The sequence below is a fragment of the Sciurus carolinensis genome, unplaced genomic scaffold (genome assembly GCF_902686445.1).
Source record: "Sciurus carolinensis unplaced genomic scaffold, mSciCar1.2, whole genome shotgun sequence".
NCBI lineage: Eukaryota > Metazoa > Chordata > Mammalia > Rodentia > Sciuridae > Sciurus > Sciurus carolinensis.
Window position 1 is genome coordinate 527,864 of NW_025920221.1, and position 72,089 is coordinate 599,952.

General features: G+C 39.6%; 1 pseudogene; it reads left to right on the top strand.

Moving 5' to 3' along the window:
• Positions 1-10,462: 10,462 nt before the first annotated feature.
• Positions 10,463-11,500, top strand: LOC124975196 (polypyrimidine tract-binding protein 2-like; annotated as a pseudogene).
• The last annotated feature ends 60,589 nt before the right edge of the window (positions 11,501-72,089 follow it).

Consider the following 72,089-nt stretch of genomic DNA (forward strand, 5'->3'; position numbering starts at 1 on the left):
ATATGAATGCTTGGTGTGTTGGGGGCAGTTCTCCTCATTTTTTGATAGTCTGTCAGAACAAGTTTGCTGTAAGACTGCACCACAGTGGCCATGATTCAGCTGTCTGTAATTAATTGCTTCATGCAGAAATCAAAGTTAGACTTGTTTTGCATGCTATGTACTGATCCAAAAGAAAAGTAATTCTAAAGTACAGCTTGTAATTTAATATGCATTTTCTTGAAATCATTGGAATTTGAATAAACTTCTAGAATTTTCTACATTGAGATAATGTTTCCTTGTGTTATGCAATTTAAATCTGGAGTTTATTGTTTTCTCCCATGTGAAGCAAAATTTTCAGGCACCAGATGCTACAGGATGAAACACACCCTCAAATTTGGAGAATTTTCATTTTGTTTTCTCAAAATATGTTCATTTTATTTCAAAATATAAATGTAATTAACAAGAAAAAATTAGAGCTATTTTCTATAAAATACATTCTTGAATGAGTGTATACAATGTGGGAACTTATTGATTCTGCTGTATTATGACTATAATTTATATAAACAATCCCATTAGTAAATGTTTCTTCAGAGTATGCAGTGTGCTAAGTTTGGAGGTTTCAGTCATAACCCAGAAAACCAATTACACTTTTTTACAGCATTTATATTTAGTGAAGCAATAAACAAGCAAATATACATGACATAAAGTTGTCATAATAATATAGAGGATAACTCTGTCTGCCATTGGAAATGAGATGCTTGGATGGATGAAAGAGAATCATGGATGTGGATGTCAAAATTGATAGCTCACTTTGTAGGTAAAGTTAATTGGAATTGAAGTCTGAAAAAAATGTGGGGATATGATGATTAATTTTATTTTTTTATTTACTTGGGCTATGGAGTGTCCAGATATTGGTAAAAAAAAAACTATTCTGTGTGTATCTGTGAGGGGGTTCTTGGTAAGATTAATGAATTTTAATCAGTGTACTTCATAAGTATGCACCTTCTCCCCAATGTAGATGCCCACCATTCAATTAATTACAGACCTCAGAGAATATAGAAGATGGCCTTTCCAGGTACAAGGGGATAAACTCCTGCCTGACTGCTTCTGCTGAACATCAATTCCTTTCCCTGATTTTAAACTCTAACTAAAAAATGAGCTTTTAGGCTTCAAGCCTGATAGATTTCAGACCAGATTTAAATCTTCAGTTTTCCTGAGTCTCCTGGATCTTCAGTTTCCCAGCATGCTCTAGAGATCTCAAGACACCTTAGCCTCCATAATTACATGACCTAAATCCTTTACTAAAGCTTTTCCTAATCTCTGATCTAATCCAATCACTGGAGAACTTGACTAACATGATCACTTTAATTCTTGGAGTGGTAGCCCAGGAGAACAAAAGGTTCTTTCCTTACCTTTCTATTGAATAGAAGAAATGATGACCATAAAATATTTGATAGTGAGCATTTCATGGTTTTGTAACATTGGAGGACTTCTTTTTTTCAGTTGCAGCATTTTCTACAGCATCTATAGATAGAAAGAAAGAAAGATAGGTAGATAGATTTGTTTTGCTTAATTTTCTGAGTCATCAGAGAATTATAAATTGAAATCAGAATGAGCTGTGTTTGCTCATTCATAAATATGGTTAACAAAAGAATGATGGAAAACACTAAGGGGACAATGATATAAACCATTCTGGTCTCTCAGATTTTTCACTTTTTTTGCTAATGTCTACCAGAGCTGAAGAAAACATTAATATATGACTAAGAAATTCTAGCACATTTATATGACAAAGACCAAACAGTAATGAAATTGAACAATCTATAACTATACCATAATATTAGTGAGTCTCAAAAAATTAATACATGAATGAGGCATACACAAAAGATCTTGCAGGTAAATACACCTGTAAGAAATGTAGTAGAAAGGCACAATTAATAATGCTTTTATAATTTCATATAGTCATTATCTCTAATGGAGAATATGTGACTACAAGTGAGTAAGAGTATTTGCAGATGTCTGGTAGTATTCTATTTCTGGATTTCAGTGTTAGGTATGTAGGTATGTTCATTTTGTGAAAATACATCTAGCAGTATCTCAATGATGTAAGAAACTTTATAAATATAAAAGAGCCTCAGTCTTTCATATGAAAAATAGTACATAAAACTTTATCCACAAAAGCTTGTGTGACTTCCCATATAATTTACATTTGATTTATAGCAGTCAAAGTTATTACTGACAGAAGTTAATGTTTATTGTTATTGTCTGGGTTTTTAAAGTTTTAACCTCCCTGCAAGATAAGGAGTGAGCTTGCCACTCTTTTTTGGATGTTGGTAGAAATCTGAGACTCCTGGATCAGATTTTTTATGACTCATGAATAGAAGGTAGCATAAACTTGATGCATATACTAGTTCCTCTTTCTCCCCAAAAGCCAAGAAGCAGTCTAAACTGATGCCATGCACACAGTGACTTCATGTAAATGCAGAGGATTTTGGAATTTTAGACAACAGAAATCTTAAAAGAGGGTTGCTTGCAAAATATCTGTGAAGATGGTATGGGCATTTTCTTTATCTTCCAAGGCTGTTTGCTTATACTCACATCTTGTAAATGACATGCTAAACAAAAACCATCAATGTCTCTTCCACAAATATGCAGAAATGGAACAGACCTAAGAGAATTTTCTGTCAACATTAACAAGATCAAAAGTACTTTCCTTGATCCTAATATAGACATAATTATAAATTTTGAATTCTAAGTTGGCAATTAAGTGAAATATAAATGTATCAGTTTGCTGTGGCAATCCCATAAACTTTTGCTAATTACTACCTTGAAAAGTACAATTGCATATAATAATTTTGATATTCATACAATTAACAAACTTTTAGAAATAATTTTCCTCAAAAAATGCTTTGTCCTATTATCTCTATTGAAATTGTCCAGAAAAAATCAACAAATGACAATGAACTTATCGAATTCAGTTGAAAATAAATATTTAAGGTATGAAAATAGAATGATCATTTGAAAAAATAAAATAAAGTTTACAGAGTTAAAAAAATATTGTCTTCCATCTACATTTCAATTCCTATGGAATAAGCCTGGTTTCATTTTATAATCAAGACAATCAAAGAAAAGTAAATGAAAACATGTAAAAATATATAATGTTAGATGCCTTCATAAGTATTTCTAATATGTATTATGACTTTCATAAGAATTGTTATTCTATGCACTAATTTATTCATATTTTCATATATTAAATTCAAGTAAAATATATTATTCATGATGTCAAAATATTATATGAAAATCCAGGCAAATGTCTTTTTTATCTTCCATACATATTTCAACATAACACTCATTATAGTGACCTAGCTCTTGCTTTTTTCTGCCTCTGAACTCTAATGCTGGTTATTTTCATAAACTCCATAACCTCAAATGTAATTTTATTCATATGGAAAATATTTCATCCCATGATATGTAATGTTGGTCTTCTATGCTGGTGCTTTTGTGTGGGATGCTGTATTGAAGGTAAACTTATATTCCACTGAATATGCATATTTATTTTCCCTGTCATAGCATTTCTCTTAGCTCTCAATTCTGTTTTCAAGGCAAAACTAACTTTGTATTTACATAATCTGATACAGCTATGATGATATTTGATGAAAAGATATTTAACCACTAAGAATTTTGATTCATAAGAAAATACTAGCACTGGGAGTTTCAGCTGCCAGAAAAGAAAGTGATGATTCAGTCTATTGAAAGTTGATGGAAATAAAGTATCTGAGATTTTTCCCCTTGATTTCCTCAAGGTACAAAAGTAATCAGTAAATGGTAGCAAGGCAAGTTTGTCACACTTGCTTTTCTCTCAGAAGACCAAAGATTGGTCTTGTGGAATGTAATTTTCTTGTTCAAATACAAATTTTCTCTTTAATGGAATTTTTATTAGCATCCTTTTATTTTGAAAATAATACCAGTGTATAACAATGCAAATCTGTAATGTCCAAGGAACCCAGGGACACTGGCACATATTTGTAGGTATAGACATTTTAAAATTAGATACATGTTGTATTTCCATTTTTTTCTTTGCATAATGGCTTTACTTTGTATGAGTGAATGAAAAAGATAATCAAGACAGATAGCTCACAGAGATTGCTAGTGCTTTTGGCTGTGAAGGCTCAAAGTGCTTTGAGAAGAACTTGTAATTTATATATTGAAATGTCAACTCTTCTTTCAGTGCATCTTAAGAAACAGAAGACAACAGTGTCCAATTTTGTATTCTTTAGCTCTATTGGGTACACTGAAACCAAAAGGAATGTTAGTGCTCACAACTTTACAGTGAGGAGACAGGGCTTTTAAATTGACCAGGGTACAGTGTTGACTTTCTCTTACAATTAAACCTGCACTGAATACACATGGTCTTTATTTTCTCAGTGCTTAAGGCCTTTACTGGGAGCCAAGGCTTCCATGCACTTAGGAAGATTTCAAAAGGCGATCTTATTACTATCTTCTTATAATCAAATTGTGCTTTTCATCATATTTGTGGTCAAAATTTCACTCTTTATTTCCAGATAAACCCCAGAATATGACACTTTAATGTGGTCTGCTTAACTACTTATTTCCAATATTCTACCACCAAAATTCACCCTATGTTGTCTTTAATCTAGTGAGAAAAAAAATTAGGGTGATCTGTAATTCAAATCTTAAATGTCTCCCAATGTCTCATGTTTTAAAGACACTAAAGTGAAGTGGTAGAACCCGTAAGTGATAGGGTCTAGTAGGAGGTCTTCATGTCTCCTGCATTATCTTTAAGTGAATATTGGATGCCCAGGCCCCTTCTATTTCTGACCAGGAGGTGAGTGGTTTTGGCCTGACACACACTTCTGTTATGATATGTAGTCTCACCATAGGCCCAAAGGCAACGAGACCAGCAGTTATGAACTTGAACCTCTAAAAGTGTGAGCCAAGCAAACTTTCTCTCTCTCTTTCTCACTCTCTCTCTCTCTATCTCTCCCCCATCCTTTGGTGCTGGGCACTTAATGACTAAGCCACACACCCAGTCCTTTTTTATATTTTATTTAGAGATATTTTTATATTTTATTTAGAGATAGGGTCTCGCTGAGTTACTGAAGGCCTCACTAAGTTGCTGAGGTTGACTTTGAACTCATGATCTTCCTGCCTCAGCCTCCCTGACCACTGGGATTACAAGCATGTGCCACCATGACCAGCTAACCTTTTCTAAGTTGATTATGTCAGGTATTGGTTATGGCAGTGTAAGGCTGACTAACATGGTATGATAAAAATCATTCCTTAAAGAAACCTGCATAGGACATTTTCAGAGTATGATGCAGAAGAGGGTGACAAAGAGAAAAGGAAGAGATTTAAACAAAGTAGATGAAAGTCTTTCAATAATAAAAAGGGAGAGAATATTGTTCTGAAGTATAATAGTAATGGTTCTTTGACATTTCAGAATCCTGAAGAATGAGAAAAAGCAAAAATTTTGTTCAAACAAGTGGTGTACTCTTTTGTTTTTGAAAGTTTTTTGAGTAAAAACATGTATCTGCTTTGTGTTGTTTTAATAAATGACCTCCCACTGGGAATTTTCTACTGAAAAGAGATTTACTTAACGCATAGTTCTGGAAATGATAGAGCATGACACAAGCATGAGTTGGTTCTGGTGAGGACCTAATGGTGTATAGCATCACCATGGTGGGAAGGCCTTAGGAAGAGGAAGGTGGAATATGCTCTAGAGGGAAATCCTGTGGTGGAACAGGAAGAAGAGGTAGAGGAGGGACAAGTCATGCTCTTGTATAACAGTTTGCCCTCCAGGGAAGAAATTCAGTTCCCTAAGGCCACCATAGCTCCTTCAGAAAAGTAGAGTGCCTGGGACACATTTACCTCTTAAAGACACACATTTCAATAGTATTGGGGAGCAGGCTTCCAGTACATGAAACCTGGGGGAGGATTCAAACTAGATCCAAACCATAACAGAGACTAAGTACATAATCTGAGGCCTTGAGCTAATATTAAGAGTTCAGCATTTAAATGAATTTGGGATGGGGAGCCACTGCAGGGCTTCAATCATTACATGGGTTCTAAGAATCTGGATCACAATCTCACAATGTCTGTGGCAGTGAGATGCTGGTTGCGAGACCAAGATGATGAATAAATCTGAGATATGCAGAAGGGTTAAACAGCACACTTGGAGATGGGTTAGAACTGAACTGAAAAGTTTGTTTGTTGTGACTGTTTATTTCCACAAAGACACAGTAAATAGAAAGGTGGACATCCTTATGTTTCCAAGGAAATAATAGGGAAGGTTATAGGAAAGTGGCTTGATTATGAATGGTTCTGAATTGGGAACTGTAGGTGTGGATCATGTTTCAATTTAAACTTTAAACTACTTATTTTACTAGTTTCACTCTTTGGCTTACTGTGAAATTTCAAAGGAGAAATGGTGACACTTAAACTTATTGAATAATTATATGGATTAAAGTGTTGTAATTGATGTCAAGTTTGGTAACCCAAAGAAGAAATCACTCAATAAAGGAAAGTTATGGTTATTAATGACAATAATATTTTTATTTCTATTACATTCAAAGTACACATGTCTACTTCCAGATTTAAAATGAATAGCATTTTTATTCATCAGTTTATAATTGGGTTATATCCAGCTTTTAAAATCAAGGACCAGTAGTTCTTAATAGTGATATACTTGCTTTTTAATATTTGTATTGGTGCATTATAGTTTTACATAATGGAAGAATACAATGTTACATATTTGTACAGGCACACAACATAACAATATGATTTGGCCAATTTCATTCTCCTGCCCTTCCTTCTTCTTCCCCCCAGTGATATATTTTTTAGGTAACAGAATAGTTCTTGACTTCTGAAGAATATAACTGAGACATTATTTTTGTATTATTTCTTAAAACATTTTATATGTCTATCCAAGTTACCTCAAATAATCTACTTAGAGACCAACTGTGTTTTAAATTTGTTTTGTATTGCTTAAAATGACAATTAATTCAGTATATATAAGAAATTCAATAAATATGGCATGTAATATTAGCACTTTAACACTGGTATGAAAATTAGCGTGAACTTTCATTGTGTTCAGCAGATGAAGCAGAGACCTGGAAAGGCTACCTGACTTGAAAGAGTTTGCAATGTGAAGCAAGGCAGAGTTAGGCCTACAGTGAAACATCATGACCCCTATTTCTCATTTCCTCATAATAACATATTGCTTCTTGGTTCATTTCCCATATATATGTAAAATCAGAGACCAGGGAGCAATCAAGTTGCTTACAGAATAGCAGTGATAGAAAAAAACTCACAGCCATAAAAGCAATGAATGTGGCAGGCACTCTAGAACAGCTGAATAAAGAAGGCATTGGTTATGCATTTGTTGCCTACTGCTGTAAATGATTACCACAATGTGGTGGCTTAAAAAAACCCACTTGTCTCATAGGTCTGAAGAACAGAAATATGTCCTGGCTTGACTGGATCTCTGCATAAGACATTAACTGGCAAAAATCTCTGTATTTAACAATTGAAGAGATAAACCTTATAGTCCTTTTCTTTAGGAATCGAATCCCTTGTGACTATTTTTGGAGGTAGCTGAATTTTGTGTTTCACAAATTGCACAAAACTCTGAAGGCATAACCAAAGGTGAGAGAGTATATGCCCCCTGAGACATAATTCTCATAATTCTTTTTCTTTCTTTCTCTTTTTTTTTTGTACAGGGGCTTGAACTTGGGGGACACTTGACCACTGAGCCACATCAGCCCTATTTTGTATTTTATTTAGAGACAGGGTCTCACTTAGTTTCTTAGCTCCTTGCTTTTGCTGAGGCTGGCTTTTGAACTAGTGATCCTCTTGTCTTAGCCTCCTTAGCAGCTGGAATTACAGGTGAACACTACCATGCCAGGCTCTGAAGACATAATTTCATATCATTAGAAAATGACATGTTTATATCATGTAGAAATATCTTATAGAGTAACACTTTAATTACACACAGTATTAATCACACCTCAACCAGAAAAAGAAAAGATCTTTCTGAGCATTTGAAACAAAATTCATTGTAGGGAATTTCTAGCATGAGAAGAATAAAAGCTGAGAAGACAATTAGGTATAGTATGGTGGCCTAGCAAAATGCAACTCCTGCTGTTTATGGAAAGGACAAAGGGAGATTTGTAGTTCTAAAGCTATGACTTGTTATTCAGTGGGTACTAAAACCAAGCAGAATTCTCTATGGGAACTCCAGCCAGCAACTATAGAAGTCACTTTATGTGATGCTGAAGGTGATGAAACATGTAGGCTTTTGCTTTCTGCTCTAAAGATGGCCCTAACATCTCCAACTGGCTAAAGCCAGGGAGGAAATTCAACTGACAAGCACTTGTAAGTAATCTCACAGTGCCTTCCAGTCACATAACAAAAGGTGATCTATGGTTGGATATGAAGGCAAACAGTCTGAGGACCCAAGGATCCAGATCTTTGGGCATGTTGTTTAAGCCTCTAATGTTGTTTTCATTCTTGTGCCAATACAATCCCTCCCCATCACTCTCTCAATTTCTCCTCTCCTTAACAGTGGTAAAGGGAAAACCAATAAATTGATATGCAGTAAAACATTTTAATAGCAAGCATGAGGCCCTGGGTTCAAACCATATCACCACGGAGGGGTGGAGAAGAAAAGGAAGAGGAACAGATTCAGAACTTCTAGGTTTTGTTATTTTTGCACAAGTTTTATCTTTGGGTGTATATTTGGATAATGTCTGTTCTTCCACTGATGCCTCCATTGTCTCAACTATTTCTTCACCTTTTAAAATCTATGACTATACATTGTTAGCAAATTTTACATACCTCAAAGAATTACTTTCTCCTATGAAATGATGACCAAGTTGAACAAGGCTAAAATACAAAATAAACTACATTTAATAAAGTGATAACATCAAAAATCCATAAATAAATAGTATAAAATGTTAGCAGTAATTTATTCTGCATGGTAGGCTTATAAAAGTGATTTATAGATTTATAAATTTTACTTTTTCTATATTTCTAGCTGAAGTTTGTAAAATGGACATTCACCACTTAATAGAAAAAAGAAAAATAATTATTTTATTAGAAAATGGTATCCATATATTTGTATAAGTGCCCTATCTTTTTATTGAAGTAATCTTAAAAGGCAATGTGTAACATTACATAAAATAAATATTAAATAAGAAAGAAAGATTGCTGAAAATTAGCAGTGATGTAGTAAGTTTGCTAATATTTGTTCTTTAAATGGAGAATATTTTCTCCCCTGAGAAAAGAAGCCAGTAGAAAAGCAGACAGTAGTGGAATATTATTAAAGTGGGCATCCCTACACAATTTAGGGAATATTATAATAAAGTAAATAGAAAATACAGAGAGAATGAGAAACTATTCCTCTTTTAGTCAAATTTTCTGCGGCTGTGTCTAAAAGACATGGTAAGAATAACTTTAAAGGAGGAAAAGTTTATTTAAGGTCTCATGGTTGCAGCAGTTTCAGTCCATAGACAGCTGGCTCAATTCCTCAGGGCTTGTGGTGAGTCTGAACATCATGGTAGAAGAGTGTGTGGAGAGAAGTGGTTCACATGGTGACTGAGCAGCAGAGAGAGGCTCCACTCATCAGATGCAAAATATAAACCCCAAAGGCATGTCCCCAATGACCCACCTCCTCCAGTCACAGTCTGCCCACCTTCACTTACCACTCAATCACCCCAGGTGATTAATTTACTGATTGGTTAAGACTCTCCTAACCCCATAATTTTTCCTCTAAAACTTCTTGCATTTTCTCACACATCCAAACCATAATGGTTCTATTCTGATGTCCTCTTTGGTTATAGTTTAAACTTATATTAAAATAATAATGACTATGCACTGCTGACAACCTGTCCTGCATCATGAGTTGTGCTAATGTATTTGCATATATATTCTCACACAGCATGATGTGGAAAGTTTGAATGAAATCCCTCCTTTAAAAGAAATAAATACCCAGACAAATTTAGCTATAAAAGAGTAAAGGACTTCCTACAGCTAGGAAGTTACTCAGTGGGCAATCAAGTTCAGATTTTTACTAAAAACTTTCCTTTGACTTCCAAACTGATGACTCTCCAGCATTATTTGCAGAAAATTTGAATAACTATTTTGATAAATATTTTGATTATGTTCTACTGAACTTGGAGATCTATATCATCTTACTGTTTAGAAAGAATTTTTTGTCTTTTTTATTTATTTAATGGTACTGGGAATTAAGCCCAAGGACTCTCTATATATCCCCAGATATTTATTTGTATTTTGAGATAGGGTCTCACTAAATTTTCCCACACTGTCCTCCAACTTGAAATCCTCCTGCTTCAGCCTCCCAAGTAGCTAGAACTACAAGTGTGTGCTGCCATGCCCAGCACAAATCACTTTTGTTTGTGACTAAGAATTGACTAAAAATGTGAGTGAAGTTTTGTCCAGTTTGGCAATGGTTAGAATTGTCACTGAGGTTGCTGTTGGTATGAAGAGAGAATCTGACAAACTACTCTCAGTCAGTGTTCTCAATAATTGAAACTCTACTATGAGTGGCATGGTTGTTAGAGCCAATGGTAATGATAATAAGAAATTAAAGAAGATAAAATTGATGGTGCTCCTTCTCCTGTACTTCATACTCAAAAATTACCTGGTAAAGTGACAGAAACTGAAGTTATTGCTTTAGACTTACATTTTGGTAACATAACCAACATCCTTATGCTGAAAGGGAAATTAAAAAAAACAGGCATTTTTGGAAGTGCCAATAGAGGGAGCAGCTATTACCATTATGACTGATTACCATTCTGCTGTGACACCTCATCTCTGAAATCAACCAATTTATATCCAGTAGTCCAATCACAAAGCACTAAAGACAACACATTAAACCAACATGCACAAGCAGTGCTTCAAGCTGTGACATCTGTCCAGATAGCAAACACTCCTCTTTGCAACACCACAGTTAGTGGAAGTACAGTGACTTCAGCCCAGAGACCAGCACTTAGAATAATTATTGACATTATGTACTACCCTGTAACACTTGATGTTCTTCATCAAATATTTTCTATGTGTGGTGCTGTATTAAAGGTAATCACATTTACAGCTCTAATACGTATGGCTGATGGAAACTAATCACAACATATTTTTTAAATGACTGCATGATCACTTTATTAATTACAACCAGTTTCAAGCTTTGCTCCAGTATGGTGATCCAGTACATGCTTGACAAGCAAAACTAGCCCTAGAAGGTCAAAATATTTATAATTCTTGCTGTACTCTAAGGATTGATTTTTCCAAACTTGTGAATTTGAATGTAAAATACAGCAATGATAACAGTATGAATTATACCTGACCTGATCTTCCATCTGGAGATGGGCAATCTGCATTGGATCCAGTTATTGCTGAAGCATTTGCCAAGGAGACACCCCTTTTAGCTGTTTCAGGAGCTCTGAGTCCTTGGACTATTCCAAATGCTTCTGCAGCCACTGCTGGATGAGTGGGTATCCCTGGAGGGTCAGCTGGTGGCAATACTGTCCTGTAGGTTAGAGATTTAAATGAAGAGGTGTTTACGGAGGTGTGCAGCTCATGAAGATTTTGTACAAGAAAGACAGGGCTCTAATACGTATGGCTGATGGAAACTAATCACAACATATTTTTTATATGACTGCATGATCACTTTATTAATTACACAATAGTTACAAGGATTAACTTCACAGAGTTTTTGCTTTTGCTTTTTACCAAGAAAAAAACAGTTTATTTTTTCACAAAGTAATTGAATGTCATGGTTCTATTAATAATCTGTTTTTTGGTTAGATGGTAAAGGGTACAAATTTTATTATTGTGCCTTTTAACTCATATGTATGCTGTATTTAAAATATAATTATTATAAAATCACAGAACACTATAAAATATTTTGTAATTAAAAAAGAGAAAAATGAAATATATTGATCTGAAGACTTTAATGAAACCAGATGTCCCTGACCATTCCTAGCACTATACTTTCACATCTTTTTTTTGTTCTTTTTTTTATTCTTAATAAGTACACATTAATTTCATTTGGGAACAGAAAAAACTGAATATTTCAGAGTAATCTTAGTAAAGTAATATGGGTATTGAAAAATTTTTTTACTATCTTTTTTTGTCAGGGATAAATATTTTTAAAAATTTTTTTCATACAAGTATATAGGGTAATAATGTCTGTCTTATTCTACTGTCCTTCCTTTCCCTACCTCCCCTCACTCCCCTCTTCACAATCTAAAGTTCCTTCATTCCCTCTCCACCCCCACTATGAATTAGCATCTGCTTATCAGAGAAAACATATAGCCTTCAGTATTTTGGGATTGGCTTATTTCACTTAGCATGATATTCTTTAGTTCCATCATTTACCTGCAAATGTCAAAGATTTCATTCTTCTTTAAGGTTGAGTAATCTTCTATTGTATATATTTACCACATTTTCTTTATTTATTCATCTTTTGAAGGGTATCTAGGTTGGTTCCATAGTTTAGCTATTGTGAGTTGATGTCAGGGGCGGGTTCTGAGGGCCCCAGAGCCACACCATGGCCTGATCTCTAAGATGGTGCCTGGCAGCTTGCCAGACATAGCTGCACTCATATACAAGTTTTAGGAAGTAACTCTGGTTGGCTGTTGTACATGAGGCAATCCTGTTATCTGCCTGGAGACTGTTCCTTGATAGGCTGACTTTCTTGGTAGTCTACTCTCTGATAAGCTGATGTTCTCAATATAAGTCTGAGACTTGTGGAATAAAGCCCTTTTGGTTCCTGTGATCAAGAAGAGCGTATGTGTTGTGATTGTCCCCGCGGGCGGTGGGCGATCATAAGTGGTGCCGAAACCCGGGAACTCGAGTTACAAAGAAGGAACTGATCAGGTAAATACAGGGTAAGTAAAGTACAGTCTGACCAGGATAAAGTTTGCAGGATAAGTGACGGAGTTAAAGTTCGCAGGGTAAGAGACGGAGTTAAAATTTGCGGAATAAGTGATGAAGTTAAAGTTCGTGGAATAAGCAACGGAGACTAAGTGTTTGTGTGTTGTTTCACTTTTGTTTTATTATTTAAAGTGGTCTGCCTTTTGGTTTGTTTAGCGGTAGCTTATGGGCACTGAAATGTCACGAATGCACATGGAAGGTCCCTTAAAGGATTTGCCCTACAGACCTAAAAGGTTCCTTACCTCCTGATACTGTTGGAATTTTATTAGGTAGGAGCTCTAGTGCACTCAGGGGACTTATAGTTATCCCTGGAGTTATTGACTCTGATTTTACAGGAGAAATTAAGGTTTTTGCACATTCTCCTCAAGGAATTATCTCCATATCACCTGGGGACCGCATAGCTCAGCTTTTGATTAAACCCAGCCTTCATAAAAAGTTTTCATCAACCACAGCAACTAGGAGAACTGCAGGTTTGGGATCTTCTGGAGTTGATTTTGCCTGTCTTACCATGGACTTAAAAAATAGGCCAATGCTTAAAATAAAGATTAAAAATAGAGAATTTTCGGGACTCCTAGATACAGGAGCTGATACTAGCATTATTACCCTAAAAGATTGGCCAAAAGAATGGCCTCTACAAGTAGCAGAACAAACCTTGAGGGGATTGGGTGTAGCTACTAGCCCACAAAGGAGTAGTTCTGTATTGACATGGAAAAACGATGAGAGCCAACAGGGAACATTTCAACTTTATTTCTTAGACCATTTACCTGTTAATTTATGGGGCAGAGACATTCTCATGCAAATGGATTTAGTACTCACTACAAAATGCCATTATAGCCAAAAGGCTCAAAATCTAATGGTTAAACAAGATCATAAATGGGACAAGGGGCTTGGCCGCTATGGCCAGGGAAACACCCAGCCAATTAGTGTTAAGGGCAATCAAAGTCGCGAAGGCTTGGGTTTTTCCTTGGGGCCACTGAACAAAAGTATGTATAAATAACTTGGAAATCCAATGCATCAGTGTGGGCCTCTCAGTGGCCCCTGACATTAGAAAAACTTAAAGCGGCCCAGGAACTGGTACAACAACAATTAGAAGCAAATCATATTAGACCTTCAACTTCTCCTTGGAATACCCCTATTTTTGTCATAAAAAAGAAATCAGGAAAATGGAGGCTCCTTCATGACTTAAGAGCTATTAATGCTACTATGCAATCTATGGGGCCAACTCAATTAGGGCTTCCAGTCCTTACTGCTTTACCAAAAGATTGGCCTACAATAATTATAGACATAAAAGACTGTTTTTTCTCTATTCCATTAAAAACTGTCATCAGGGTAGATCATCTAAAAACATTAAATGTTTTTCAAAAGCTACTAGGGGATATAAATTGGATTTGTCCATATTTGAGGCTTTCCACAGGAGAACTACTTCCTCTTTTTAATATTTTACAAGGGAATCCCCATCCCACATCTCCCAGAGAGCTCACTCCTGAAGCGCGTCTGGTTTTAAATATTATACAAAAAAGATTAGGCCCAGGTAGATTATATTGATCTCTCTCAGCCATTACAATTCATTGTTTTTCCTAACAAGAAATTACCCACTGGAGTCTTTTGGCAAGAGGATCCCTTGTTTTGGGTTCATCTAGCCTGTTCACCCAATAAAACTCTCTTACCCTACCCTGAAGCAGTAGCTCAAGTAATCTTAAAGGCACTTAAATCATCTATCACAGTGTTTGGAATTCATCCAGGTACCATCATTATTCCCTATGATAAGCATTAACTTTCTTGGTTATGTAATTTCATGGATTCTTGGACTGTTGTTAGATGCTCCACTCAAGCTAACTTTGATATTCACTATCCTAAACATCCTTATATACAATTTTGTAGTAATAATTCTGTAATATTCCCAAGAGGTACCTGACAACAACCTATACCTAAGGCTCCTGTGATTTTCACTGATGAATCCAAAACAGGAACTGGAGCTATTTGTTATCTATATAAAGTCCAAACATTCCTTTTCCCTACTCAGATAGTTTATATGTAGTTCAAGCTCTCAGTAACTTAGAATGTGCAGGGCTTATTGCCTCAAACTCTACTATTTTTTATCCTTTATGGACTTTACAACAAATGATTTGGGATTGTTATAATTCTTTCTTTATTGGACATATCAGAGCTCATACCAATTTACCTGGACCTTTAGCTCTAGGGAATAATGTAGCAGACATAGCAACTAAGGATCCCCACATTTTTTCTGCATTTGAGGCAGCAAAAAATTATCATCAACAATTCCATGTTAATTCTACAACATTAAAACTGAAGTTTCCCATTACTAAAGAAACTGCATGTGCTATTGTTAAATCTTGTGGTCAGTGTACAGTCCTCCATCATCCACCTTCTATAGGAGTTAATCCTAAAGGACTGTTAACCTTAAATATGTACATGTATCTGTAGACACATGTTCAGGTATCATCTTTGCATCACTACACAGTGGAGAAAAAGTCAAAGATGTCATTTCCCACTGTCTCCAGGCTTTTGCAGCCTGGGGACTTCCTAAACAACTTAAAACGGACAGTGGCCCTGCTTATACTTCAACCTCTTTTAACCAATTTATCACTAAATTTGAAATAACTCTAACCACAGGTATAACTTATAACCCACAAGGACAAGATATTGTTGAACGTGCACATCTCACCCTCAGAAATACTCTTTATAAACAAAAAGGGAGAATAGGGGAGACCTTCAGGTCCCCTAAAGATAAACTTTCTCTTTGCCTCTTTATTTAAAATTTTTAACTCTGGATAATGAGGGTCGCTTTGCCACTGAGAGACATGGCAATCATAAGCAACATGATAGAACGACGGTAAAATGGAAGGATGTTCTTACTGGATAATGGAATGGTCTGGACCCGGTGCTTTACTGGAGCCATGGCTCGGTTTGTGTGTTTGCACAGGATAAAACATCACCTATCTGGGTTCCTGAATGGCTGACTCAACCAGTGGCAATGCTACCAACAAGTAATTCAGATCAACAAAATGAAGACGCCAAAGACACTCCTGACAATCATGCTATTGACAATCATTCATCCCTTAGCCACATTTTCTTTTTGCCCGGGTGAAAATGGTTCTACATTTCAAGTATACATAAAAAAAACTTAACAGGAGATGCTGTTTTACTTTCAGGATGGGTACCTCACAGACATAATGCTACAGGAACTACTTTCAAAACCCCTAAAATCTTCCCTCCTTGTAATCCTAAACACAGTACACCTCCTATATGGACAGATTGTCAACATGCAGGACCAGCGACTCCTGTACAAAATAGATTTTTTTTCACTCCCAATTTCACTTCTTTCACTGCTAATGATAACTTCACTAATAATGATGTTCAATTAGGCATAAAACGTATCAACCCCTTTGACAATTGGATGCTTTTCACTGCAGCTTCAGGATATACTAACTTACAATCTTTTTTTTAGTCTCTTAGAGGGGGCATTTCAAATTTAATTTTTTTTTTTGCAGTGCTGGGGATTTGAACCCAAGGCCTTAGACTTGTGAGGCAAGCACCCTACCTACTGAGCTATATCCCCAGCCCGTAGGAGTGACATTTCGGCTATGTACTTGGAACTCCTCTACGTGGGCAAACAGTTCTAGGTTCACTGGTGCTGCCTCACAATCTACGTGTACCAGAAACATTACCTTTACACCTACCCCAGTTTCTGTGTTCCCCCCTTTTTTATGTTTTTAACTTCTTCTCTTCTCAATTGCACCTCAAGCAAATGCATATTCCTACCTTCCTACCTGTTCCAGTCTCTGTTACAGATACAGAAGTGCCAGTACTACTATCTAGAGACAAGAGAGATTTTGGCATCACAGTGACTGTGGTCACTGCAATAGTGGTTTCTGCAACAGCAGCACTAGCAACTGCCATACCTACAGCAACAGCAGTCAATCACTTGGCCAAAAATACAGCTACAGGCTTACAGACTCAAGAAGCTCTAAACAACCATTTTAAGGCAGGCATACTCTTTGTAAATCAAAGAGTGGACTTGCTACAAGAACAAGTGGATATCTTGAAAGAACTTTTGGGACTGGAATGTGTTTATCCTTTAAGAGCAGTGTGTGTCACCCTATTGCTTATAATAACCTTAGCTCTGCGGCTATGTTATCTAAAATTCTGTCTGTCTACTTTACTGGCTATTGGTCCTCTACGTTTGATAATTTAACCAGTCAGCTATGAGCTGAAATACTCAGAGCCAATGCCACCAGGGTTCAAGTTGCATCGGTATTTAAAGCCCTGGGATTGACAAAACAGTGGGCTGGAACAGTAGCTGTTCTGATTATTATCTGCTTAGGGATAGCCTATGTTATATGCAGCCAAATCAGAGCTTGCCAAGATGCCCAATGTCATCGACAGGCTATAGTACAGGCTTTGACAGCCATTGAGACAGGCACATCCCCCCAAGTATGGCTAAGCATGCTGGACCAGTAGTCAAAGATGGGTAAGATCCCTGGAAATGCATACCAACCTAAGACAGGGTTCTGACACCTGGAGGTCAGAATTCCAATGACGGGTAAGGATGTAATTTGCCATGGACAGCCTAAGACAGGCAAGGTCCCAAATCATCTTTTCTTTATTTAAAGAATAAGGGGGAGATGTCAGGGGCGGGCTCTGAGGGCCCCAGAGCCGCATCATGGCCTGATCTCTAAGATGGTGCCTGGCAGCTTGCCAGACATAGCTGCACTCATATACAAGTTTTAGGAAGTAACTCTGGTTGGCTATTGTACATGAGGCGATCTTGGTATCTGCCTGGAGACTGTTCCTTGATAGGCTGACTTTCCTGGTAGTCTACTCTCTGACAGGCTGATGTTCTCAATATAAGTCTGAGACTTGTGGAATAAAGCCCTTTTGGTTCCTGTGATCAAGAAGAGTGTACGCATTGTGATTGTCCCCGCGGGTGGTGAGCGATCATAAGTTGAGCTGCTATACACATTGATGTGACTGCATCACTCCAGTATGCTGATTTTAAGTCCATTGTGTATAAACTGAGGAGTGGGATAACTGGGTCAAATAGTGGTTCCATTCCAAGTTTTCTTAGGAATCTCCTTACTGCACCAATCTACAGTCCACATCCTTTTCCGCCACATCCTTGCCAACACTTAACTATTGCTTGTATTCTTGATAATTGCTATTCAGATGGAGTGAGATAAAATCTTAGAGTAGTTTTGATTTGCATTTCTCTAATTGCTAGAGATGATGGACACTTTTTATATGTTTGTTGATCAATTCTATTTCTTCAGTGAAGTGTCTCTTCAGTTCCTTTGCTCATTTATTAATTGGATTATTTGGTTTTTTGGTGTTAAGTTTTTTGAGTTCTTTATATATCCTGGAGATAAGTGCTCTATCTGAGGTGCATGTGGTAAAGATTTTTTCACATTATGTAGGCTCTCTATTCATGTTATTGATTGTTTCCTTTGATGAGAAAAAGATTTTTAATTTGAATCCATTCCATTTATTGATTATTGCTTTCATTTCTTGCACTCTAGGAGTCTTGTTAAGGAAATCTGGTCCAAAGACAACATGATGAATATTTGGGCCTACCTTTTCTTCTATTAGGTGCAGGGTCTCTGGTCTAATTCCTAGGTTTTTGATCCATTTTGAGTTGAGTTTTGTGCAGAGTGAGAGATAGGTGTTTAATTTCGTTTTCCTGCATGTGTGTTTTCAGTTTTCCCAGCATCATTTGTTGAATAGTTTATCTTTTCTCCAATGTATATTTTTGGTACCTTTGTCTAGTACAAGATAACCATATTTATGTGGGTTTGTCTGTGTTTCTTCAATTTTGTGCCATTGGTCTACATGTCTATTTTGGTGCCAATGCCATGCTGTTGTTGGTACTATTGCTCTATAGTTTAGCTTAAGGTCTGGTAGTGTGATGCCTTTTGCTTCACTCTTCTTACTAAAGATTACCTTGGTAATTCTGGTTCTCTTATTTTTCCAAATAAATTTCAAGAAGGCTTTTTCTATTTCTATGAGGAATGCCATTGATATTTTAATAGGAATTGCAATTAATCCACAACACTCGGTAATATAGTCATTTTGACAATATTAATTCTGCTCATGCACCAGTGTGGGTGATCTTACCATCTTCTAAGGTCTTCTTTAATTTCTTTCTTTAGTATTCTGTAGTTTTCATTGTAGAGGTCTTTTACCTCTTTTGTTAGATTGATTCCCAAGTATCTTTTTGAGACTATTGTGAATGGGGTAGTTTTCCTATTTCTCTTGCAGTGGATTCATTGATTATGTATAGAAATGAATTTGTTTTATGGGTATTGACTTTATGTCCTGCTTCTTTGCTGAATTCATTTTTGAGTTCTAGAGGTTCTCTGGTGAAAGTCTTTGGATCTTCTACATATAGAATCATGTTATTAGCAAGTAGTGATAAGTTGAGTTCTTTTCCTATTTGTAATCATTTAATTTTGTTCATCTGACTGCTCTGGGTAGAGTTTCCAGGATAATGTTGAAAAAAAGTTGATAGATAGCTTTTACAATGTTGAGGTATATTCATACTATCCCTAGTTTTTCTAGTGTTTTGAGCATGAAGAGGTGCTGTATTTTGTCATATGTTCTTTCTGCATCTATTGAGATAATCATAAGATTCTTGTCTTTAACTCTGTTTATATGATGAATTATGTTTATTGATTTCTGTATGTTGAGTGAATCTTGCATTCCAGGGATGAATCAATTTGATCATTGTACACTATCTTTTAAATATGTTTTGTATGTGATTTACCAGAATTTTATTGATAATTTTTGCGTCTATGTTCATGAGGAATATTTGTCTGAAGTTTTTTTTTTTCCTTGATGTGTCTTTGGTTTTGGTATAAGGGTGATACTAGCCTCATAGGATAAATTTGTAAGGGTTCCCTCCTTTTCTATTTCATGAAATAATTTGAGGAATATTGATGTTAATCCATTTTTGAAAGTCTTATATAACTTGGTTAAGAATCTGTTCGTCCTGGGCTTTTCTTGGTTGGTAGGCTTTTGATGGTGTCTTCTCTTTCATTGCTTAAAATTGATATTTTTAAATTGTGTATGTCCTCCTGCATCAGTTTTGGTACATCGCATACCTAGAAATTTTTTGATGTCTTCAAGTTTTAATATTTTATTTGAATATAACTTTTCAAAATAGTTTCTACTTGTCTTCTGTATTTCAATAGTATTCATTGAGATATTTTCTTTTTCATCATGAATTTTAGCAATTTGAGTTTTCTCTTTCTCTTTGTTAGTGTGGCTAAGGATTTATCAATTTTATTGATTTTTTTCAAAGAACCAAATTTTTGTTTTGTCAAGTTTCCAATTCTTTATTTTGTTTCAATTTCATTGATTTTAGCTCTGATTTTAATTTTCTCCTGTCTTCTGCTGCTTTTGGTGTTGATTTGTTTTTCTTTTTCTAGGGCTTTGAGATGTAATGTTAGGTCATTTATTCTTGACTTTTTATTCTTTTAATGTATGAGCTCGATGCATTGAACTTTCCTCTTAGCACAGCCCTTAAACCAGAGATTTTGATGTTGTAAAGGTGTTCTCATTTACCTCTAAGTATTTTTTCATTTCATCCTTGATTTATTCTACAACCCATTCATCATTCCATAGTGTATTGTTTAGTCTCCATGTGTTAGAATAACTAATTTTTTATTGATTTCTAATTTCAGACCATTCTGATCTGATAGAATGCAGAGTATAATCTCCATTTTTTTATATTACTGAGAGTTGTTTTTTGGCATAAGATATGGTCTATTTTAAAGAAGAATTCATGTTCTTCCAAGAAAAAAGTCTATTGACAAATTGATGGATGAAGTATTCTATATATTTCTGTTAATTGTAAATTATTGATTGTATTATTTGGTTCTAGTGTTTCTTCACTTAGTTTTTGTTTGGAAGATCGGAGAGAGTTAAAGTCACCCAGTAGTATTGTGTTGTGTTCTATTTGATTCTTGAAATTGAGAAGGGTTATTTTGACATACATAGATGCTTCATTGTTTGGAGAAAAAATATTTATAATTGCTATGTCTTGCTGGTGTACAATTCCCTTCAGTATAATGAAACAACCTTCTTTGTCCCTTCTGATTAACTTTGGTTTGAAGTCTACTTTATCTGATATGAGGATGGAAGGCCCTGCTTGTTTACATACTCTATACTTGTGATATGGTTTTTCCCATCATTTCACTTTCAGTCTGTGGATGTCTTTACCTATGAGGTGAGTCTATCTGAGACAGCATGTTGTTGGGTCTTGTTTTTTTAATCCAATGTGCTAGTCTATGTCTTTTGATTGATGAGTTTAGTTCATTAATATTGAAGGTTATTACTGAGATATGGCCTGTATTCCTGGTCATGTTGGTATATTTCTGGCTTTTAATATGATTTAGATTATATTTTAACTATTCCTTTAGTGTAGTTTCTCCCTTTGTTGGATTTCACTTTTTTCCCCCCATTTCATCCTCATGGAGTAAGGATTTGTTGAGAATGTTCTGTACTGTAGGCTTTTTATTTGTGAATTCTTTTAACTTTTGTTTATCATGAGAAGTTTTTATTTCATCTTCATATCTGAAACTTAATTTCAGTGGATATAAAATTCTTGGTTGGCATCCATTTTCTTTCAGAGCTTGAGATATGTTGAACCATGACTTACTATCTTTGAGGGTCTGGGTTGAGATATCAGTTGAGATTTGAATTAGTTTTCTCTTATACATAATTTGCTTTTTTTCTCTCATGGACTTTAAGATTTTTCTTCTTATAGTATTTCAGTCATTTTCTTTTTAATGTGTCTTGGTGTGTGTCTGCTGCAGTTTTGTATATTGGGGTTTTATAAATCTCATGTATTTGATTTTCCATTTCATTCTTTAGGTGTGGGAAATTTTCTGATATTATATAATTGAAAACCCAATACTTTCCTTTGGATTGTGTCTCTACTCCTTCTTCTGGCCAAATAAATCTGATTTGGGCTTTTCATGTTACCCCATAATTCTTGGAAGTTTTTCTCATGGATTCCTACCATGTTCTCTGCATGATCTCTTCATTTTCAATATTAAATATTTTTACATGATTATCTAAGGTTCTGTCTTCCAGATGGTCTAGTCTTTGGTAATGCTTTCCATTGGATTTAAAATCAGAATTATGAATCCCTTCATTTTGAGGATTTCTCCTTTTTTAACAATTTATAACTCTTTTTTGAAGTGATCCTTCACTTCTTGTATTTTCTGCTTGATTTCACTCTTTACACCATAATTTACTTTGCATATCAGGTTAACAATGTCTGTTCTAAACTCTTTCTTGGACATTTCTTCTATTGTGTTGTCAGTAGCTACTCTTATTGGGCATGTTGGTTTGTTTGTGGCACTTTGTTCCCTTGTTTTTCATCTTGCTTCTGTGTTTTCTCATCTAGTCATACAGGTCTGAAGCAAAAGAGATTCTACCATGTAGGGCTAAATTTTCACTGAAGATTTCCAGTAGGCTGCCTTTAAGTGGGAGACTGATATCAATAGCACCCAGTGCAAACAATACACAGCCTCAAATTGAATAGCTCCCTGAAAGGTGTCTATTGCCCTCTCACTATAAACAGCAAAAATGAGTTCAATCACTGTTCACAATAAAAACAGAAAATTTGCCAAATGGATTTACAATCTCAAATAGTGAACAAAGAAAGAACAGAAACAGTGCAGGACATGGTGTTTTTGAGTGAGAAAGAAAAGCCAGAAACAAGAATCCATAGGAAGAGTGGAAGAGGAACCAACAGAGAATGGCTGCTATATGGAGAAAATGTAGAAAGGGAATCTAGGAAGATAGACAACAAGAGGAAGAACATATGAAAAGAGAAGAAAAAATTAAAAATATAAGAATATACAGAATATATAGCAGAATTGCAAAACACCGTGCATATATTACCATTTTCAAACAACTGATGAACATAATATACCCTGCTCCAAATATGGTGGAGATAGATGCCAGAGAAGAAAAAAAATAAAAATAAAATAAATCTCAATGGAAAATTGAACAACTGTTTCTGTTAGTGTCCAAAAGCTTCTCAGTCCTGTGTGTGAGTTCCCACAAACCTCCCTGGCCCAGACAGACCCTGGGGGACTCAGTCACTTTCTCACCAATCTGGGCCTCAGATATCCTGAGTTTGGCCATATTGCCATCCAAAGATCTCAATCCCACTGGAATTTGGAGAGAGACCACCAAGGATGAGCAATCGTGAGAAACAGTAACCCACACTCCCAGGAGGAACACCCCAGCAGCAGCCAAACTCATAGGCACCCTGAAACTGAACCTCTAGGCCCTGACTGGTGTCCCCAGGCAGGGGAAGCTGCACCCCTATCAGTTGTAGCAAACCTAATGACACACCAAACCCCAGGCTCTATCCATCATCTCAAAATAGATATGTCCATGTGCAACCAGATCCGTAGTCTCCTTGATTGTGGACCTCTGGGCAGTGGTGGTGTGATAGTAGCAGGAGTCAGTGGCAGCAGGCAGAGGGTCAGCAGCAGCTTCAGACATCTATGGTGTTGGCAGCAGTTGGTGAGTCTGTGGCACCAGTTGGTCTGGCACCAGCTTTGGCTACAGCTGCAGGAGCATCCGAGAGGAGACCTCCAGGGAGTGGCAGCTTTGACTGCATCTGTGTCAACAGTAGCAGCAGCAATGAAGGTGGCAGCCAGGCATCCAAGGCAGCATGGAGAACAGCAGTCCTCTGGGTGATGGTGACTGAGACAACAGCAGTAGCAGCACCTGGAGAAAAAAAACACAGAGCACCTGCAGCAGTGTCAGTGATGGCTGTGTACCAAGAGAAAACCTCTGGTTGATGGTAGTGGTACCCATGACAGAGACACCAGGGGAAAAGACCTCCCAGCATCCATGGCAGCATGAGTAGCAGTGGCACACAGAGAATATACCTCTGGGCTTCTGCAGTAGGGGCCTCATCAGAAATGTTTACAGTACCCAGTCTATCTCATGTTCTGCAATTATCTAGTCTGTACTTACATGTTAAAAGGAGGAACACAGGGTTTTATCTTAACTTCTCTTCTTTCAGTAAGCATAGTGATCAAAGAAATGAGGAGGTCTCCCTTCTGCTAACTTGATAACCCTGCATGCAGGAATCAGGAAGACTGTCACTGATTGGAAGGTCTTGCTGCTTGGTGTCTTGTTTTTGCAATACTTTTGGAAAAGTGTTGATCCTGGAATGCTTTCCTGACAACATGGCCCTCAAGCATGTCCACATCCTCTAGGTTTAGGCAAATAAATGTAGCCCAATCAAATCAGGCGATGGTGCTCTGTGGTAGAAAGAGTTTGGGCCCTGGAATCAGGAATATGGGATAAATCCCATGCCTTCTGGACACTTGCAAAGGACAAGCCAGCCTCTTCCTCACAGGTAGAAGTGGGTAATGACAGGATTGATGAACAGCATGGGCCTTGGGCAACTGGCAGATACTGCTGGACTTGATGGACAATGTTCTTTTCCAGTTCTGTGACTATATGTGTAAATTTAATGAGAATTCAATGCACATACACACACATAAACAGATACATCCAATGAAGAAAGTTATCCCAGCAACAAATGGTAGCCTGAGCTAAAGTCCAGCGAAGGGGCAGAATGTGTAAACCAAAGTTGTCACTCTGCAGTCACTACAAGTATTTAATGCAAATTTTTTCTATACCAAAATTTAGCAGCAATATTTCTTGGTGAAAATACCAAAGACTAGAGGAGAATATGGCCACTTAACCTTCTTTACTTTCTTTTAATTATGTGATAAATGCATTAAACTCATTTAAAAAGTGAGCAAGTGAGAATGTGGACACCACTTCTCTCCACAAAGAGAGCACTGCTATCACTGTGTAAGTGCACAGCCTTCCTGAGATGTGCAGGTGCATGTGTTTATTCATGTGTGTGCACAGGCAACAGGACATCAGAACACCTTCCAAATGGAGGTATGTGTCATCATGGTAGCTATCAATACCAAGGGCCAGGTGCTCTGCCTCACCTTCCTATGTACAGATGTCCAGGAAATGACTGTGTGCTGTCCCAGGGATAGGGTCAGAGAGGGGACTGAGAATTTTTATGTGGAGAGAGTCACCACTGTACAGAGTCACCCATCCCAGTTTCTTTGGGAGAGGAAGGTGGGGCCCCACCTCCCACCCAATTCTGGCAGAAGGTGTTTTCATAGTGCATCATTCAGAAAGCCTCGAGTGCACCCTGGAGTCAAGAGAGGGCCTTAGAAGACTGAGCATGACCCTGCATTTAGTCTCACTGGCCACCCTTCCCCTGCTCCACAAGGGTGCCAGGTTGCAGAGGGACTGGTCTGTGCTGGCAGAGTTTCTTGGGGTCAGAAATGCAACAGTGTCTCCTGTGGACCAAATGTGGCCCATCTCAGGTTCTGCCTAATAGAACCCCCTGCAGAGGCCAGTGGAACTGCACCACATGCCAAGGACCCAGAGGAAAAACATACTTTCCCCAATCCAGAAAGCAGTAGGGCCAAAAATTCAAGTCTCTGTTTTAACCATCTACCAGACCCTTAGTCCCCCCAAAGCCAGCTATCTAACTGTGACTCAGTACTATTTCCTTACCTCTTTCCATCCAACCCTGGGGGCAGCAGTGAGTGAGTGGGGGGCAGGTCCACCTATCCTCTGCAGTCTTCCAGCCCAATCAGCCCAGGTGGGCAGGATGTCCACTTCTCTGTGGCAGTAATGGGAAAGACCCAGCATTGAACACATTCAACTTGATGGAAAGAGGAATTTAAGCAGTCATAATTTCTTTGATCCAAAAAAAGATCTTGGGCTTGGGTTTTTCTTCTTGTCCAGGAAGTCATATTGCTCTCAGGAATGAAGGGAGAAAGGAAGGTGCCTTGGCCTCTTCCTGGTGTCAGGCTTTTGCTCAATTGAAGAGTGAACCACTTCCTGCTTCTCCCTCCTCAGGATGAGAGCCTTCACCCCAGTCACCAACCTGAGTCATTGGATGCCCATGTGGGAAAATTCTTCTAAGTAAGCTCCTGGTCTCTGAGCAGCACTGGTGAGGTATGCAACCCACCTAGCCCAGATTGGAGTGCAGCATCCTTCTGGACCTCTGGATGGCCTTCAGAGTGCTGGATGACACAACAGAGCTCACCCCACCAAGGCTTCAGGAGCTTCCAGCTCTAGTGGGAGCCAAATGTAGAAAGTAGCCATAAGCCAGGATCTTCTAAGTGTCCTAAGCACAGGGGCCATGCAGCAAGGGCAGTGCCACATGCTTAAGGAGGCCCCTCCTGTCTTCTCAGAGAGAGTGACACTTGAGAGGAGTCAAGGAATGACTGAGGATTGGGGTGGGTGAGGGTGACAGAGGAAGAGATCAAGGAGGAGTAAACAGCAAGAGAAATAGAGGTGACCTTAAGGTAAAATCAGACATTGTCAGATCAATCTGAAAGCCAGCACCCTAGCTGGTCCTCAACTGCAAGAGTCCCCAGGGACCATCCACACCCAGTGCAGTAGCATGGAATCCACACCATGGTCATCTTTTAGATTGTACTTGTGCCACTATGTAAGAGAAGCTGGCCCTGTCCAAACCAGTGACCCTTCTCTCCACAGAAACATGTGTGCCCATACTTTGCTTCACATGGAGCCCCCACTCCATCAGGCCTGGCCCATCATGTGGTACCCTGACTGGACTTGTGGAACTGATGCCTCCCTCTAAGGCCAGCATTCTTCTCTAGAGAACATCCAAAGGTCTCTGTCCATCATGAGCTTTCTCTTTTCTGTGAACCTCCTGTGCTGGTAGGTGAGCAACCTAATTTTGAAGCCCCAAGGACCATGCAGCCTGCTCATCTTTGCCCCTGGCTGGATGGCCAGGTGTGGAGTCAGGGTCCATCTCTGGTCCTCACAAAGCCTAGCATGGGATCCAGTCTTAGAGCCAAGAACAGGTGGTGTGGGGCACAAGGATTCTGGAGGGCCTCCCTGACCTCAATGCCAATGCCTCAGAGACTCATCACAACCCCAACACCCAGGCTAACCTTCATCACCTACCAGAGCAGCCCAGCAGATCTCTGGAAAACCAGAATATGCCCTTTAAGCAAGCAGTGAACACTCTTCCTGTGAGGTGCCCAGAGAGAGGGTGGATTTTTATACAAGTCTTAATTTTTTGGGGGACAGCTTTGCTTGGGGTCAGGTTTCTGGAGCATTAGGGGACACTGTGCCCTTGGAGTCTGGTCCCAAACCCATGGCACATGGTTTTCCTTTCCCCAACTTGGCTGGAGACTATATGCAGGCTCCTGATGGCCTCCCTTCACTTCACCATGGGGCATGTGTGTAAAGAAATCAATAAGCATTCATCACACCAATAGACTTAAAGACAAGAATCATATGATCATCTTAATAGATGCAGAAAAAGCATTTGACAAAATACAACACGTCTTCATTGCTCAAAACACTAGAAAAACTAGGGATAGTAGAAACATACCTCAACATTGTAAAAGCTATCTATTAGCCCAAGGTCAACATCATTCTAAATGCAGAAAAACTGAAAGCATTTGCTCTAAAATCTGGAACAAGACAGGGATGCCTCTTTCTCCACTTGAAGTCAGTATCATTCTTGAAACTCTCCTCAGAGCAATCAGATGAAAGAAATTAAAGGGATAAAAACAGGAAAAGAAAAACTCAAACATCACTATTTGCTGTTAACATTATTCTATATTTAGAAGATCCAAAAAAAAAAAACCAGAAAACTTCTAGAACTTATAAATGAATTTTGCAAAAGAGCAGGATATAAAATCAATGCCCATAAATCTAATGCATTTCTATACATAAGGGATAAATCCATTGAAAGAGAAATTAGGAAATTTATTCCATTCACAATAGCCTAAAAAAAAATACTTTGGAATCAGTCTAACAAAAGCGGTGAAAGTTTTCTACAATGAAAACTACAGAACACTAAAGAAAGAAAGAAAGTCTTAGAAGATGGAAAGATCACCCACGATCTTGGATAGGCAGAATTAATATTGTCAAAATGTCTATACTACCAAAAGTACTGTACATATTCAATGCAGTTTCTATTAAATTCCCAATAATATTCTTCACAGAAATAGAAAGAGCCATCATGAAATTCATTTGGAAAAATAAGAGACAGAATAGTCAAAACAATCCTAACAAGAAGAATGCAGTGGAAGGCATCACAATACCAGATGTTAAAATATATTACAGATCAATAGTAACAACAGCATGGTATTTGCACCAAAATAGGCATGTAGACTAATGGTACAAAATTGAAGACACAGAGACAAACCCACATAAATATGGTTATCTCATACTAGACAAGGGCACCAAAAATATGCATAGGAGGAAAGATTGCCTATTCAACAAATGGTGCTGGAAAAACTGGAAAGTCACATGTAACAAAATGAAATCAAACCCTTATCTCTCACCCTGCACAAAAGTCAACTCAAAGTGGATCAAAGACTTAGGCACTAGAACAGAGACCCTACACCTAATAGAAGAAAAAGTAGGCCCAAATCTTCATCATGTTGTCTTAGGATCTGAGTTCCTTAACAAAAGTCCTGAAGTGAGAGAAGTAAAATTAAGAGTCAATAAATGGGATAGATTCAAACTTAAAGGCTTCTTCTCAGCAAAGGAAAAATCAGTAATGTTAAGAGAGAGCATACAGAATTGGAGAAAATCTTTTCCCCACACACACACCTCAGAAGCAGCACTAATCTCCAGGATATATAAAGAAGACAAAAATCTTAACAACAAAAACCCAAATAACCCAACCAAGAAATGGAATAAGAAACTGAAGAGACACTTCACAGAAGAATAAATACAATTAATCAACACATATATGAAAAAAATATTCAACACCTCTAGCAATTAGAGAAGTGCAAATCAAAACTCTTTAAGGTTTCATCTCACTCCAGTATGAATGACAATTATTAAAAATAGAAGGAATAAGAACTTGGTGAGAATGTGGGGAAAAAGGTACACTCATACAATGCTGCTGGCCTACAGATTGGTGCAACCAATACGGAAAGTACTTTGGAGGTTCCTCAGAAAGCTTGGAATGAAACCTCCATTTGAACCAGCTATCCCACTCCTCTGTTTATACCCAAAGGACTTAAAATTAGTATACTACAGTGATGCTGCCAAATTCATGTTTATAGCATCTCAATTCACAATACCCAAATTATGGGGAACCAACCTAGAAGCCCTTCAACACATAAATGGATAAAGAAAATGTGGTACATATACACAGTGGAATATTACTCAGCCTTAAAGAAGAATGAAATTATGGAATTTGAAGGTAAATGGATGGAACTAGAGAATACCATGCTAAGCAAAATAAGCTGATCCCTAAAAAACAAAGGCTTAATATTTATGTTAAGTGGATGCTGATTCATAGTTGGGGGTGGGGAGGGAAGAATTAAGGATTATGCAGAGGGGAGGGGTGGGGCAGTGGGGATGAGAAGGACAGCAGAATAAGACAGACATTATTACCTGATATACATGTATGATTACACTGTGTGACTCAGCACCATGTATGGTCAGAGGAATGGGAAGGTATGCTTCATTTGTGTACAGTGTGTCAAAATGCATTTACTGTCATGTATAACTAATTAGAACACATTTAGAAAAAAATAAAGAAAAGCTAAGACTAATTAGCATAGTTAGACTTCCAGCAGTCTAATTTAATAAAAGTTGATTTCCTGTCTATGTAAAAAACTTACAGCCAAAGGCAATCACCAAGTGTTGGGATCCTCCTCACATGTGACCATCAGTACTGTGGTCCAGCTGGGAGGCAGATCATCCTATCTTTGTTACCAAGTCTAGCAGGAGACTCCAGAGTTTAGGCACATGTCTAGGACACACCCAGAAGTGAACTGCAGAACTGGGCTAGAAGGAGGGTACTTGAATCCAGGCCTGTATTTTCCCATGACACCTTCCAGCCTCTGAGGACTCAGAAGCCCATCCAGGATCACATTTTCCCAGGGCAATCAGGGGCAGAGAAACTCAGGTTCACAAAAGCATTGCTGTTATATCAACTCTCCCTGCAGTTCCAGACACCATGGGCCATGAAAGCTTTTCAATTTCATTGGGTCCCATGTTCCTATGCAAAACAGTACTCTTACAATTGAAAAATGGTCTCTAAGGTCACTATGAGGGTCATTTCCCTTGTTCACTAAGAGCCAAGGCACTCTGGAAAGAGCACAGGGTGCATGTGCTGAGTACTTAGGAGTCTTCCAGCATTGAAGGTTTAGGCTGTGGAGGATGGGCGTGCTTCTCACCAGCTGAGCCAGACAGGCCTGCTAGCCAGCATGTCAGTGTTTAAGGACTCTGTCTCCTACAATTGCACTAATACAAGTTATATTAAAAAGCTGACTGGCCCCTTTAACAAATGAAAAAGAGGAGAGTGTGGATGTTAATGAGAATATCATAGCACAGTTCCTACTGGGCCTGCTTATGATGGCTTACCCTCACAGATGCTGCAAATGCTCCCTCAGCTTTGCTCTAAATACAACATATGTCTTAATGAAATGTGTGATCCCCTTAATAAGGAAAACCCGAGGACTGTGCAGCAATTCTGCTTAAAATCTTCTAAATCTAGGTAAATTGCACACATTTAAATTTCTATAAAAATAATGTCATGAATTACTAAACCAGTCTATTTGGTCTCCATAATGAGACCACTTAACAGAGAGCACCAAGGTGCACCCAAGTGCTAGGCAAAGACTGGAGAGAAGGGCTGTTGGCATAGATGGTGCAAAACCCATAGCTGTCTTCCCTGATATTCCTGAGACCATTCAAAACTGAGAAGAGACAGGCAGAAGGGGTGTGACACCTGCACCTCCAGGAGGAGTTATGGAGACCCTCTTCATCCCCTTGGTTTTTGAACAGTTGTATTTTGGGACAGTCATATTTTTTTGATGCCTAAATTGAAATTTGGGTGGAAATGTTTGCTGTTTGCAGTGTTTGCTTCCTGCTTTCCAGAAACAGTGGTTTTTCAAAGCAAGTCAAAGTAGTAAAGGATTTTCCTTTGTTAATATTGAGGCCTCTTACACTGGGAGAGAGTCCATTTCCTCTCTCTCCCCAAAGCATATTCCTTTCTCACTCTAATTGGATTTTCTGATAGGATCTCTTTCCCCTTCTCTCTTCCAGTTTCTGAAGATACAGCACTGTACCAAAAGTCCCTGGCTAGTGTTGCTCTTGTCTTTTCCTGCCGCACTAACATGGTAGAAGACTTAACAGAGATTTTGAAAAGCTGCTGTCAAGTCATGAAAGACCCCAACAATAACTTATATAAATGGCTATTACTGGTGGTAAATGTCCCCTGCATTCTAATACCTCCATTTAAATAACAAAAATAAAGAAAATAATAACAATAATAATAAACTCCATGCCTTTATAGGCATGATTATACCCTACCACTCACAGTCCACACTGTACAGCAAACATACACTGGGCCTTGTGAGGACAAGGCTTTTGGCTTGGTGGACATACCTGATTTTTGAGACAGTGAGCAGGGGAAGCCCAATTCATTGTGCAGCTCAATCTGAGCTTCCATGACATTGTGGATAATTTCTTTAAACATTCCAAGACAGACAAAAGAGCCAAGGGGATTTCTTCCTCTATTAAGAGCCCTGAAATACATGTATTTGTCAGATGGACAGGTGCAGAATTAATTGGAAAGAGGATGGAATTTGTATTCCTCAGTTCCCTTGGGGTTTTATAATTAATAGATATTTGTGAAGCCTTTGATAAGTATGAAGTGCCATATACACACTAAACAAAACATGCATCTTTATTGCCCTTTTGTTGTTGGTTTTTTTTTTGCGGTGCTGGGGATTGAACCCAGGGCCTTGTGCTTACGAAGCAAGCACTCTACCAACTGAGCTATATCCCCAGCCCTCTTTATTGCCCTTTTGAGCAAGGGTAATAAGAACTGAAATTTCTGCAGGGTTATTTTTATTGCATGAATTGTAGCAATATTAAATGAAGAAAGGCAACTGCCCCTTGAATGGAATCACTAAAACTCTGAACTAAGTCCTCTCCTGACTGTGCAGTGCTGGGCTGGTCATCTGCTCATGGCTGCACTTAAGCCAGGGGCCCTAGAGTCCAGGAAGGAGATAACAGGGGCAGCTGCATTTGTTTTTGACTTTTAATGATTAGAAAGAAAAGGAAAAAGAGGGCAATAGTACCTAGAAATAAAAAGAAGCAAGCTGTTTTGGAAAGATAGGTTTTACCAGGATAAAGTGCACACTGGTTCTTTAGAGCACAAGGTAGCATCACTGGGTGACACTTGATTTTAGGGTTTTTAAGTATATATTGATATTGGTGCAGTGGCCCATGCCTGTAATCCCAGTGACTTGGGAGTTTGAGGCAGGAGGATCCTCAGTTTGAAGTCAGCCTCAGCAACTCAGTGAGGCATTTTGCAACCCAGTGAGAATCTCTATCTAAATAAAATATAAAACAAAGGGCTGGGTACATGGCTTGGTGTTTAAAGACTCCTGGGTTCAATCCTCAGAACCAAAGGAAATAAAAGAATATATCAAAAGATTCTTCTTATTCTTATTTTAAATATAAATGGGTACTGATGCTTATTAGCCAGGAAAAGGCTCAAACAAATTTCTGATGTATTTGCATAGTCTAAGGGATGATCAGGGTTAGAAACTGCATAGGGTCCCCATTAGGGAAGAAAGGGCATATAGGCAGGGTATTAGCCCTCCTGAAAAGAGGGCAGGATGTATTCCTGCAGCTGTTCCTCAGGATGACACAGACCAAAGGAGGGGCTGTGGTGATCCCAGGATGACCCACGTGTGGGAGATTGCTGGCCCAAGTGAGGCCTCCTAATGAGTAGCTTGGACTGATCTGCAGATATGGAGACATCAGACTGAGCCTGTCCTAAGTTTTCACCTGGGTTTGGGGTCATCTCAGCAGGCAGTTATGTGTGCCACATGCACAATGTAAAACAAACATTTGTGGCTGCAATGTAGAGTTCCAAATGAGTCATTTGAATTGTATTCTAAAGTCACCATTTGAGCCATATCTCTGGCCCAGATAAAAGGAGGAGGGGTTAGGACCAAATCAGTAATGAGATGGGGTGTTGCAAAGGACAGAGCAGCAGGATAATGAAAATGGCCTTCAACCCATCCATATGCCATCATATCCCCTGTGCATAAGTGATCATCTTGATGTGAATCAGACCCTGTCCATACAATCCCTCCAGCACAGATCCACCACCATCCCCAACCCAACTTGTGTCACTCTACACCTTTGGAATGTTTCACCCTCTAGAGAGCCCACATCTCTCCCTGCCACTAGACACTGCTTACTGTGAACCTGCTCCATGAAGACCACCCCCACCCCTAATCCCTATTGGCTCTGAACATACAGATTCTTTCATCTAACCTGCAGCATTCCAGGGTCTGATCCCATAAAATCTCAGTTCACTTCCAGCCCTCACCTACTATCCACAGTTTAACAGAATAGCTGAGAGTGCACCCACAGTGAGGAGGGACCCCTGACTTTGAGTCTACTGTGCAGTGCACACCCCACTGCAGATCTGAGATGGTCTCATACCATCACTTCTGTTGGTTTGAATATTTCAGTGAGTCTGGCACTATGGGATGGAGGATGAAACAAAGACAGCAGTGTGCTCATTGTGGAGAGCACTGAGAAACAGATACTGAATATTCATTCATTCATTCCTCAAATATTTGCTGAGTTCCTTCAAAGTGGGGTCAAAGTCATAACCTGATACATTCTCTACCTTTCTGCAGCAGGTATAGTATGTATAGAAAAGTGATTTATGGGTATTGATTATATATCCTGATACTTTGCTGAATTCATTTATTATTTCTAGAAGATTGGGGGTGGAATTTTTTGGATCTTCCAAATAGAATCATATCATTGGCAAATAGTAATAGTTTGATACTGTTTCCTTCTGGAATATTTTTAGTTTTCTCAAAGTTCAGCTATGGACTATTATGAGTTAATTGTCATGGTAGGTTCATTTTGTGTCTACATGCATTTCACTCCATACAGTTTGCAAACACTTGTTGCACCCTCTCCTTTTTGAAAATTATCATGGATAATTGGTTCATTTGAACTTGAATGCTACTTGTGTAGCAGTCCCTCACTAGAATATTGTGTACTTAGCAAAGACAAAATAGTATGGTTACAAATGTGGGTAAGGATATTATAGTAAGATGACTTTACTCCTCTCTCTCTATTGGTAAGCAAAGAATTTATGACAAGTCTTTGAAATATTTACATCCCTAGCATGGTGCTATTGATGGCTCCTGCTGCTATCCTGAGATCCATGTGGTTCTGCCATCTACAAGAGCATCTGACCCTCTGCTGAAGAGACTATTTACACAGAAGATTCTGACTCCACACTTCATAAAGTACTTCTCAAAAGAAATGAAGGTGCACTGGTACCACAAGTGAGTATGTGGGCAGCACCTGTGGCCCAGGCACATGGCTAGAATAGGAGTTGGTGGCCAGTGCCACAGCATTGCTTAGGTTCTCACTTCAGTTCTGATCCATCTTGACAGTCTTGAACTGGAGCTGGGGCAGAGCTGTCAGTAGGGAGGGCTTGCAAGGGGTGAAGGAAAAATGCCTGCAGGTGACAGAGTGTCCTCATGTCAAGGGCTGCTCCTAGTGTGCCTCACCTGGGAGCAAGCAGGGAGACAAGACAGAACACCACCTTGAAGCCATGCAAGTTCCCAGCATGTTCCATTAGAAACACAAGGGCCCAAACATGCTCAATAACTGAAATGGTGCAGGAAGCAGCCAATCAAGCCACATAGGAAGCGTGGTCTCTCCCCCTTCTCTGGGTAGGTCCCATCACTGATGAAAGAACTACATGGAGTTGTCCCTCAGAGAAACACAGGGTTCCCTGTCCCCAGGTTTTTGCCTTTCATATCTGAGCTGCAGGCTTGCACCTGATACCTGTCAAGTGGCACCTAAATCCCATAGATTGTGTGTCAGGAACACCATTCCCCAAACACACAGCTGCAGATATGAGGACCTGAGGAGGGACAGATGGAGCCCACTCTGCCTTGCTGCTCCTTGAGAGTCTATTTCCCTGTACCCATGACCATGACTTCTGTAAATCTTTCACTTATCCCCAACTCACAATGACAATGGAAAATGGTCTATGCATGCCTGTCCAAACAGGTTGGCCTCACAAATGTGACACAGAGCTCATGATGCCCTGGGAGGCAGGACTGGCGCCTTGTCCTTCAGTCAAGCTTTAAGAATCCATGTGAGGTGGAGTTTACCAATACATCCATTTCCCAGTACACAGCACAGTCACACTGGAGTGTGGCTGGCCCAACCATCTTCCTCCAGTTCTTTCACATTATGAAACTGATGCTCTATCCCCACTGAACACTGGCTTCTGGTCCTTGCCAAGTCCCTGCATGCACCAACCTACCCATCTCTGGGTCCTCCTGATTGGGACATCACTGTGGCTGTCTTCCTGTGTCTGCTTCTTTCACTCAGCATGGCATCTTCAGGCTCATTTATGCTGTTTCTGGGTCATGATTTCCTTTCCTTTCCCTTTAGGGATGTGTAAGTTCTGCCATATGCCTTGTGCTTATCCAACCTCTCCCAGTGCACATAGTTGCACACATCTGTTTGTGTGCATGGTGCTACTGAGCTTGGTGCACACACACCTGCTTGCATCCCTCCTTCCAAGTGTTTTCAGTATATTCCAGGGAGTGCAATTGCTGGGGCATGTCAGTTTTATTTTCAGGTTTTTGAGAAGCTGCCATTCTGTACGAAGTATTTTGAAGTTTATTAAGTTGTGACAAGTGTATTATATACTATTGTATTTTTTAAATTAACTACAGTTTAATTTTAGCAGGTGTTGGGTCTGAGTTACAGATGTTCTTGGTGAAATTGTAGTAGCCAGAATGTCTCCTATGACATTGGCATTAGGAAGCAAGATCACACCACAACATTTGTAGTGTTGCCCCAGCACTGTGCTTCTGACATGGGAAGCTAATTAAAATGTTGCTGTGGTTTCTCTACAGAGATGCTAAGATCTCATCCAGGGAGAACATGCAGATATGAGGTAGTGAGGAGATGTCCTGGCTGCATATCTGTGAGCCCATGAAGAAGGACAAAAGGAAATACGCTTTCAAGATTTGTGACAGTATAAAGAATCATCATCACAAACTCAACTCTCTGGACAGGTGAGAGACATGTGTGTTAGCACCCTATGCTTTGTACTTAGTGATCTATCCAGATCCAGAAACAGAGAGGTATGCCAACAGTTGGGATTTTCATTCAGAGAAAATCACATCTGGACAGTCCATAACTCATTAGGCCAAAAGTCAATACAGAAACTCAACAGTCACTGTAAAGGAAGGACACCTTGTCTCCAGGGTGAGAGACTAAGATATCTCCAGGGTCCACCTGCAGCATGCAGAAAGCAATCTGAGTGAGAGTGGAAGTCACTGTATGTTTGAGCAGAGTAACACCATCTATTCTTAAAAGGATCATTCTGGCTACTGCTAAAGATGGGAGTAACTGAAGAGCAGCAAGGGGCCAAGTCAGGACCACTGGTACAACATACTGAGAGGCTGAGCTAATCTTGATTAGAAAATGGCTTTCACTCTGAGCTGGTCATAAATGAAGCAAGCTGCCTCAGGTGATGGTAAGCAAGTCCCTGAGTCAATGGAACCATGGGAGTTTGGTTACTGAGTAGGGAAGTTGTGCCATCAGTACTCAAGCATATGAAAGGAATTGGATGAGACAACTCTCCAAGTCTCTTTCAACTGGAGATGATATTCTGGGAAATCATCTGAGGGACCATTTGCCTCAGAGTAGGGATAGCTGACCACCTTGACTGATAAGGAGGTATTCAGTGGTAGAAAATGGGGAGAGGCACTACTGAGTGAAGAAAAAGCATGAACCAAACTCCAGAGGTGAATGAACAAGGTCTTGGGGAACTTAGCATAACAAGAAGGGAGAGGTATATGAAGAATGGGAAGGGAAATGAAGCTGGAAGAAGATACAGGACCTCATAGGGGAGAGCTCCCACTGGGCCTGATGCTCAGAAAACACTTTGCCAGCCCTTGTTGAAGAAGCAAAAGATAGACTGTAGGAGCCAAAGAAGGAGGTTTTGACTACTTGGTTCCCTGAACATTTTTTTCTCCTGACAGCTTGGTCAGAAACTTCTTGAGGACAGGTCTCCACAATGTTCACTGTACTCCCTACCCAAATCCCCATAGGAAAAGGTATACATAAATGACTCCCTAACAACCAACAATGTAAATACAAGCTTGTGAGGGCCCTTTCCTTGTGGCTGTTTTGTGAATTCACCATAAGGAGTTGGGAACAGACAATTCTTGGGACAATTTTGGAGAGAACCAGTGTTTGATGGAAGGGAAATATGCTCATGAGATGCCACAAGATGGAGTCCCTATCTTCCATCAAATCAGAGTCACTCCACAAGCACCACCCTGGAATGCTCAGTGCTCAGAACCCAGTGTCATCATCTTTAGGCAACAATGGGGCTTGGGTCTTCTGAAGATTCCCATTGGTGGACAGATTCATGGGGCAGTTGATTCTTTGCTGAGCCATGGGCCTGGTAACAAGTCTCAACAGTATGGATCCTCTAATGGAGAACCTGGGTCTTCCTTCAGTCCTTTAAGTGTGGGAACAAACTTTCAGGGAAGATGCTTTGTATCATTGGGGTGATGGCTGCCTCCATGGAGTGCTAAATAGTTAAGAGACACACTCCTCTAGGTAACTAAGGAGTTTTAAAAGGCAGAAACCATGTTCTGCCCAACCAGAAAAGATACATTGGTGTCCTTGTAAAGTGCTTCCTTCAGGGTCTTGCCCTTAAATTTAGTTTATCAGTCTGATGAATTGGATGGGTCCTTGACTGGAAACCAGAGGCCTGACTGAGTCTGGGCTGGTCATGTTTTCTCAAGACCTAGTGTCCCTTATCTCTAAAAGGCTAATGTGGACTCTTATGCTCCCTATAGACCTAGCTATAATGGAAAAATAAAATGATGAGGTAGGTCTTTAAAAAGGGAGGGAGGGAATGGATGGATGAATGATCCAAATCAAGGAGAGGAATGAGAAACATTCAGGTCCCAAGCTAGAGCTGTCAGTCAGCTCCCTCTTTTCTTTCTTTTACTGCCTCAGCCTTGGTCTTACTACACTTTGGACTCATGGGACTGTTGTGTGGCAACTGGTGGCTGCATTATATTTATTCACTGGAGGAAGAAGCTGCAGTGAGACAAGTGTGCCCAGCAGTGGATGGAAGTGATGAATGGTTCCATCTTCATTTACAATTCACTCTTGTACTGAATAAATATGCAGAGATGCCATGGTATCAATGCAGCTATCAAAATTGGCCCTCCCACAGCTGTTACCAACACTGAGATGAAAGACCATATTCCACATAGTCTGTGGGAGTCAAACACCCCTGAAGCCAGGGATTATAGCCTCAGAGGCAGCATCCCCAGGGCAGAGACCCCTGTTGCTATGCAAGCTGCTCTGCTGGTCTCAGGGCAGCCCATATCTAATCAGATGCCACAGCACCAGACCAGATCCCCATTCCCAATTCCCATATTTCAGGAGATACCCTTTGCCCCACCCCTCCACAAAATGCCTCCGATGCTGGAACACACTGTCTCCTACCCGTTGGACATCTATCCTGAATGAAATGTCCACTTCCCACACTAGCCCTGAAAAAAACTGTTTCAATGCCAAGCTTTTGCTTTATATCTGTAGCCTCCACTCACTGAAGGTGGGAGCTTCAGGTACCAGGGGTATGATTAGAAAGTGGTGCTAACCTCTTGGTGGTCATGTTGACACAGAGGGCCCACTTGGATGTTATGTTATTAAAGATGTTTGGAAAAGTCAGTCTGTTGTGTCTCATTTGGAGTACGAGGGCAATGTCCCTCCCCTGTTTGATGGTGGAACAAGTCTAACCAACATAATGAGAACTGGAGGTTGGCTTTGAAGGGACACATTGAATCAACACTTGTGGATGAGCTCAGTTCCCTCCATCCAGGATTTAAGCTTAAATGTGTGCAAGACAATGGGCTAGGTCCCCAAAGGCAGTGCTGTTCTGCAGAATGGTAAGTTCAATTGCCACAATAATGACAGCTGCTGAGAGCACACAGGTATGGCTGTCCACAATGTCTATGCCACTGGTCAAACAAGTCATCATGAGGTCCATGAACCACACCACACTATGGGCTGAATGGCTGATATCTATGTTGTATTGAATCTTAGGTGGTTGTCTCTGAATTGTTTCTAATACAAGAACATTGCAAAATGGTTATCATGAGTCTTCACTTACTGATGAAGAGGAAGTTTCCAAGGGCATATGCCATTATCTTATATTTTGTTGTTGTTGTTTTGTTCCTGAGCCACTTCTCCAATTTGCATCTTCCTGACATTAAAGATCCTGGTCTTTCCACCATAAATCATGGTATCCTTTCCCTAATCCAGTCTTGTTCAAACATATGTGGTGAATGCTTTAGTGTGTGCAGAGAGTCATCAGCTTGGTCTACCCACATTGGCTTAGAGGAAGGGCTGGTGAGTACCTCCTAGAATTATACACAGAAATACATCCACAGTGTATATTTTAGAGATCCATGTCTGCCCAAAATTGAAGAGTGCCCTGTCACTCAATTTTATGGAAACAACTTTTATACTTTCTGGAAATGGTCCTAAAAAGGAGAGACAATTATAATTATAAACTATTTTGCTCCAGTTTAAAGATGAGAATGCCTCATTCTTGAACAAAAATTTTATCAATTTACTTTGGAAATAGCAACCCAATCACCATCATTGTGGATTTCCCTGAGAGAAATGGCCAGTTTTTCCTATTTTGTGGATTGGTAAGTGTGTGTGTGTGTGTGTGTGTGTGTGTGTGTGTATGTGTGTGTGTGTGTGTGAGAGAGAGAGAGAGAGAGAGAGAGAGAGAGAGAGAGAGAGAGAGAGAGAGAATTGTGAGAGATTGCGATTCTTGGCCTTTACTAATCATAGTTAATTTCTTCTTTTTTTCCTGTATGGGATGGAGGGATTTAGTCCGGCAACTGGAAAGAAAGCCCTAGCCCTATCTGTATGACCTCTGTTTCACAATGACTTTTAAACCTTTTTCTTTTATTTTCTAAAGGTAAGTAAAACCTCTTTTTCCCTTTTGTAAGTGATCTCATATTGTAACTCAAAATATAATGCAGGACTAAGTGGATCGTCCCTGGTAGAACAGGGGCAGAGGTTCACTGTGGCAGGCGAGACCCGGGGCCCAGGGTTACACCACATGCATCCAAGATGGTGACTGGCAGAGAGTCAAAGGGCGTGCTGAATGCACCTTGAGAAAAATAGGAAGCATTTACCATTGGCTGTATAATAATTAGTTCAACCGCTTAGTGCATGGACAGATATATCTTACATGTATGCTTGAGCTCATGATCGCTTGACCTTTTATAGGATTGGATGGACATATCTGATTACAATTGCTTGTGCATGAGACTGCTTATATATTGAGGGTGTTATCCAAATAAAGCGGAAGCTGCTTCATGAATTTCTGAAGTGTACGTGTTGTTTGTCCTGCTGGTGATCGGCAAGCAGCAAGTGGTGGCCCCTATGGGGAATCAGTGAGCAATCAGGTAAGTAATAAAGAAGAAAATTTTTCACTAGCACAGTCAACTAGCAGGTTTCCCTATTTGAGGAAATGGTTGCCTTAAGGTTTTAACGGAAGGTTCCCCTTGAAAGGGAATGTAACAGAAGACTCCCCTAGTGAGGGAATGTAATGAAATGCTGTCCCAAGAGACAGCAAAGGACATCCTGTAGTAAATGAATATGTGTAAGGCATTATTTGTGTTACCTTGTTTTGTTTCTGTTTGTTGTTGTGGTGATGATATGGACATTAGTTCATTTCTGTCTGACTTCCAAAAAACCAAAATTTCAAGAACAGTTAAGAGAAGGGAAAAAATATTATAAACTGTAAAAGAAGAACAATGAAGTCATGCTTCTAAAAGAGAAAGTAGATGTTCAGACTCAGAACAATGATGTGACTCTGAAGAACAGGAGCTATCTGAGACAGAGCTAGAAAAGAAGTTCCCTTATCACCCCTACCTGAGATGATAGGCAACTTCCAGAACCAGTAGAGGCTTGTGCATTTTGCACTGCACTCTGTTCGGTAGAAGTTTCCAAAAGAAAATGCCAAAAGGAAAAGTAAATAAACAAACAAACAAAAGATCAAGAAAGATGTCAGTAGATTGTGAATGTAATGGCTGGGGATGCAGTGGCAAATGATCCCCCAAATCTCCTTTCATACTATCAACCAGAGCATATTCTAATACCACAAAGTCCTGCGTCTCCTCATGTCATGTCCTCCATAGATCACTGATATAATTTTCTGCTCAGGGATCAGCTACAACCCATTTCCTCAAGTAAAGACAAGCAATTCTTTCCCTCAAGCACACCCTTGGATTGTGGGGCTTGAGATTTAAAAAAGGATATTTGCAAGATTTTGTGAAAAGGAGAATCAAGAATTCCTTAGTCATCGATTGGCTTTTTATAGGCTTGCTTCTCTGAATACAACTTCACAGACACAGAACCTGACGGGATCTAGACATGTACTTTAAAGGAGATGTTCCTGTGCTGACTATATAGACCATCCGCTAGGTTGCTGGATTTGCAAGCAGAAAGGCTGGGGTTCAATTCCCCAGCACCATGGGTTTGGAAAAATGAACAAAATACAACTAGAAAAGACACTTTGGATGGTACAAACCTCCTCTCTCTCAACATTGCTTTTTCTCCTCTGGTATTCAATGAAATCAACCCATTTCAACAATTACCAGTTTCACCTGCAAGCAATTTCCATTCACTCCATTCAGCAGGGAGATGCACTCAAAGGCACCAGTGCATCCTCAGTCAACTGCATTTCTTAAGATTATGTGTTCCTTTCCATATTTCAACTCTCATAAATTCAGACCTTACCACTCACTTGTGAGTATGCTATCACCATCTTTGTCCCACAAATTCTCCTGATTGGCCATGTGAACCAGGTTGCAGTCACACAAAATTCAAATTGACAACTCACTGACCCTTGCCAAGTTTGAGGCTTTTTGGACACACTCCCAGAATGCCAATGAAGGGAACTTCCACACCAGAGCACTTGACATATGAACCATAAGGTCATTTGCAAAAACAACATGAGAAGAGAAAGGCAGTCGCCCTTTGCCCTGATTTCCTAGTCAGTTTTATTTTGTATCGGCTTGCTTATGACTTCAAGAAAAATGGTAGAATTTGGAACTGAATCCATGTGAGTTTGTTCTGAATGCATTCATGAGAAAGGGGGAATTTACAACCCACTCTCCCACTATCACTGGAGCTCCAGTGTCAAAAGGAAGGGAACACTTGTGGAGATTCTTGTTAATTTTGATGGGTGTACTCAATAGGTGCACTGTAGAAACAGGAAAACCATATGTTGTTCTCATGTTTACCAGGGATCTGGGAAATATTGGATTGTTCTTCATAGGTAAGGGGAAAAAAATCAAAAAAACATTCATTGGAAGTACTCATGCCCAAAAAAAGAAACCAGAGCCATTAGACATGTTGCAGGTTGGTGGTGGGTCAAAGCAAGTCAAGAAATGAAAGGCATTTGACAATTTGCAAATGCCTGAACAACAAGTTTCCTGCTCAGTATGTCTGATCCCACATTCAGATATTCTTGAACCACTCCTGTTTTCATATTTAGTTTTGGGTCTTCACTTTTGCCTCTTAGCAGAGCTGTTTCTGTTGATATTCATGTTGTGGTGGTGCAGTCTTTATTTCAAGAGCTGGGTTCAGTGCTGAATATTCCAAAATCAACTCATTTAAACTGTAGATCATGGGTATATGTGCTGTGTTCTAAAGAAAGCCTTTTCTCATGGATCTTGTGCCAGAAAAGTTATGAGTCAGTACATGTCTAATCAGCTGTCCATTGAGAGCAACAAGACAGAGATACGAGTTGGCAAGGGCTTTGATGTCTTTGCAAGGGGAATTAGGGTCTGTATTGATGGTTGTTTTCAGAATGAAGTGACATGTACTACTTCCTCTATCTGTAGAGTATGTTAAACCTGAAGACATGTCATGGAATTTGAGTGTGGACCATGATAGCTGATGAGGTTTACAATGTCTCTTCATTGGAGTAGGCTTTCAGCACCAACAGTCTTCTGCTTTTGATGCCAGCACAAAGTCCTTGCTCTCCCTCTTTGAATATTCATCTTCCAAGCTTTTCATCATAGCCCTTTCTGCAAGGTTCATGTTCCCATCTTGAAGTATGCCACATGATGCTGTGTGTTCCTTGTGCCATCAGCAGGCTCATCTATGTTCCACTGATGTGTAGTCAGCATTTTCCCAGGGCTGCTAAGAGGAATGGTGAAAATTTTCCATGAGACCTTGTGCCAGGTTGTCACTAGTCTGGTCAAGAGAGAGAACACATGTGTGCACACTGATAGGCCAGTCATTTCTGCATCTCAAGGTGATTTGAGGTGATCCTTGAATTTCTCAGCAGGTGAATTTCTGAGTGCATCTTAGTTGTAAAGTCACAGCCTGGAGGTGTGTCCTTGCAGGTTTAGTGAGCACAGAATATCTCTCCAGAAATGTCAGGACCTTTCTATCCTCTGTCCGACATTCTGAATGAATGACTCCCACCACACAACATAAACCTTCAGAAGAGGCAACCACATTCACCTAGAAAACCCACTTCCCAGGATCCAGCTGTCACCTGGAAGAACTTGCTAGGAAAAAAGTAACAACCCGCAAGATTGGGTGTGATGTGTCTTAAATCAATGATCACTTAACCCACCATGCTCACTGTATGCTCCACTGCCATGAGCTCTCAACAGAGCTCATGGTTTCTAGGGCTCTAGACCCATTTTCTGACTGTGATATTCCAGGTGTGCCCAGTCCTGGAGGAGAGTATTAGGAAGAAAACAGCACTGGAGCCTGTGCTCAGCTTGGTGTACCACGTGCCCCAAAGCACACCTCCTTCCAACCAGGCTCACTGGAAATGGCAGGGGATAACTCCCTGCTGTCATGATGAACTGTGTGGCCAAAGGAGTGTAGCGACACCTAGCAGACCTGAAGTTTAGTGTGAGCTGTCAGGCTTCAGAGAAATTCCTTGTCCTGCCTGAAACTGGAGGAATCCTCAGACAACAGGTCTTTGTTTTCCTGGCTGAAGAGGTTAGAATTACATTTTTGAAAACTTCAGATCCCTGGCCCTCTCTTCCATCTTCTTTCCTCTGACCATCTCAACTGGAATGGTGTTTGTTTTCAATCTAGATCTGAAGCAGCCAGGAGCAGAACTTCTCTGGTTGTGTTTGGAACTGTGATGCCATTGTGCTGTCAGGCCTTTCCTCTGAGACCTCAGGCAGTAATGCAGGGTGGGTGCATTACGGGAGACACTCCTCAAACTCCATGTTGTTCAAGGCTCTGACAAACCCTGTGGGGGGAGAAAACAACTGTTTTCCAACCAGAGCCTGGATTTCCCTAACCATTCACACCTGAACTTCCCGATGCCTGCCCCTTCCACTTGGAGAGAGAAGCTCCCCTATTTTTGCTCTCATGTCACAGGAGCACTGGTAACCAAGTGAGGCATTTTCCTGAGTGTAACTGAAGCATCTGAATCATTGAGAGATCAGGGATATGAATTTCAGGCCTATTTTCACAGTAACAAATCTTGAGAGTGAAAAGTTACAGACAAACCGAGAGGATGATAGAAATTGGATGAGGAATGTTCCCTTTCTGCCAGCAAATATGAATCCTGGGAACCCCAGCCTCAAAGTTATCACCACTTGCCTTTGCCTATTTATATTTCCTTACATCATCTGGCTAAGTTGATGAAGAATTCCCTAATTGAAGAAAACAGATCTTTCCCAGGAAAAACATCTTCCTCTACATCACCCCTACCTGAGATGATAGACAAGATCCAGAACCAGCAATGGCTTATGCATTTGCACTGCACTCTGTTGGGTAGAAGTTTCCAAAATAAAATGCCTAAAGGAAAAGTGAACAACAAGAAAAAGATCAATGAAGATGTCAGTAGTCTGTGAATATAATGACTGGAGATGCAATGGTGATTGATCCCCCAAATCTCCTTTCATACTATCAACCTGAGCATATTCTAATACCCACATGGTCCTGCCTCTCCTCATGCCATGTCCTCCATAGATCAGTGATATAATTTTCTGCTCAGGGATCAGCAACAACCCCTTTCCTCCTTAAGTAAAGACAGATAATTCTTTCCATCTGTACACAACCCTAGACTGTGGGTATTGAGATGGAAAAAAAGAATATTTGCAAGATTGTTGTGAAAAAAAGAATCAAGAATTCCTCAGTCATTGATGGGTTTGTCTAGACTTGGTTGTCTGAATACAACTTCACAGACAGAACCTGACGGGATCATGTCATGTACCATAAAGGAGCTGTTCCTGTGCTGACTTTAGTACCATCCATAGGGCATTTGTTTTGCAAGCACAAAGGCTGGGGTTCAAATCTCCAGCACCATGGCAGTGGAAAAAAGAAGAAAAAATGACTAGAAAAGACACTTCAGATGGTGCAAACATCCTCTCCTCTCAACCTTTTGTTTTTTCTCCTCTGGTATTTAACGGAATAAAACCATTTCAACAACTAACAGTTTCACCTGCAAGCAATTTTCATTGACTCCCTTCAGCAGGAAGCTGCACTCAAAGTCACCAGTGGATCTGCAGTCACCTGCATTTCTTAAGAGTACATGTTCCTTCCCATCTTTCAACTCTCATCACTTCAGACCTTACCACTCCCTTGTGAGTATGCTATCACCATCTTTGCCCCACAAATACTCCTATTGGCCATGTGAACCAGGTTGCAGTGGCACAAAATTCAAATTGACAACTCACTGGCCATGCCAAGTTTAAGGCTTTTTGGACATACTCCCAGACAGCCAGTGAGGGGACTTCCACACCAGGACAATTCTCTTGTGAACCATAAGAACATTTGCAAAACCAACCTCTGAAGACAAAAGAGAGCCACCGCAGGCTCTGATTTCCTAATCAGTTTTATTTTGTATCAGCTTGCTTATGACTTGATGAAAAATGGTCGGATTTGGGTCTGGATTTATGTTACTTCGTGCTGATATCATTCAGGAGAAAGGGGGAATTTACATCCTACTCTTCCACTATCACTGGAACTCCAGTGTCAATAGGAATGGAGCACTTGTACAGAGTCTTGTTAATTTTGATGGATGTCCTCAATAGGTGCACTGTAGAAGTGGGAGAACCATATGTTGTTCTCATGTTTACCAGGGATCTTGGAATTATTGGATTGTTCTTTGAAGGGTAAGGGAAGAAAAACAAAAACAATTCATTGCAAGCACTCACACCCAAAGAAGGAAACCAGTCATTAGACATGTTGCAAGTTGGTAGTGGGTCAAAGCAAGTCAAGAATTGAAAAGCATTTGACAGTTTGCAAATGCCTGTGCTACAAGTTTTCTGCTCTGTATGTCCGATCCCTCATTTGGATATTCTTGAACCATTCCTGTTTTGATATTCAGTTTTGGTTCTTCACTTTTGCCTTTTAGCAGAGATGCTTCTGTTGACATTCATGTTATTGTGGTGCAGTCTTTATTGCAAGAGCTGGGTTCAATGCTGCATAATCAAAATTCAACTACTCTAAACTGTAGTTTATGGTTATAAGTGTTGTGTTTTAAAGAAAGACTTTTCTCATGGATCTTGTGCCAGAAAAGTTATGAATAAGTATGTGTCTAATCAGCTGTCCATTGAGAGCAACATGACAGAACCACGAGGTGGCAAGTGGTTTGAGGTCATTGCAAGGGGAATTAGGATGCTTTCAGAATGAAATGGCATGTACTACTCCCTGTATTTGTAGAGTATAATGAACCTGAAGGCATTTGTGGAATTTGATTGTGGATGAAGATAGCTGAAGAGTTTTATAGTGTCTCTTCATTGAAGTAACCTTTCAGCAACAACAGCCTTCTGCTTTTGGTGCCAGCACAAAGTCCTTGCTCTCCCTCTTTGAATGGAAGTTTTTCATCATAGTCCTTTCTGCAAGGTTCATGTTCCCATCTGGAGTTATGCCACGTAATGCTGTGTTCCTTGTGCCACCAGCAGGTTTTTCTGTGATCTACTGTATTGTAGTCGGCATCATCCCGGGGCTGCTAAGAGAACTGTTGGAAATTTTACACAGGACCTTGTGCTAGGCTGGCACTAGTCTGGTCAAGAGAAAGAACACATGTGTGAACACAGGCCAGTCATTTCTGCATCATGAGGTGAGTTGAGGTGGCTCTGGAATTTCTCAGCAGGAGAATTTATGAGTGCATCTTAGTTGTAAGGCCACAGCCAAGGAGGTGTCCCTTGCAGGTATAGTGAGCACAGAATATCTCTCCAGGAATATCAGCACTTTCCTGTCCTCCGTCCAACATCCTGAGTGAATGACTCCCACCACACAACTTAAGTCTTCAGAAGAGGCAACCACATTCACCTAGAAGAGCTTCTTCCCAAGATCCAGTTGTCACGTGGCAGAAATTTCTAGGAAAAAGGAGAAACCCACAAGATTGTGTGGGATGTTTCCCAAATCAATGATCACTTAACCACGATGCTCACTGCATGCTCCACTGCCATGAGCTCTCAACAGACATCATTTGGTGTGGTTTCTAGGGCTCTAGTCTAGTTTTCTGACTATGATATTCCAGATGTGCCCAGTCCTGGAGGAGAGTGTTAGGAAGGAAATAACTCTGGAACCAGTGCTCAGCTTGTTGTACCACATACCCCAATGCACACCTCCATCCAACCAGGCTCACTGGAACTGGTGGGGGATAACTTCCTGCTGTCATGATGCCCTGTGTGGCCAAAAGAGTGCAGTGACACCTAGCAGACCTGAAGTTTAGTGTGAGCTGTCAGGTTTCAGAGAATTTCCTTGTCCTGCCTCAACCTGGAGGGATCCCTGTACCAGGAGGCTTTGCTCTCCTAGTTGAGGAGGTTAGAATTACATTTTGGAAAACCACAGATCCCTGGCACTTGCTCCCATCTTCTTATCTCTGAACATCTCAACTGAGCTGGTGCTTGTTTTCAATCTAGGTCTGAAGCTGCTAAGAATGGAAGCTTCTCTGGTTGTATTGGGAACCGTGATGCCATCGTGCTTCAGGCCTTTCCTCTGAGACCTCAGTCGGAATCTTTGAGGTGTGCCCAAGGTCATGGGAGACACTCCTGAAACTCCATGTTGCTCATGGCTCCAAAAAGTCCTGTGGGGGGGAGACCAACTGTTCTCCAACTGAAGCCTGGAATTCGCTAGCCATTCACACCCGAACTCCCCAATGCTTGCCCCTTCCACTTGGAGAGAGGAGCTCTTCCATTTTTGCTCTCTTGTCACAGGAACACTGGTAAACAAGTGAGACATTGTCCTGAGTGTAACTGAATGAAACTGAATGATTGACAGATCAGTGATATAAATTTCAGTCCTATTCTCACAGTATCAAAACTTGATAGTGAAAAGTTACAGACATATCAGGAGGGTGATTGGAATTGGCTGAGGAATGTTCCCATTCTGCCAGCAAATATGGGTCCTGGGAACCCCAGCATCGAGAACCATCAGCACTTGCCTTTGACATCTGGCTAAGTAGATGAGGAATTCCCTCACTGAAGGAAACTGACCTTTCCAAAAAGAAACACCTTCCTCAATATCACCCCTACCTGAGATGATAGGCAAGATCCAGAACCAGTAGTGGCTTGTGCATTTTGCACTGCACTCTGTTGGGTAGAAGTTTCCATAAGAAAATGCCAAAAGGAAAAGTAAACAGAAAACAAAAAAAAAAGATCAAGAAAGATGTCAGTAGATTGTGAATGTAATGGCTGGGGATGCAATGGTGAATGATCCCCCAAATCTCCTTTCATACTATCAACCTGAGCATATTCTAATACCCACATAGTCCTGCGTCTCCTCATGTCATGTTCTCCATAGATCACTGACTTAATTTTCTGCTCAGGGATCAGCTACAACCTGTTTCCTCCTTAAGTAAAGACAGGTAATTCTTTCCCTCAGCACACCCCTGGTTTGTGGGGCTTGAGATGTAAAACAGGATATTTGGAAGATTGTTGTGAAAAGGAGAATCAAGAATTCCTTAGTCATTGACTTTGTCTAGGCTTCCTTCTCTGAATACAACTTCACAGACACAGAACCTGACAGGATCTAGTTGTGTACCATAAAGGAGATGTTCCTGTGCTGACTATGTAGACCATCCCTTAGGGTTCTAGCTTTGCAAGTTGAAAGGCTGTGGTTCAAATCCCCAGCAACATGGCAGTGGAAGAAGGAACAAAAACAACTAGAAAAGACACTTCGTACCATGCAAACATCCTCTCCTCTCAACATTTTTTTTCTCCTCTGGCATTCAACAGAATCAATCCATTTCAACAATTTCCAGTTTCACCTGCAAGCAATTTCCATTGACTCCTTTCAGCAGGGAGATGCACTCAAAGGCACCAGTGCATCCTCAGTCAACTGCATTTTTTAAGAGTACGTTTTCCTTCCCATCTTTCAACTCTCATCATCTCAGACCTTACCACTCACTCATGAGTATGCTATCACCATCTTTGCCCCACAAATTCTCCTTATTAGCCATGTGAACCAGGTTGCAGTGGCACAAAATTCAAATTGACAACTCACTGGCCCTTGCCAATCTTGAGGCTTTTTGGACACACTCCCAGAATGCCAATGAAGGGAACTTCCACTCCAGGGCACTTACCATATAAACCACAAGGTCATTTGGAAAACCAGTGTGTGAAGACAAAGGCAGTCGCCCCTCGCCCTGATTTCCTAGTCAGTTTTATTTTGTATTGGATTGCTTATGGCTTGATGAAATATGGTAGTATTTGGAGCTGAATCCATGTGAGTTTGTGCTGATAGCATTCAGGAGAAAGGGGGAAATCAGAACCTACTCTCCCACTATCACTGGAGCTCCAGTGTCCCACTGGAACACTTGTGGAGACTCTTGTTAATTTTGATGGATGTCCTCAATAGGTGCACTGTAGAAGCAGTAAAACCATATGTTGTTCTCATGTTTACCAGGGATCTGGGAAATATTGAATTGTTCTTCATAGGGTAAGAGAAAAATAAACAAAAACCATTCATTGCAAGCACTCACGCCCAAAGAAGGAAACCAGAGCCATTAGACATTCTGCAGGTTGGTGGTGGGTCGAAGCAAGTCAAGAAATGAAAAGCATTTGACAATTTGCAAATGCCTGTGCTACATGTTTCCTGCTCAGTATGTCTGATCCCACATTTGGATATCTTGAACCACTGCTGTTTTGATGTTCAGTTTTGGGTCTTCGCTTTTGCCTTTTAGCAGAGCTGTTTCTACTGACATTCATGTTGTTGTGGTGCAGTCTTTATTTCAAGAGCTGGGTTCAGTGCTGAATATTCCAAAATCAACTCGTTTAAACTGTAGTTAATGGGTATACATGCTGTGTTCTAAAGAAAGCCTTTTCTCATGGCTCTTGTGCCAGAAAAGTTATGAATCATTGTGTGTCTAATCAGCTGTCCATTGAGAGCAACAAGTCAGAACCATGATGCAAGGGCTTTGAGGTCTTTCCAAGGGGAATTTGGGTGTGTAATAATGCATGCTTTCAGAATGAAGTGACATGTACTACTTCCTCTATTTGTAGAGTGTGTTGAACATGAGGACACATCATGGAATTTGAGGGTCGACGGTGATGCCTGAATAGTTTTAGAATATATCCTCATTGAAGTAGACTTTCAGCACCAACAGCCTTCGGCTTTCAGTGCCAATACAATGTCCTTGCTCTCCCTCTTTGAATATTCATCTTGGAAGATTTTCTTCATAGCCCTTTCAGTATGGTGCATGTTCCCATCTGGAGTTATGCCACGTGATGCTGTGTGTTCCTCATGCCATCAGTAGGCTCTTCTATGATCCACTGACCTGTAGTCGGCATCCTCCTGGGGCTGCTAAGAGGACTGGTGGAAATTTTTCACACGACCTTGTGCTAGTCTGACACTAGTCTGTTCAAGAGAAAGAACACATGTATGAACACAGATAGACTAGTGTTTTCTGCATCTTGATGTGAGTTGAGGTGACCCTGGAATTCCTCAGCAGGTAAATTTCTGAGTGCATCTTAGTTGTAAGGCCACAACCAATGACGTGTGGCCTTGCAGGTTTAGTGAGCACAGAATATCTCTCCTGGCATGTCAGCACCATCCTATCTTCCATCTGACATCCTGAGTGAATGACTCCAATGGCACTACTTAAGCTTTCAGAAGATGCATCCACCTTCACTTAGAATACCCACTTCCCAGGTTCCAGATGTCACCTGATTGAATGCTCTAGGAAAAAGGGAGCAACCCACAAGATTGTGTGTGAAGTATACTTCCTGTGTCCAAGTTCGAAGATCACTTAACCCACCATGGTTACTGCATGCTCCACTGCCAGGACTAGCTGTCACCAGTCATCATACTGGTGCTAGGGCCCTAGGCTAGTTTCCTGACTAGGACATTCTGGGTGGGTCCAGTCCTGAAGGAGAGGATTAGAAAGAAAATAGCGCTGGAGCCAGAGCTCAGCTTGGGGATCAACTGATCCCCAAGCACACCTCCACCCAAACAGATCCAATGGAACTTGTGGGGGATAACTGGCTACTATCATGATGCCCAGTGTATCCAAATGAGTTCAGTGACGCCTAGCGGATCTGAAGTGTAGTGTGAGCTGTCAGGCTTCAGAAGACTTCCTTGTCCTGTCTGGTCCTGGAGAACATGGACCACTGGACTGTGCTCTCCTGGCTGAAGAGATTAGAATCACATTTTAGGAAACCTCAGTTCCCTGGCACTTGCTCCCATCTTCTTTTCTCTGACCATCACAACTGAGCTGGTTCTTGTTTTTAATCTTGGTCTGAAGCAGCCAGGAACAGAAACTACTCTGGTTGCTATGGGAACCGTGATGCCATGGTGCTCTCAGGCCTTTCTTCTGTGTCCTCAGGTGAAATCTGAGGGGCGAGCGCCAGGTCACCGGAGACACTCCTCAAACACCATGTTGACCAGGCTCTGAAAACCCCTCTGGAGAAAGAAGCCAATTGTTCTCCATATGGAGCCTGGAATCCTCTAGGCATTCACACCTGAAATCCCCAGTGCCTGCCCCTTCTACCTGCAGAGAAGAGATCTCCCATTTTTTGCTCTCATGGCACAGTAGCATTGGTAATCAAGTGAGGCATTGTACTTAGTGTAACTGAATGCAAATTAATTACTGAGAGATCAGGGATATGAATTTCAGCCCTTTTCTCATTGTAACAAATCTTGAGAGTAAAAGCTAAAAATGCTCCAAGAGGAAGATTGAAATTGGATGAGGAAAGTTTCCTTTCTTCCAGCAAATATGGGTCCTGGCAACCCAGACCTTGAGTGCAATCACCACTTGCCTTTGCCTGTTTATATTTTCTGACATCGTCTGGCTAACTTGATGAGGCATTCTCCCATTGAAGGAAATTGGCCTATCCCAGGAGAAATATCTTCCTCTACTTGACCCCTACCTGAGATGATAGGTAAGATCCAGAACCAGCACTGGCTTGTGTCTTTTACACTGCACTCTACTGGGTAGAAGTTCCTAAATCAAAATGGCAAAATGAAAAGTAAAATAAAATAAAAAATCAAGGAAGTGTTCAGTAGACTGTGAATGTAATGACTGGGGATGCAATGGCAAATGATCCCGCAAATCTCCTTTCATACTAACAACCTGAGCTATGCTAATACCCACATAGTCCTGTCTCTCCTCGTGCCCTGTCCTCCATACATCAGTGATATAATTTTCTGCTCAGGGATCAGCTACTATGGGTTACCTCCTTAAGTAAAACAGGATAATTCTTTCCCTCAGGACACACACTAGTCTGTGGGTGTTGAGATGTAAAAAAGTTTATTTGCAAGATTGCTGTGACAAGGAGAATTAGGAATTCCTGAATCATTGATTGGGTTTATCTAGGGTTGCTTCTCTGCATAGAACTGCAGAGACACAGAACCTGCCTGGATCAAGTCATGTACCTCAAAGGAGCTAGCTGTTCCTGTGCTGATGATATAGACCATCCCGTAGGGCACTGACATTGTAAATGGATAGGCTAGGGTTCAAATCCACAGCACGATGGGGTGGAAAAAAGAACAAAAACAACAAGAAATGATACTTCAGAGGGTGTAAACCTCCTCTCCTCTCACCTTTTTCTTTTTCTCCTCTCTTATTCAATGGAATCAACCCTTTTCAAGAACTATCATTTTCACCTGCAAGCAATTTCTATTGACCCCTTTCAGCCAGGAGCTGCACTCAAAGGCAGCAGTGCATCCCCAGTCACCTGCATTCCTTAAGAGGATGTGTTCTTTTGCATCTTTCAAGTCTCATCACTTCAGACCTTACCACTCACTCTTGTGTGTGCTGTCACCATCTTTTCCCAGCAAGTTTTCTTGATTGGCAATGTGCACCAGGTTACAGTGACACAAAATTCAAATTGACCCCTTACAGGCCCTTGCCAATTTTGAGGCTTTTTTGACACACTCCCAGAGTACCAGTGAATGGATCTTCCACACCTGAGCACCTGCCATGTGAACCACAAGTTCAATTGAAAAACCAAAATGTGAAGACAAAAGACAGCGCACCTGACCATGATTTCCTAGTCAGTTTTATTTTGTATTGCCTTGCTTATGACTTGATGAAAAATGGGAGGACTGGGGGCTGAATCCATGTTAGTTTGTGCTGATACCACTCAAGAGAAAGGAGGAATTTAACACCTACTTTACCACTATCATTGGAGTTCCAGTATCAAAAGGAAGGAAACTCTTGTACACACTCATGTTAATTTTGATGGATGTCCTCAATAGATGCACAGTAGAAGCAGAAAAAGCATATGTTGTTCTCATGTTCCTCAGGGATCTGGGAAATATTGGATTGTTCTTTGTGGGGTAAGGGGGAAAAAAAGAAATCTATTTATTCCAAGAACTCATGCCCACAGAAGGAAATGAAATCTATTAGGCAAGTTGCAGGTTGGTATTGGGTTGAAGCAAGTCAAGAAATGAAAACCATTTGACAATTCACAAATTCCTTTGGTACAAGTTTCCTGCTCAGTAAGTCCGATCCCACATTCAGATATTCTTGAACCAGTCCTGTTTTGATATTCAGTTTTGGGTCTTCACTTTCGCCTTTTAGCTGAGCTCGTTCTGTTTACATTCATGATTTTGTGGTGCAGTCTTTATTTGAGAGCAGGGTTCAGTGCTGCATATTACAAATTTGACTCATTAAAACTGTAGAACATGGGTATACTTGCTGTACTTTCAAGAAAACCTTTTCTTATGGTTCTTTTGCCAGAAAGCAATGAATCAGCATGTGTCTAATCAGCTGTCCCTTGAGAGCAACAAGACAGAGCCACGAGGTTGCAAGGGCTTTGAAGTCTTTGCAGGGGGATTTGGGTGTGTATTGATGGATGCTAACACAAAGAACTGGCAAGTACTACTTCCTGTATTTGTAAAGTATGTTGAACCTGAAGACACATCGTGGAATTTGAGGGTGGATGATGATGACTGAATAGTTTTAAGGGTTCTTCACTGAAGTAGGCTTTCAGCACCAACAGCTTGAGGTTTTGGTGCCGACACAATGTATTTGCTCTCCCTCTTTGATATTCATCTTGGAAGCCTTTCATCATAGCCCCTTTACCATGGTGCATGTTTCAATCTTGAGTTATGCCACATGATGCTATGTGTTCCTCGTGCCATAAGCAGGCTCTTCTATAATCCACTGACCTGTAGTCCACATCATCCCAGGGCTGCTAAGAGGACTGTTGGAAATTTTCCACAGGACCTTGTGCCAGGCTGGCACTAGTCTGGTCAAGAGAAAGAACACATGAGTGAACACAGATACACCAGTGTTTTCTGCATCTTGATGTGAGTGGAGGTGGCCCTGGAATTCCTCAGCAGGTAATTTCTGAGTGCATCTTAGTTGTAAGGCCACAGCCAATGACGTGAGACCTTGCAGGTTTAGTGAGCACAGAATATCTCTCCTGGCATGTGAGCACCATCCTTTGCTCCATCTGACATACTGAGGGAATGACTCCCACAACACCACTTAAGCTTTCAGAAGATGCATCCACCTTCACCAAGAAAACCCACTTCCCAGGTTCCAGATGTCACCTGACTGAACTTTCTAGGAAAACAGGTGCAACCCACAAGATTTTGTGTGAAATGTCCCAATTCAAAGATTATTTAACCCACCATGTTCACTGCATGCTCCACTGTCATGAGCAGCTGCCACCAGCCATCATAATGTATGGTTGTTAGGGCCCTAGGCTAGTTTCCTGACTAGGCTATTCCATTTGTGCCCAGTAGTGAAGGAGAAGGTTAGGAAGGAAATAGCGCTGGAGCTGGTGCTCAGCTTGGGGATCCATGTATCCCCAAGCACACCTCCACCCAAACTGGCCCACTGGAACTGATGGGGAATAACTTGCTGCTGTCATGACACCCAGTGTATCCAAACGAGTGCAGCGACACCTTTCAGACCTGAAGTTTAATGTGAGATGTCAGGCTTCAGAGGATTCCTTTATCTTGCCTGGTCCTCGAGGGCTCCACAGACCATGGGGCTGTGCTCTTCTGGACGAAGAGGTTAGAATCACATTTTGCCAAACCCCAGTTTCATGACACTTGCTCCCGTCTTCTTTCCTCTGACCTTTGCAACTGAGCTGGTACCTGTTTTTAATCTTGGTCTTAAGCAGCCAGAAGCAGAAGCTTCTCTGGTTTCCATGGGAACTGTGACGCCCTGGTGCTATCAGGTCTTTCATCTGTGACCTCAGGGGGAATCTGAGGGGCAAGTTCCAGGTCACCAGAGACACTCCTCAATCTCCATGTTGCTCAAGGATCCGAAATCCCCTCTGGAGGAGAAACCAACTGTTCTCCATATGGAGCCTAGAATCCTCTATCCATTCACACCCAAAATCCTTGATGACTGCCCATTCTACCTGGAGAGAGGAGATCTCCCATTTCTTGCTCTCCTGTTACAGGAGCATTGGTAACTAAGTGAGGCATTGTCCTCAGTGTAATTGAGAGCAACTGAATCATTGAGAGATCAGGGATATGAATTTCTGTCCTTTTCTCATTGTAACAAATCTTGAGAGTGAAAGCTAAAAATGCACCGAGAGGAAGATTGAAATTGGATGAGGAATGTTTTCTTTCTGCCAGCAAATATGGGTCCTGGGAACCCAGACCTTGAGTGCCATCACCACTTGCCTTTACCTGTTTTTATTTCCTGACATCATCTGGCTACCTGAATTAATAGGCAAGATCTAGATCCAGCACTGGCTTGACACCTCCCTGACCCTTGCCAATTTCGAGGCTTTTGGGACATCCTTGACCCTGAGTTTCCTAGTCAGTTTTTCTTTGCATTGTCTTGCTTATGACTTGATGAAAAATGGCAGGATTTGGGCTTGAACCCATGTTAGTTTCTGCTGATAGTATTCAGTTTAAATGGGGAAATTTACAACCTATTCTCTCACTATCATTGGAGCTCCAGTGTCAAAAGGAACAGAGCACTTTTATAGACCTATTTATTTTGATGGATGTCCTCAAGAGATGCACTGTAGATGTGGGTAAATCATATATTTTTCTCATGTTTACCACTTATCTGGGGATTAATTTATTTTTCTTTGCAGAGTATGGGATGACAAATGAGCCCTTCTTTGTAAGAACTCACACACAAAGAAGGAAAGCAGAGGCATTAGGCAAGTGGAAGGTTAGTGGTGGATAGAAGCAAATCAAGAAAGAAAGAGGAAAGCACAGCCAGTGAATTAGTCATTATATAAATAACTTTTTGTTATAATTGATAGAAAAGATGCATCTGGGACATGGGATTGCTTTGTCTCTGGGCAGTGTTTATCAGTACTTACTCGTTAGGCTGTCAACAGAGGGGCAGAGGTGCACACAGGGAAAGAAGGGAGCAAATGCTCAAGGATTGATATTTCCATGTGAACCACTGGTGTGTGCATCTTCTGGCTGTATTACAGGAACACTTTAATTCATTAGGAACATGCATTTTTGCTAATACTTTAGTAGTAGAAATCTGGTAATGAAACAAGCTTGGTGTATCCTGTTGCTTTGTCTCTTTTTATATTGAGCATTAAGTGAATGCATTATTTAAGTTGTAACTCTGCCAATATATCTATCTAGAGGCTGTTCCCATTTCTGTCATCAGTGAAATTTTTGTGCCCAAGAAAGGATAACAGATTGAATTGGTATAGTGTATTCTTGGTTATCAAAAATACTCATGTACCTTTGAGATTTTGAATTGGTGAATATTCATGATGTGTGGGAAAGCATGATACACACTACAATCTCAATTGCACAAAATAGGATATTGTGTATGTATACACCCGACCTGGAGGGACACATCCAATAAAGCTGCTTGTGACTGGATGACTTTGTTCTTTGCTTGTGTTATTATTTTTCCTGTAATGCACACATTAACATTTCAAAAATAAATTTTGTCTTAAAAACAAACAAACAAAAAAGAAATAAAAAGGATTTGAGAATTTCTTAATGCCTGTGGTATGCCTTTCCTGATCAGGAAATCCTATCCCACATTTGGATATTCTTGAACCACTCCTGTTTTGATATTCAGGCTTTGCCCATGTTGCATCTTCATATTTGCCTATTAGCACAGCTGTTTGTGTTTATGTTTCTGATATTGTGGTGCAGTTTTTATTTCGAGAGCTGGTTTCAGTGCTGCTTATTTCAAATACAACTCATTTAATTTGTAGTTAGTGTGTGTAAGTGCTGTGTTGTAAGAAAAGTCTTTCCTCATGTTTCTTGTGCCAGAAACAATATGAATCAGCTTATGTATAATAAGCTCTCCCTTGAGAGCAATAAGAAAGATCCATGCATTTTGCAAGGGGAAATTTTGAGGTCCTTGCAAGGGGAATTAGGGTCCATAATGATGGTTGCTTACAGAATGAATTGGCAAGTACTACTTCCTCTATTTGTAGAGTACGATGAAACTGAAGAAATGTCGTGGAATTTGTGGGTAGACCATGAAGGCTGACTAGATTTAGAGTATGTCTTCACTGAAGTAGGCTTTTGGCACCAACACATTTCTGATTTCCATGACAACAAAATGTCCTTGCTCTCCCTCTTTGAGTATTCAACTTGGAAACTTTGAACCATTGTCCTTTCAGCACAGTGCATGTTCAAATCAGTTGTTATGCCCTGTGATGCTGTGCTCATCATGCCACCAACAGGCTCTAATATCATCCACTGACTTGTAGTTGGCATTCTCCTGGGGATGGTAAGAGGACTCATGGCAATATCCTACAGGGTTCTGTGCCACACAGGCACTAATCTGGTCAAGAGAATGGACACTTGTGTGAACACAGATAGGAAAGATATTTCTGCATGTCAAGGTGAGTTGAGGTGACCCTGGAAATTCCCAGTAGGTAAATTTCTGAGTGCAGCCTAGTTGTAAAGCAGCAGCCAAAGAGGTGTGACCTTGCAGGTGGAGTGAGCCCAGAACATCTCTCCTTGCATGTAAGCACCATTCTGGCCTCTGTCCAACATGCTGAGTGAATGACTCCCTCCTCTCCACATTAGCCATCAGAGGAGCCACCCACCTTCACTTGGAAGACCCACTTCCCAGATTCCAGCTCTGTCTTCTGAACTTTCTTGGAAAGGAGGAGCAAAGAGCTTCAATGGGTGTGAAGTGTCCATACCCAAAGATCACCAAAGCCACCACGCTCACTGCATGCCCCACTGCCCTGAGTTCTCATCAGCCATCATTCAGGTGGTTGATAGGCTATTTTCCTCACTAGGATATTCCAGGCATGCATAGTTCTGGAAGAGCAGGATTAGAGGAAATACTGCTGGAGCCTGTGCTCAGCTTGGTGATCCACGTTCCACTAACCACACCTCTGCCCAAACTGGCCCACTGGACCTAGTGGGGTATAATTGCCTGTTTCCATGAGGCCCAGGGCAGCCAAAGGAGAACAGCATCACCTAGAAAAATTGAACTTTATTGTGAGCTCTCAGGCTTCAGGGGTTCATAGTCCTGCCTGGAGATGGAGTGATCCACCAACCACAGGTCTGAGACCTGCAGATGGCTTAGCTCCTCCTCTCCTGGCCAACAAGTTTAGAATCACATTTTTGAAAACTGCAGGTCCCTGGAACTCAATCCCTTCATCTTTCCTCCCACCATCACAACTGAGCTTGTGCTTGTTTTCAATCTTGGTCTGAAGCAACCAGGAGCAGAAGCGTCTCTGGTTGCCATGGGAATCGGTAAGCCATAATGCTGTCAAGCCTTTCATATGTTTTCTCAGATTGTGTCTGCACTGCAGGAGCCATGTCACAGGAGCCACTCCTCAAACTCCATGTTGTCCAAGATTGGAAAAACCCTCTGGGGAAAGAAAAGAAGTGTGTTCTCCAAGCAGAGCCTGGAATCCCTGAGCCATTCACTCCCAACAAGCCCGATGCCTGCCCCTTTCTCCTGGATAGAGGAGCTCTCCCATTTTAGCTCTCATGTCTCAGGAGCACTGGTAATCAAGTGAGTCATTGTCCTGAGTGGAGTTGAAGGCAACTGAATCATAAAGAGATCAGGGATATTAATTCCAGTCCTTATCTCACTGTAATAAATCTTGAGAGTAAACCTGCAAACTTAGAGTGGAAAAATTAAACTGGATGAGGAATGTTTCCTTTCTGCCAGCAAATATCAGTACTTGGAACCCAGACCCTGAGAGCCATCACCTCGTGCCTTTGCCTGTTTATATTTCCTGACATCGTCTTGCTAACTTGATGAGGAATTCCCTCATTGAAGGAAACTAGTCTTTTCCAGGAGAAACACCTTCTTCTACCTCACCCCTACCTGAGATGGTAGGCAAGATTCAGAACCAGCACTGGCTTGTGCATTTTACAAATGTAAAATGCAAAAAGGAAAAATAAGAAAAAAAAGATCTAGGAAGGTGTCAGTAGATTTTGAATGTAATGGCTAGGGATGCAATGGTGAATGATCCCCCAAATCTCCTTTCACATTACCAATGTGAGTATAATCTAATACCCATGTAGTCCTGCCTCTCCTCCTGCCCTTTCTTTCATGTATCACTTATGTAATTTTCTGCTCAGTGATCAGCTACAATCAATTTTTTCCTTAAGTAAAGATAGGATAAGTCTTTCCCTCAGGACACACCCCTAGACTCTTGGTCTTGACATGCAAAAAGGTTATTTGCAAGATTGTTGTGAAAAGGAGAATTAAGAATTCTTTAATCATTGATTGACTTTGTCTATGGTTGCTTCTATACATAGATCTTCACATACACAGAACCTGACTGTTAGGTATAAAGCCACTTTTCTCTCCCTTTACAGGAACCCAACCTCCCAACCCACCTGTCAATCTGCCATTATGCCCACCTCTCCCATTACAGGAATTTCCAGCTTATGTTGCTGTAACCTTCCTGCCTCCCACATTACGTTCTAATATGTCACTTGTCCATCAGTCAGTCTGTAATAATTCTCCTCCGCGATTGGTTCCTCCCAGCCTGCGAAATTCCAATATCTGAGAAGAAACCCTGTGCCATCTTCTTCTTTCCCTTTCCCCTTTCCCCTGAGCGGGCACAATTTGTCCACATAAAATAAAAAGTTCCTCGTGTGGGACCTGTATCTGCAGAGCATTTTTTCTGGGAGTTATCGACGAACCAAAACTGACCTAACATCTTGCCTAACACTGACTGGATCAAGTCATGTACCTTAAAAGATCTGTTCCTGTGCTGATGATATAGCCTGTACCATAGGGAGCTTGCTTTACAAGGGGAAAGTGCAGAGTTCCAGTCCCCAGCACTGAGGGATAGGAAAAAGAAAATAACAAGACAAAACACTTCTGAGGATGCCAAATTTCCATCCTCTCAGCTTGTTTTTCTCTTTTGTTAATCAACAGAATCAACACTGTTGAAGAAGTACCAGTTTCATATGCAAGTAATTGCCAATGCCACCTTTCAGCAGGGAACTGCACTCAAAGGAAGCAGTGCTTCCCGAGTCACCTGCATTTCTTAAGATTACATGTTGTTTCACATCATTCAAATCTCATTAGTTCATAGGTTACATTTCTCTCAGGAGTATGCTAGTGTGCCTATTTCTTCAGCAACTTATTCAGCTAGGCAATGTGCACCAGGCTGCAGTGGCAGGAAACTCAAAATGACAACTGCACTTGACTTGTCCTTGGCAATTTTGAGCCTTTTTTTTTTTTTTTTTTACGGTGCTGGGGATTGAACCCAGGACCTTGTGGTTGCAAGGCAAGCACTCTACCAACTGAACTATATCCCCAGGCAAATTTTGAGCCTTTTTGGACACACTCCAAGACTCTGCCAATGCAGCAGACCTCCATACCTGAGCACTTTCCATGTGAACCACAATGTCAACTGGAAAACCAACATGTGAAGACAAAAGACAGCCACCCTTGACCCTCAGTCTCCTAATCAGTTTTTCTTTTCATTGTTGTGCTTATGACTTGATTGAAAACATTAGGATTTGGAGTTGAATTCATGTTAATTTCTGCTGATAGAATTCATTTGAAAAGGGGGAATTTACAACCCACTCTCCCACTATCATTGGAGCTCCAGTGTCAAAAGAAAAGGAGCAGTAAAGTTGCATCTCATTGAAATTTGTATTCTAATTACCTCAATTGAGTCCATAATCCCCGTGGTTTGGAAGGTTGAGTTAGAAGAATCCCAAGTTCAATGTCAACTTCAGGAACTTAGAAAGCCCTAAGCAACTCAGGAGACCCTGTCTCCAAATAAAATAAAAAAAAGGGCTTGGAATGTGACTCAGTGATTAAACACCCCTGGGTTCATTACCTGGTACCAAAATACATAAATACCTTGGTTGAGAGAATAAAATATGGAGAGTGACCTGGGGCATCTTGTGCTGCATCATAAAGATGGAAGAGTAGTAGGCAATATTTGAGCATGGTAGGAAAGAAGCAGAGAGAAAAAGGAATGAAAAATGAAGGAATTCACAGAATATTGGAATTATTTCCCATGGACTTCCAGGGAGGAACAAGGGGACTTCTTCCTCAATGGGCCATTCTTCACTTTATCAAGGGATTAATTTCTTTCTTACAAATTCTGGTTCCCCAACTTTTCCTCCATGTTAGTGGTCTCCACATCTCCCTCTTGTGTTTGAAAGCTCAATCTTTGTCCCTGATTACAATTCAATAATGAATACATGGTTTTGAGAAAAAGGAGAAAAAAAGGTTTACTGCTTTGCCAGAAAAGGAGAAGCAATGGTGACTTGTGTCACAAAGCCTGTAGTTCTACAAATTGACAGGAACAGAGGACATTTAAAGAGATGACTAAGAGTCTACATTTTATGTGTTATTTGTCTATAGTTGTAATTGATTGGTTAATTTGTGAGGCAGTAATGTCTGAGATCTTCTGGCATTGTCCCACAGTCTAGATTACTTTGTTATTATGGTGGATGTGTGCTCAAGTACAGAGAGCTTTTCCTAGTATGGGGAGGAAAAATATTCCTGTTTTTTCTGAGATTAGAAAGGAAGAGAGATTAAGGAGCATCAGGGAGAAAAAAAGGTACAGAAACATGTTCATTTGAAATATAAGTTGTAATGACAGAGCAGCAAGGGTTATATTCAAAGTAAAAAGCATTACACTCTTTGGAGTAAGGGTTGAATTTTAAGTGGATATGTCCTCATTATTCAAGAGAGAACTGCATGGAATGTACATGTCCCATGCCTGAGATGGGAGATAATTTCTCCATTTTGTGTCCATTACAGCTCATCCATGAGCTGTGGTGGATAAACTCAATGTATTTTAGCCAGATATCCCTCCTTCCTCCTTACTTCAAACTACAGAAAAAGCCTTTCCTGCCAACATGACTTGCTATATACTTTTCAGATCATAAACTCTGTGTCTCATCATAATATCAGTCCCACTTTATTTTTCCTTGGGTGTGTACCACTACATCTCTGTACATCAATGTTCTTGCTGAATTCCCACTCAAGCTTTGTCAGGTAAGCAAGGGTACAATATTCCCAACTTTTATACTATGCTGTAAGTGAAGTGGAATATTTAAGAAAACATCTCAGAGTATTTTCTTTTCAAGCATAGGTGGAGTAAATTTCCATTGGATCAGATTTTTCTTATGAGCTAAGGAATCACTTGTTTTGGAACAGAGAAAGAAGTGGTCACTCTTGTTTGATGAAAGGGTCTCTCGGGTTCCTTGGGGATTTAAAATATTGGCTTCCTTCATAACATGTTTTGTTTGCTGCTACATATATATACATATATCCCCCCCACAGGGGTGCTTAACCACTGAGCAACAACCCCAGCTCTTTTTACTTTTATTTTAGAGATCAGGTACTGCTAAGTTGCTCAGGGTCTTGCTAATTAGATGAGGATAGCCTCATAACTATGATTCTTTTTCCTCAACCCTTAAGTCCCTGGGATTACAGACATGTGCCACCATGGCAAGAAGTAAAAATCTTTAAAATAAATTTGGTTTAAGCATTCTTGGATCACAGATACCTGAAAAAGAAATACATTAGATACAAGAGAGTTTCTGTGAATCTTTTCCTCTCACCATAGTGATTTCTAAGTGGGTAAGGCTTGTTCATAACTTAACAAGCTTTCTTGAGTAATTTTTTTTTTACAGAAAAATATAGCATATGCTACCAAATTCCCATAGGCCTTCCTGAATATAGTTTCCCCTGTGATTTGCATCTTGCATATCTCTGATAAATTTGTTACTATTGCCACACTAATATAAGGTTAACAATATGATGCATTTCTTAAGTAGTTGTGTAATTTTGTTATGATGAAAACATAGTTCTCAATATCCACCGTTATATAATCTTACAGAATAGATAAATCACCCAAAAATTTCCCATTCTTCCACCACTAATATTTTTATCATATTTTGCTTTGCATTCTGCATAACATCATAGAGATGGAATCACCCAGATTGAAATTTCACACTGGCTGTTTTTCTTTATCAGTCTGTTTGATTTTTTGATTTTTTAAAATTGCCAAGCAATACTCCATTTTGTGAACATGTCAGGTTTTTTTTATTAACAACAGGAAAATGCTCATGAATGGGTGAGTTGATTGCTTTCTGTTCTTGGCTATCATGAAAGAAGAAACTAAGGACATTTGTTTAGGTTTTGTGTGGATGCAAGCTTTCAACTCCTTTGGATAACCACTTGGAATGTGATTTTTGTGACAGATAAGCCTGTGTTTACTTTTGTAAGGAACCACCAAACTGTTTTTTGAATCCACTAGAAATGTGGGAGAGTTTCTTTTGCTCCTCATTTTTGTCATCAATTGGTGTTTATTGGTTTGATTTTTGTCCATTCATACATGTGGGGTTAATTTGCTGTCCCCTGTGATTTGGTGTTGAGAAACTTTTTATGTGCAATGTGTATATCTTCTTGAGTGTTGCCTTCCAATTTTTACATTCACTTTTTGGTTTTACTTTTTTTTTAATAAGTCCTTTTTATTTATTTATTTATTTGTTTTAGAAACTTTGTTCAGGTAATACTGATGGATGATCAACCATACATATGTAACATATACTTTGTTGCTTGTTGTATACATTTATCCAGAAATTCATCACCAAAATCTACATAGTGAACATGGGTAATATCACAACCAAAATATTTCTGGTGTCCCTTTGCAATATCTCCCTCTTCCCTCACCCTCCTTACAGAAGCATCCACTGACTGGATTTTAGCAGTCATATAGATCACAAAGGAGTTGGGAATTCAGACAATTCAGACAAATCAGTGGTCTTGAGCCCTATTTTGCAAGGTGGATGACCTTAGAATAAGGACTTTGTTTCTTAGTCTTAGTTTACTCATCACTAAAATCAGAATTTCTTCCATAAGGGCCCAAGACTTTGAGGAGAAATAGGATCCAAATATATGAAGAACTTAAAATGGTGCTGGAAAGAGCTTAGGCTGTCAATTCCTGGCTGTCACTAATGCTATCAGATGTGCTTTGATTTGTGATCCTGAATAAACTTGGGAGTCTGCAACTCCACAGTGCTTTCTACCACCTAGAACTAGATTCCCTGTAAATGAGTACACTTCAGTGTTTTCAGATTTTTAAAAGTTGTTTGATATTAACTTCCCATAATAGTGACCACTTTAGGACTGGGGAGATAGCTCAGCTGGTAGAGTACTTGCCTTGCAAGCACAAGGCCCTGAGTTTGATCCCCAGTAATGCAAAAAAAAAAAAGAAAATTAGTGACCATTTTAATATGTGCAATTTACTGACATTTACAGTATTGTAACCTAATCTCCATCTTTATCTTGTTTCACATCATTTCATCACCACAAAGAAAATCATCTGCTCATTAAACAACCACTCCATTTTATGCTCTCCCAGATCCTGGCAACCACCATTCAATTTTCTTTCTCTGGAGTTTCCACATTCTGGATATCTCATATGAATTGTATTAGGAAATATGTGATATTTCATTTCAGATTTTATTCAGTTACATTTGTATTCAAAAATATTGAAGTTTTAGTATGTATCAGAATTTTATTCATTTTATGGCAGTGTGATTTTTTACCACAAATGTGTATTTGTAGGTGCATATAGTTAGGTACATATGTGCACGTATATGTAAACACCCCCCACATACATGTGTAAATTTGTTTATCCTTTTTTCTGTTGGATGTCATTTGGATTCTTTTCCCCTTTTAGTGACATAAATAGTGCTGCTATGAATATTCATGTTTGTTTGAGCATACAGCTAGGAGTGGAATTCATACATCATATGGGAAATCTATGTTGAATTTTTAAGAAGTTATCAAACTATTATCTCTACCTACTGCAAAATTCCACATTCTTACTAGGAATATAAAAGGAATCCAATTTCTCCACATTGTTACACTTTCTGCACTTGCTATTTTACTTTTAATAATTATACCATCTTTGTGGTTTGGCATGTTATCTCACACATGTGCCTGTGTGTGTGTTTCATAATTTGGGCCAAACCCATGTGCCCTCTACAACTGAGTTACCTCTCCAAGCTCCTTTATTTTTTGTTTTGAGTCAGTGTCTCACTAAGTTTCCCAGGTTGGCCTGGAAATTGCCATCCTACTGCTGCCATTTCTGAAGAAGTTGGGATTGAGTGTGCCATAGTGCCCTGCTCTCATTGTCCTTTTGAATTGCATTTCTCTAATGAATAATGATGAGCACACTTTGAGGAGCTTCTTTGATCATTTTTGAACTGACTTTAGTACTTTCTGTTCAAGTCCTTTGCTCATGCTACTTTTGTATGCTTATGTTATATTTTTAAACTGGGATTGAACACAGAAGTGCTTAACCACTGAGCCAAGTCCACAGTTTTTTTTAATTTTTAAAATTTTGAGCCAGGTTCTTGCTAAGTTTCTCAAAGCCTCACTAATTTGCTGATGCAGGCCTCAAACTTCCAGTCACCTTCCTCAGCATTCTGAGCTCCTATGATTACAGGCATATGTTGAGTCAATATCTTTTTTGTTTTGAAATGCAAGTGTTCTTTATATATTCTGGATTATAAACACAAAAACATAAATGCACACACACACACACACACACACACACACATACATACACATACACAAAGTAGTTCTCAAATAATTTTCCCAATGCTTAGATTGTGTTTCTTAATAATACCATTGGAACATGAAAACATTTAATTATGATGAAATTCAGTTTTGCTGCTGATTATTTTTTGTTGTATGTAAGAATCCATTGCCAAGTTCAAGGTTATAAAAATTTACTACCTTGTTCTGTGGTTGTGACTCAGTGGTACAGTATTTGTCTGACATGTGTGAGGCACTGGGTTTGATTCACAGCACTACATATGAATAAATAAACAAAATGAAAATCCTTTGACTACTAAAAAATTTTTAAAATATTACTGCCTTGTTTTCTCCCAAGGGATTCATACATTTTAATTGTTTTTTCAGTCTCACATGGAAAAAAACACCTTTATTTTATATATTTATTTTTATATCAATCTAAGAATGAACCCACTGCCTCACACATGCTAGGCAAGTGCTCTATCACTGAGCTACAAACTCAACCAAGAATTTTATATATTTAAGTTTAATATTTAGGTGTGATTATTAGATTTAGTTTTTGAATGTGGTGTGAGGTGAGTCCATGTAAATCTTTTGCATGTGGATATTCATTTGTCATAACACCATTAGTGACATTACTATCCTTTGCCCTTTGTTTATGTTGTAAAAAATAAACTGGCCACAAATGCATACATTTATTTTTGACATTCTCCAGATGTACTTTCCTATTATTACCAAATCATGTCTGGATTATGTAATGATTGTTGGGCTCCCACTCTACATGAGCTTTCCTATCTATTCAGAATTACCATATATTATTGAGAATAGTTCTTGTGTATAATCTCATCTTAAAGTTTTGTGGGGCAGTATCTTATTTTGTTTTCATTGTTTTCTGTATTTTAATTTTTTGGGGAATTTTAAAGTTGTAAATGGACAAAATACATTTATTTTATTCTTTAATGTGGTGCTAATAACTGAATCCAGTGCCTCATGCGTATGAGGTAAGTGCTCTACCACTTGATGAAAGCCCAGGTACATATTGTATTCTTTAAATATTGATGAATTCAGTTAGGAGAATTCCATAATTGTGGAGAATTCTAACTCTCAAAAAATCAGTATCAATGGAGTAATTGTATACATAAATATATTATTTTAGTGTATTTTTTCTGGTATATTTTCAGATATAATACCTTTAATTCATCAACTAAGCCAACATTAAATGGAGTGAACCTTCTAAGACACATTGTTTGAATTTGCATCTGTGGTCTTCCATTGGGTTCAAGTGTGACAATGAACAGTCTATAATGTTAAATTCTGATTGTCTATAAAATACAGGCAGTCTCACTACCTGTATTTGAGTGATATTATATTTGAAAGATAATGATGTAACAAATATAAAAGTGTTTATTACATATAATGACCTTTAGAAATATTGACCTTTAGATATATTGGCCATTATGTTTTATTTATGCATTTGACCATACATGTACCTTCTGAGATTTTGGGGCAACTTCTATTGCTCTCTCAAAAATTTCCCATAATATTAGAACATTATATCAACACCTGTAGCAAGATCATTCGTGGTTTTTAATTTTTTTCAAATCCACACACTATCCACCTTATATCCCTGCTATCATCACTACAATAACTGTCCTAAGTGAGCCAAATGAAATTATCAAATATTAGTAAGAAATATCCTAATGATTTTTACTAAGTTATCTGGAATTGGGACAGGAATTAGTGTCACAGATAAACTACATTCAGAGTCATTGAATTGTAAGGTTTTTCACTAAATTAAAATCATTTTACCCCTGCCGGAAAAATGAACCTTCAAAAAAATCCTTATTTTCCTGTCATGTAGTATACAATTTTCTTGTTCAGAATCCCAATCTTGGACTGGGGAGATAGCTAAGTTGGTAGAGTGCTTGCCTTACAAGCACAAGGCCCTGGGTTTGATCCCCAGCACCGCAAAAAAAAAAAAAAAAAAAAAAAAAAAAAAACAAAGAAAAAGAAAAAAGACAAAAGAATCCCAATCTTAAACCTGCTACAGAAAATTTAATATTGACCTACTGATGAAATATTCCCTATAGAACACATGTTGTGTATTAATTCAAATGTCTAAAATCATGGGTATATATTTTACAACTATTTACAGACACGTTAAAAACAACAGTCAAGAGAAAATCACATTTGAGACTAAATTATTTTCAAATGTTTAGAAGATGTAGATCTATATGGCATAATATGAAGAGAAATGAGAAAACTTACATATTCCTGAACATGGGATACCCTTTAAAAATCCACAGTGATGTAAATACTTGGTTAAAACATTGAATTGTTGATTTTTGTTTAATTTTTATATTGAAGATACTATTTGTATTTGGATATGGAACTGAGAATCATCATTCAACATGTGTACTCAGTGTGTCGTGATCAAATTAGGGTAATTTCCATCTTCTCAATTTTCTATAATTTTTATGTTGACAACAGCAAAGTCAACTCTGGTTATTTTTAATTGTATAAGAATAATTATAGACTGAAATCACCCAATTGTGCTATAAAATCTGAGTTGCTTTTCCCTTTTAACTGTTTTTGAGACTCGTTATTCACTGTCTGTCTTATTACCTTTTTTTTAGATCTCAGAATATTTTCTGTTTTGGGGTTCTCTGTGATCAACATTTTCAGGTTCAACCCATGAATGCCATCATCCAGTATATGTGGAAAATGAAAACTCTCTACCACCACTAGGATAAGATAATCATTTCCACAAGTATTAATCAGGTAAAGTAACACAATATTCTTCATTCACTCATTCAGTGTTTTGGTGTCATCTCCCACAATAATCCAGAAAAATTAACAGAAAAATATAAATCAAATTTCCATATGTGTCCAAGTTTTTTGGGTCACATTTGAGCACTAGGATGCAGTTTCATGATATCCAAGAACAAATAAATGGTATATGCCCTTTCTTAAAAATATATTTTATGTATTTTAAAAATTTTAATGTGTATTTTATAGTATAAATTAAGTGGATCCATATTAGCATGTAATAAATAATCTTTGAGAATTTTATTAGGCCAGGTAAAGTGGCACATTAGTAATTGAAATTTCTGAGGATTCTCAGAGAGCAGTATTGCTTGTTCAAAGTCAACCTCCATAATTTAGCAAGGCCCTGAGCAACTTATAGGATCCCTTTCTCAAAATAAATAAAATAAAATAAAATAAAATAAATAAAAAACCCTGGGTGTGTGGTTCTGTGGTTGAGCACCCTGGTGTCATATCATATCAAAAAAATATGAAAAGACGTGTAGGAACAGCAGTTGCTGAGGGCTTTCTGAAGTGTGTAGGGAGATATCTTGGTGGCATGTAGGAAGGTCTCTCTGAGATGTCGTAAGAGGGTTCCCTGAGGTTTGTAGTGAGGATATAGACAGGTATATAGAGTGTGCCATGTGAAGTGTGTAGGAGGGCTATATGAGGTCTGTAGGAGGTCTCCTTTATGTGAGTATGAGTGTTTCCTAAGGGAAGTAAGTAGGGCTATTTGAGATGTATATGGAAGGTCTGTATTTTGAATACAAAAGGCACTATTAGGTGTAGTAAGTGTTCTTAGAGGTAAGTAATAGTGCACTCTGTGGTATTTAGTGAGGGTTTGCAAAGGAGTAGAGTGAGGACTCAAGATTGTAGCGACATCTTTTTAAGTTGGGTAATGACTGTTTTTGTAGTGATTAGTAATCCCTGAGATGTATATGAAGGACACACTGAGTTGTGTGAGGAGGGATATCTTAGTTATTTAGGGAAAGGCATCTGAGATGAGTAGTGAGTTCTGTATGATATGTGTAAAAGTATACTATGAGGTGTGTGAAATGGCTCCTTGGTGTCTGTGGGAGGGGCACCTGAGGTAATTAAGTATGACTCACTGAGATATGGTGGAAGAAAGAGATGAGTAGAGAGGGCTCAGTAAGCTGTGTATGGAGGGATTTCTGAGGTGAGTAGTGAGAATCTTACAAAAAAATGTGTCTTAGAATGAGTGATTTCAATGTTTGCTCAGTTGATATATTTATAATATTGGGTCCAGAAATAAATAAGAATAAAGAGAAAACTGAAATAATATGCTAATGTGTAACATAAACTCCATTGATTTCATTTCTTGGAAGGTTGAAATTTGCTTTCATCACTGCAATGTTCCCATTTGAATAAAACAAAAATTAGAGAGTTTTCAATATTAAACTGGTACACAATCAAGATGAGAAAGACAAGATATTACCCCACAGAAAACTCATGATGATCTTGAATTCAAGAATCATTTTCAATAATATATAGTATTTCTGAATGGATAGAAAATCTGATGTACAGCGGGACCACCATAATTATTACATAATCCAGACATGATTTTGTAACAATAGGAAAATGGCACCTGGAGGGGGTCAAAGAGACTTGTGTACTAAAGTGGGAAAAGCTTCTGTACATTTTCCAGATGGTAATTTTTTAGCCCTAGATTCATGATGGTGGTACTATTTGAAATAAAATGTTTTTCTTCATTTTCTCCTAAGATATATACTTTGTTATTTATTGCCCAAAATATAAAAAGACCAATCAAGTATATGGTTTTCTTAGCTTAAGAAGTGCATTTTTCCCTGAAATTGTTCTTGGGATATAATCCAACACTATAGAAGGGACATATCAAAATTCTTGCCACCTATCAGAACAAGAAACAGTAAAAAAGTATTGAAATAAATTAAAAGATACAAGGGGAAGTGGGAGGAAACTATAGTACAGGGGTACAGAGGAGACTTCCATAGACTTTAACATGGGTAAAGTTTGGACCACATAAGAAGTTTGCATATTCAAAGTATAGACTTAAATCAAAGAGAAAAAAAGTCAAGCCTGACAAAAAGCTCAGATTGACCACAACAGTATGAATCATACTATTCTCCACCTAAAAGATTTCTTAACACTGCATGATTCCCAGGATTTGTGTTTAATGAACATACATTTTTAAACTAGAGTAGCAATGCTGTTGGTGGGGAAACAGTGATGGTAAGACCTCAGCAATAAATGGAACCAGGATATATTATCCTTTTCTACTGTCAGCACAGCAAAAGGCCATATGAATTTTGTACTTCCTCCATTAAACTAGAGGCCTCAAGTTCAAGATCATTTCTCAATCCAAGTGACCAACCTGATGAGTACACTTATCCTACTGAAAATAGGGTTCTTTGGGTAATATTCTTTGACAGTTTAATGCCAAGTTCATAGAGAGGACTTGACTGTTACTTCCAGGTCCTGCTTTCAGAAGCTTGGTTGTGCACACATAAGGCAAAATGACCAGTCTTAGATCCTTGTTAGAGTAGAGATTTTAATGTATTGGTGACTTTGTATGAGCTTGGGCAAAACCAATGTCTTCCATGTTCATCCTGTGTCATCTTATTTCCTCCATCTCACATGTGGGCTCAATATGTGACTTCCATATTTGTGTACAATTCTGACTGCAGTTCTTGAGAATGGGGCAAAGTTGATCCACTCAACTATTTTGGTGACCATTTCCACAACCCCTTGG